The sequence below is a fragment of the Phyllobates terribilis genome, unplaced genomic scaffold, assembly GCF_046119375.1.
Source record: "Phyllobates terribilis strain yellow unplaced genomic scaffold, ASM4611937v1 Scaffold_11__3_contigs__length_659146591, whole genome shotgun sequence".
Classification (NCBI taxonomy): Eukaryota; Metazoa; Chordata; class Amphibia; order Anura; family Dendrobatidae; genus Phyllobates; species Phyllobates terribilis.
Genome location: NW_027362771.1, coordinates 87,922,301 through 87,994,389, shown reverse-complemented (window position 1 = coordinate 87,994,389; position 72,089 = coordinate 87,922,301). Strand labels below are relative to the sequence as shown.

The 72,089-nt window shown below is 48.0% G+C and overlaps 1 long non-coding RNA gene across 1 annotated transcript; it reads right to left on the bottom strand.

The window, feature by feature from the left end:
* Nucleotides 1-12,001: 12,001 nt before the first annotated feature.
* LOC141164998 (uncharacterized) lies at nucleotides 12,002-25,519 on the bottom strand. Its single transcript, XR_012251021.1, has 3 exons — nucleotides 25,391-25,519; nucleotides 25,210-25,312; nucleotides 12,002-12,115 (listed from the first exon to the last, which is right to left on the bottom strand). It is a non-coding gene; the product is annotated as an uncharacterized lncRNA (long non-coding RNA).
* Between the last annotated feature and the right edge of the window lie 46,570 nt (nucleotides 25,520-72,089).

The window sequence follows — 72,089 nt, the reverse complement described above, 5'->3', positions numbered from 1 at the left end:
AATGTCACACACGTGCCTTGTATGGCTCACGTGTTGAACCTGGTTGTCCAGCAATTTTTAGCCCACTATCCCAGACTAGATGGCCTTCTGCAGAGGGCACGGTCGCTGTGTGCTCACTTCCGCCATTCGCATCCCGCAGCTCAGCGACTTACATCTCTACAGAAGTCGTTGGGCCTGCCACTTCACCGGCTAAAATGCGATGTGCCTACCCGGTGGAATTCAACTCTGCACATGTTGCAGCGACTGTGGCAGCACCGACAAGCCCTGGTGCAATACGTTCTGACGTATAGCCTGGGCCAACGAGATTCAGAGGTGGGGCAAATCACGCTGGAGGAGTGGTCTCAGATCAGGGACCTATGCACCCTTCTGCACAGTTTTGAAATGGCGACGAAGATGTTTAGTGCTGACGATGCCATTATCAGCATGACTATTCCGGTGATTTACATGCTGGAGCACATGTTAAACAGAATTCGGAGTCAGGTGGTGGCACAAGAGGAGGTGGAGGAAGTAGAGGAGGAGGAGTTGTATGCGGAAGGGCTAACATCTGCAAGGTCCAGAAGGTCGGCAGCACCAAGGCGGCAGGCATGTGAGGGTGGGGGAGATGGTTTTACCAGGGCGCATGGTAGCAGCCAAACTAGTGAGGAAGGTGCAGGAGCCCAGGAAGAAGTGGAAGACGAACTGATGGAAGACTCATCAGATGAGGGAGACCTTGATCACATTTCTGTTGTGCGAGGTTGGGGGGAGAGGACAGAGGAAGGAAGCATGATTGTTACCTCGCCACCAACACAACAGGGACTTGGTGCTCCTGGATGCGCAACACACATGAGTGCCTTCTTGCTGCACTACCTGCAACATGACCCTCGAATTGTGAGAATTAGAAATAATCCTGACTACTGGGTTGCCACACTGTTAGATCCCCGGTACAAAAGTAAATTTGCAGAAATTATTCCTGCCATAGAAAGGGATGCACGCATGCAGGAGTATCAGCAGAGACTGTTGCAGAATCTTACATGTGCTTTTCCACAAAATACCAGTGGTGCACGTAGTGAATCTCACAGTTCCAACTTGCCAACCGTGGGACCGTCAAGTGTTCAGCACTCAAACCGTAACAGAACCACAGTATCTGCTGGTAACATCAATTTTGCGGAATCATTTCACCACTTTTTTAGCCCATCCTTTGCAAGGCCACAGGAGACAAGAAGTCTGACACATAGTCAACGCCTAGAGACGATGGTACAGGAGTATCTCCAAGTAAACATTGAAGCCACGACTGTGTCACTGGACCCTTGCTCTTTTTGGGCTTCCAATCTGGATAAATGGCCGGAGCTAGCCACTTACGCCTTGGAGATCTTGTCATGCCCCGCAGCCAGCGTTCTGTCTGAACGTGTGTTCAGCGCTGCTGGTGGTGTGCTGACAGATAAGCGCACGCGGCTCTCCACTGATAATGTAGACAGACTCACGTTCATAAAGATGAACAAATCATGGATCCGAAACGACTTTTCTACCCCTGTGTCATCCTGGGGAGAGTAAAAGCTTGATGATTGGTTAAAATCACCCTACCAAACGTTTTAAGCTTTCAAATTACTAATCATGTTTATCTGTATCTTGACTGGAAAATAATTTGGGCTTTGTAGCAGTGTGCAGCACTGATCCTATTAGGCCATCTATAATAAGCTCCACCAGATTTAAAATTAAAAATAATTTTTAGCTGCATCTAGCCCGGAAAATAATTTTGGGGCTCCGAGATGCGCAAGACACATAAGTGCCTTCTTGCTGCACTACCTGCAGCATGACCCTCATATTGTCAGAATTCAAAGTAATCATGACTACTGGGTTGCCACACTCTTAGATCCCCCAAACTTTTCGATCAACCTTTTCATTTTAATAAAGACCAAAAAAATGGTCATTTTTGAAATTATAAGCATTAGCAGGTTGTTAGAAACTGAAATCAAACAGTTTTCAACTTAAAACTTTATTCTAGGTGATGTTACATTTTCACATAGGACCCCTTGTTCGAAAGGAGCTTCTGAACTCTCTCGTCCATTGAATTTGTCAGGTTTTGGATGGTTTCTGCTTCAATTGTTTTGCATGAGGACAGAATACCCTCCCAGAGCTGTTGCTTAGATGTGAACTGCCTCCCGCCATCATAGACACTCCTTTTAATGATGCTCCAAAGGTTCTGAATGGGGTAGAGGTCAGGGGAGCATGGGGGTCACACCATAAGTTTGTCCCCTTTTATGCCCATATCAGCCAGAGATGCAGATGTTTTATGTGCAGCATGAGATGGTGCATTATCATGCAGAAAAATGATCTTGCTGTGAAATACACGGTTCTTCTTCTTGAACCATGGCAGGAAGTGCTGTTTGAGAAAATCCACATACATTATGGAGTTCATCTTTAGCGCCTTCAGGGATCCTAAAGGGGCCGACAATCTCTCTCCCCATGATTCCAGCCCAAAACATTACTCCACCTCCTCCTTGTTGGCGCTGTAGCCGTGTTTGCGTGGGGTGTCCATCAACCAGCCATCCTCCACTCCATCCATCTGGACCATCGAGCGCTGCACGGCACTCATCCGTGAACAAAACAGTTTTGAAATCAGTCTTCATGTAATGTTTGGCCCACTGGAGCCGTTTCTGCTTGTGTGAAGTGGATAGAGGAGGTCGACAGGATGGCGTATGCACAGCTGCAAACCTCTGAAGGACCCTGCATCTTGTTGTTCGGGGGACGTTGGAGGCACAAGCAGCTTCAAAAACTTGTCTGCTGCTATGACAAGGCTTTTTTGCCGCTGCTCTTTCAACCTGACGTAATTGCCTGTAGGAAAGAGTCCTCAATTTGCCCTTATCAGCACGCACACGTGTGTACTGTGAATCAGCTACATACTTCTTGATTGCCAAGACACTTCATCCTGATCATCGCACAATGTTGATTGTAGTCATGCCTTGACCTAAACACTCCACAATTTGTTGCTTCTCAGCAGCCGACACATCCTTTTTCTTTCCCATTTTGGCAGAAAATGTAGGCTGCTTAATAATGTGAGAGAGCCTTCTTAAGTAGTCTTGCCTTTCATTGGACACACCTGCCAAACTAATTAGCACAGGTGTCTGCAATTGCTTACAGTGATATAAAGAGCCCTGACACACATCACCATCAATGAGTTTAACTGACAAACAAACAAATTCTTCCCTTATCACTCCTAAACACTTTTTGCATAATAATTTGGAACGCGGTGTACATGTGCTTTTCCACAAAACACCAGCGGTTCACGTAGTCAATCTTACAGTTCTAACTTGCCAACCGTGGTCTGTATGGAATTGTTCAATAAAGGGCCCAAAATTAAGATAACATAGATGGGAGAGGTCTCTATGAATAGGAATTCCTAAGTATTTGATACCCTGTGAGGGCCAGGCAAAGGGAAAGTTGGACTGGATGGAATCCTATATGGATTTGGGGAGGGAGACATCGAGGGCCTCAGACTTCGCTGCATTGATTTTAAAATTTTACCATGTAACAAAGTGATCTATTTCAGCCATAACAGCATGGATGGATATATGTGATTGAGTGATATATACTAGGACATCATCAGCAAATAGAGAGCACTTGTACTCGGTGCCTCCCACCTCAATCCACCTAATATTGGGGTTATGGCGAATTGATGAGAGCAGGTGCTCCGTCACTAGGATGTATAAGAGAGGGGACAGAGGACATCCCTGCCTTGTCCCATTGGTGATTGTGAAAGGTGATGAAAATGTTCTGACGCACCCCCTGGGCCTTGGGACACCCGGAGCCGGACTCTTTTTGGTGGATGCTGGTGGTTGTAGTCTTCGTGGCGGCGACCCCGTTCCGTGGCTCAGGGCGGTCAAACCAGTGGCGGAACTATTTATGTGGTTTTGATGTTTAAATGTCCGACTACCCCACCCGTGGATTGCGGTCAGAGTGAACCGCCGCTACAGGGCAGACCGCTGAGGCTGGTGTTGTGGGTGCAGCAGAGCGTAGCATAACTCCCCACGGGAGGAATATAGCCTCAGGGCAGTGTATGCGGAGGATAGGGGTGATGGTGCAGGGCAGCAGCAGTAACGACACGGAGTCAGTGATGCAGTCCAGGGCCTTTACTCACAGTTCTTATTATCCAGACCACGTCTGCAGGTAACGGCTGCCCACGTCGTACTGTGCTCACCAGGTGAGGTGCTCAGACAACTCCCAGATAACTTTGGAGCACTTCACAGGACCCCCTTTGTGTGTCCTTTGTCTGGCCTTTCTTACCAACACTTCTGTCCGGCTGCCTCGGGCCTCCTCTTGGTAAACTTGGCGCCAGTTTCCCTGACCCTATGTGGTGCCTTCCTAGCGGGTGTAGCGAGGGGCTGCGCCACATAAAATGTCAGAGCCTCCGGTTTCTAGCTGAGGGTCGTTTCCTGCCTCCACTAGTTCGGGGACCGGTCTCCCCCTTTGGCCTGACCCCTCCACGCAGGTGGATTCGGGCGTGCGGTGGCGACTCGCCCGTCCGCACCCCTGGGATCCCTTCATTCCTCGTTCCTGGAGCCTTCTCCGCTCCTCTTCCTTCCTTCTCCCTCTTCCAGGCCTGGGCCTCTGTTACTAGGCCCGCCTCCGGAGCAGAGCTCATGCAGAGCCCCTGCTCCCTGCCACTTCTGCTCAGACTTCTCTGCACTGAACTAAGATGGTGCCCACCTTTTATACTCCCTTCTCAATGCACCCAGGAACTGCTTCCTCCCTGCTCCTGCACTACAGGGTTCCCCTTCCTCAGTGTTCCCTCCCCCCACTCCAGCCAGGGACAGGGACTGTCGTGCCCATCTCAGGGGCATATTGGTCGCCCTGCCCCACGGCAATGTGGTGTAATGCATGCAGGTGTCGGGTCCTTATCCACACTCCATCCTTACCTGAGAGTGAGATATCACACCTCTGGGTGAGGTGCAATACGTCTGTAGCAACCGAGCCCTCAGGGTGCTACAGTTCCATTTATCTTCAGCCTAGGTGACGTATTGCGATACAGGGCCGTGATTTTGGCTATAAAAGGGTCCCCTAGACCCCTACCCCAAGCTTTTTAAGAGAATCATATATGGCGTGCCAGGAGACTCTATGGAATGCTTTCTCAGCATCCAACGAGAGTATCTAATTACAAATTTTTAACTGCATCTAGCCCAGGAAATACTTTGTGCCTAGTAGCAGTGTCTGCTAGTCAGCGGATTATCCCGGCTGTTAAGCAAGCTACACCACCTGTAGTTTAGACACTTAATTTTTTCAAAGGAAATGCTTCGGGACCATGGGATACTCAGTGAAGAGCATCAGGAGGCACCCCAAGGCATAGGGGCTTGGACTGGCAGTAGGATGCCTTGCGGTAGACAGCCGAGCTCGATCCTTATAAAAGCTTTTTAACTGCAGCAGCTTTAGTGGACGCTACTGGAGCTGGAATTACGCGGCTGCTGGCATGAGACTTGCCCTCCAATAGATCCTTGTAAATGGATTTAAAGTGTATTCATTCAAATTAGAGAGACAATTTAAATTAAAAAGCTTAGAGCTGCCTCCACCACAGGGGGGCTCGCTCGACCCACCAGCGGACAGGCACCAGTATTGGGAGAGGGGGGCTGGCCATCAGGGTTCACCGCGGCTCTGGCACAAACCCGGCGACACGGAGGTGGCACGGGCAGGAGCGGACTGGCCGTGTCGGCTTCTCACTTTTTGGATTTTAGAAGGGCATGACATGCCTATATCTGTGTCTCCCCCTCCTTTTACTCCTCCACCTCTTTTATTTTCGCATGACTATATGTACTTGTCACTTTTCCATGTGTTAGTTGTGTCTTCTGAGCATTTTGTCAGCTTTTGGACACCTTTGAAGGTGTTTTCTATGTGTTCTATGTGTTTTTGTTTGCCTGCCATTGGTTTTAACGGTGTTCGAAGGTGTTCGACGAACAGTTCGACGAACAGTTCGGCGAACACACGGGTGTTCGACGAACTGAACCGAACTCGAACACTACGGGGGTGGCTCAACACTAATGACGACATCCAGGTCACCAGGCATCAGCAAGTTAGTTAGATCATACGCAGGGCGTGATCTATTTAATTTGTGTCAGTGCAGAGCTGACAGCCTGCATAGCATAGGGATCAGCCTGCAAAAAATGAAAGTCCCATAGTGGGACAAAGTTTAAAAGTGTCCGAAAGTAAAAAAAGAAGTAAAAATATTAAAAAAAGAAGGAAAAAATAATCCCAAAAAAATTAAAATATACTCTACCCATAAATAAATATTATGAAAAAACAAACAATAAAAAAACACATATTTGGTATCGCCGTATCCAGAATGACCTGACCTATAAAACTGACACACTATTTAACCCCTTTAGTGAACACGGTAAAAAAATAAATAAAAAACAAAGCAAAAAGCGGTGCTTTATCATCATTCCGCCAAACTAAAAATGGAATAAAATGCGATCAAAAAGACAAATGTAAATAAAAATGGTACCGCTGAAAACATTATCTTGTTTCGCAAAAAAAAGCCACCATACAGCTCCATCAGCCAAAAAATAAAAAAGTTATAACTCTCAGAATAAAGCGATACAAAAAAATTTATTTTTTCTATAAAATAGTTTTTATTGTGTAAAAGCACCAAAACATAAAAAAACGATTTAAATGTAGTATCGCTGTAAACGTACTGACCCGAAGAATAAAGCTGCTTTATCAATTTTACCACACGCGGAATGGCATATAAACAACCCCCCAAAAAAAATCTGAATTGTTGGTTTTTGTTTCTTTCGCCTCCCAAAAATCAGAAAAGAAAACGATCAAAAAATGTCACGTGCCCGAAAATGGTACCAATAAAACATCAACCTGTCCCACAAAAAACAAGCCCTTACATGACTCTGTCGGGTGAAATATGGCGATGCAAAAACTAGTCTTTTAAAAAAATATGCATCTTTTAGAGTGTTACATCTGCCAAACATAAAAACGCGATATGAATCTGGTATCACTGTAACCACACCGACCCGAAAAATAAAGTCATCTAATCACGGCATAAAAAAGAAACTCTAGGATTAGAATTAAGGTTGAGATTAGGGTTGTGTTAGGGTTAGGGTTATGTTAAGGTTAGGGTTGTGTTAGGGTTAGGGTTAGGGTTGTGTTAGGGTTAGGTTTGTGTTAGGTTTGTGGTAGGGTTAGGGTTGTGCTAGGGTTAGGGTTGTGGTAGAGTTAAGGTTGTGGTAGGGTTAGGGTTGTGTTAGGGATAGGGTTGTGTTAGGGTTAGGGTTGTGTTAGAGTTATGGTTGTATTAGGGTTAGGGTTGTGTTAGGGTTAGGTTTGTATTAGGGTTGGGGTTAGAGTTGTGTTAGGGTTAGGGTTGTGTTAGGATTGGCATTTTTTCAAAAGTAAAAAAAAAAATTATCCTCGCATGGTTTTTTGGGTGTCTAACAACCATGAAACATGCGGGGCGGGGACTCGAGTATGTAACTCCAGCACACACGATACTTGGCACATAACCGAGTACCCGATGCAAACTCAAGTATCGAGCACTTGCGCTCAAGACTAATGACAACTTATGATGACCTAATGTTATCAAATTCTGTGTCATATCTCGGGATTCAAAATGTTCACTATACCCCTTGTTAAAATCCTTGAGGGGTCTAGTTTCCAAAATGAGGTCACTTGTGGGGGTTTTCCACTGTTTAGGCACAGTAGGGTCTCTCCAAATGCGACATGGCGCCCGCTCTCGATTCCAGCCAATTTTTTGTTCAAAAAGTCACACAGTGCTCCTTCCCTTCTGAACCCTGCTGTGCGCCTAAACAGTGTTTTTTCCCCACATATGGGGTATCGGCATACTCTGGAGAAATTGCACAACAATTTTTGGAGTTTACTTCTCCTCTTACCCTTGTGAAAATAAAAATTTGGGGCTAAAAGATAATTTTTGTGGAAAAAGTTTTATTTTTTTATTTTCACCGCTCTATGTTATAAACTTCTGTGAAGCACCTGGGGGTTCAGGGTGCTCACCACATATTTAGATAAGTTCCTTGAGGGATCTAGTTTCCAAAAAGGTGTCAAGATATGGGAGGTTTTAACTGTTTAGGAACATCAGGGGCTCCCCAAACGCAACTTGGCGTCTGCTAATTATTCAAGCAAATTTTACATTCAAAAAGTCAGATGGCGCTTCTTCCCTTCCGAGCCCTGGCGCACTAAAACAGTGGTTTTCCCCCACATATAGGGTATTGGTGTGCTCAGGAGAAATTGCACAACAAATTTTGTGGTCCAATTTTTTCTGTTACTCTTGCAAAAATAAAAAAAATTGGGTCTAAATAACATTTTTGTGAAAAAAAGTTAAATGCTCATTGTTTTCTTCCACATTCCAAAAATTCCTGTGAAGCACTTGAAGGGTTAATAAACTTCTTGAATGTGGTTTTGAGCACCTTGAGTTGTGCAGTTTTTTGAATGGTGTTACTTTTGGATATTTTCTGTCATAAAGGCCCCTCGAATTCACTTCAAATGTGATGTGATCCCTAAAAAATGGTTTTGTAAACTTTGTTGGAAAAATGAGAAATCGCTGGTCAACTTTTAACCCTTTTAACTTCCTAACAAAAAAATGTTGGTTCCAAAATTGTGCTGATGTAAAGTGGGAAATGTTATGCAGGAGCAAATTGGTAAATTTTGTTTGTTTTTTATTTAAATATTTTTTGGGGGGGATGTCAAAAATGCAGTATATTAACAGTGGTTTTGTATTGCAGAAATGCACGTAAAAAAACAGATGGCGTCCTTCATCGATAGCTACGTGAGGGCACAGTCTGGGAAAAGTGGTGCCTCGGGCCAACCAAGAAAAGTGCGTTATGGCGATCTGCTTGGCTTCATTGCCACCAGTCATAGTTTACGGAGGTAATTTTTTGTTTTTTTAAATGTACATTTTTATTAACATGCATTTTTTTATCAATTTCGCACAGGGCGGAAGGAAATATTCCTGACGCAAGTCCAGCTGAGGGAGAGGAAGAAGAGGTCAGCATGGAATTATCAGCAGGCCAGGAATTCTTCAACATATGTCTTACATCCTCTCCTGATCCTCACGCTGCTGCTGTTCCGTCATAAGCCGGTGCTGGTCCGTCATCAGCCGGTGCTGGTCTGCCATCAGCCGCTGCTGGTCCGTCTTCTGCCCGTGCTGCTATGTCTTCAGCCGCTGCAGGTATGGCTGCTGTAGTCGGTTCAGGGGCCGCAGTGATGAGCGCTGGTACTGCCTGTCCCATGGCACTAAGAAGGGCCCAAACTAAAGCCAAACAAAAAAAAACAGAAGGGCCAAGAGGGTGTGACAGATGTTCACGCCCTTACAGCTCACACCCTGAATCTAATTTAAAGGGCAAACTGGGAGGATGAGTTTGACCATTTTGCAGCATCAGTTGCAGGTCGGTTGCGCTCAATTCCATGGGACAGGCAGTCCATTTTCATGGCAGCGACCACCTCTTTGCTTATGGCTCTGGAGAGCCCATTGCCTGTGGCCTCTGGGCCGACCATAATAAATGGTATATTCCATTTACAACAACCAACTACCCCACCACCTTCAGCTGCAGTACCTCAGCGACAGACACAAGCAGCAGCCTATTGGGCAGAAGGAGGCGAATCGTCTGCCTTCTTTGGTAACCCACCGCCCCCTGGATCAGCTGGCCATCGAGCTACACACAGGAGTTTTTCCCCAGTTATGGTTATGAACCCAATTACCATCAATTCCATTAACATGCTAATCCACCTGTCACCAGTTTTGGACCATAAAAAGTACGGCCACCACCGGTAGGTCCTTATATCCAGCGTTTTGGAATCATGTTAACACTGTAGGGAAAAACATCTTTTATTATAGTTACCTACACCAGGCTCCAGGCAGATGTGTGTCACAGCCCTTGATCTGGTGCCTCCTCTCTGCTTGTCATGTCCGTCCTCCTTCATGTGGATGATGCTTCTCTGTTCTGAGGGGGGTCGAAAAAGTGCGCCAGCTTTGAGCACTATACAAGAAGCATCATCCACATGAAGAAGAACAGCCACTGCGCGGCTGGAGGAGGTTTCAGACCAAGACCAGCGACACTCATCAAACTGGATTATGGCATAGATGATTATAATAAAAGATGTTTAGGTTTATATCCTATAAACAAAAAGTGCCTACATGTGCTGGCCATACTTTATATAGACCAAAACTGGTGACAGGTTGCTAACGTGTTTTTTTTCCTGTAAGGAAAAGTTTAATGTGTTTTTTATGACAATGTTTGTCATTTGCATTTAACACTTCATGTTTAATAATGACAATGTTTGTCATTTGTTTATTATGTTTTATTTCTTAATTTGAATTAAAAGTTCACAATGACAATGTTTGTCATATGTTACTGTTATTTGTAGTAAAATAAAATAATATTTAAAAATTGTTGTTGCTTTTTCATACAGAAATAAAAATGGTCTATACATGGCTTGTATTCTCCAGCCCAATAGATATTTAGGTCCAAACTACAGCTATTTATTCTTGTATGTGTTTGGTTGGTGGTTTTAAAAAAAAAAAGCAAAAAATGGAAAAAAAAAACTCAGCGCAGGTGAGGGCACTGCCCCCAGCAGCAAGGAATTAACTCTGCTAATAATCTGCTAACCATGTGATTTTTTTTTTTTTTTTGGTTATGTTTTTTTTTGGTGTCACACAAATTTGAATAAACGGCATGAATACTACTCTCAACATGGTCCTTTGCTAGTGCTGCTCACAGCGCAATGTCACACGCAAGGGACAATGATGAGTGATTCCTTCAGCACCAAGTACTTGGGAAGAGCGCTATTGAACCGCAGATTCCCAGGCATTGGTACGTGTGAGTGGTGGCGCACATATATGCAAAACAATTTCACACCAACACAGACATCTCAGGTACGTTTTTTTTTTCCGGACCTGATATGAGGACGTGTGAAGCATTGATTACTGTGCCCTATGCCGCACTGCAATGCCATCATTGTGACCACTACTTCTGACTGAGCATAATCAGAGGTAACGTTCACAATGTAAGTGTATGATAGCCACGTTGTACCCTTGTTGTGGGTGTCATAGACTTACATATAGTTGTGAGTTGTCGATTGACTATAAAACCAATGGAAAACGGCGATAATAAATGATGGAGACTTTATACAAAATCGAAGGAATGTACGTTTATTATTGAAAAAAATATTCTTTTTCAAAAAATATTAAAAAAAATGAAGAATTTTCTTGTTAATCTTCTTTATTTCATTGGGGATCAGATCTTCTCTGCTGTGCAGGCTGACAAATGTCTGCAAAGGAAAAAAAAAAAGATTACACGCCAAATAAAGGAATACAAGACAACATTATTACAATAGGCAACGGCACCACTTTCAGTATTCAGTCAGTATTTTTTCTCAGGAGTGGGAGCCAAAACCAGGAGTGGGTGATAAATGCAGAATTGGTGACTCGTTTTGATTATACCTTCTCTGATTGTTCCTCACCTGGTTTTGCCTCCCTTTTGCGAGAAATAATGACCATATACTGACCAAATACTGATAGTGGGGACGTGGAATAAAAGCATCTGTAGGTAACAGTTATTTTTTTTTATTTTTTATTAAAGCTAACACATGAACTGACTTATAAAGTCATCAGATGCAGGTAATGGCTGCAGTTAAATGCCACTGACAAACTGTGACAGCGGCATTTAATGTGGCGGCTGTAAGCGCATTCTTGTAGACAAGCATTGGTGCACCCATGACGTGGTTACATGGCACCAATGCTTTGCCATAACAGTATTGGCATCACATGATGACCCCTGTAGCTTTCATGTACACCCTCCTGTCAACAACGGCCCGTGGCCGGGATTCAAAGGAGACGTTCAATTTTGTTGTTCTGAATAAAGCTTTTGCCACATTTTTAATACAATTGGATATCACTGCATTGACAAATACCTGAACAGCCAAAGGAAAAAAAGTAGCGATAAAATATATCTATAGAAATATTTGTATCCTTACTTACCGCAAGGTGATGAGCAGCCTTTCCTCAGCAGAGATGGCTCTTCTCATTACAGTGTTGCTGTAGTCCAGCTGGGGTGATGGAAGATTGAGCGGCCGTTAAAACGCATGGATGGAAATGTGCCAAAATTGAAGAAATTTCACCGGCTCTCTGGAAAAAAAAAATTACATTAGGTACATGACTCGCCCCCTGGGCCGTGGGGCACTCGGATCCGGGCAGTAGGGGAACGATGGGAGTAGTAGTGGCAACCCGGTTCCGTGGCTCAGGGTTGTCAGGCCAGTGGTAGTCCGTTATGTGCTGTTGATTATGTCCGACTACGCCACCCGTGGATTTGCGATCATTAGGAACCGCCGCTGCAAGGCAGACCGCTGGGGCTGATGATGTATGCAGCTGGGATGGTGTGACTCCCCACGGGAAGAGTGCGGCCCCAGGGCAGTGTAGTGGATGGTGGGAGTGATGGTGGTGAGAGTCCCAGTGCTGATAGTGCTGGAGGAGCAAGGAGCACACAGACGACAGGTTGCAGTCCAGGGTCTTTACTAGAACAGGTAAACTGACCCACAAACAGTCCCGGCTAGGAGGGGACCTGGATGACTGAGAGCAATGGGGAAATAGGCCCTGGTCAGGGTAAGGGTGTAGGCCTACCGTGCTTTCTGCATTCCTTCTGGCTATCTCCTCCTTATAAGGTAACAGCCCACGTTTCCGAGCTCTCCGTGTATTTTCGCCTGTATGGCCTGCAGCGTGGGTTCCTTTCTGCTACCGGCCTGGTATGGCTTTGCTGGTCCCTTCTGTTGTGGCAGAGCCTCCAGGCTTCTTAGGCCAAGGAATATACAGTCCCATGCGGACTGGTTATCTGCTGGAGAATGTGGAATCCTCCCAGCCTCAGACACCAAAGTCTGGTAAATTAAGTCCTTTATCTGCCAAGACAGGCTCACTTCGCCTCTTGTCTCTGGCTTGTGGCTCTCCTCCTGCCACACTTCCTCTTAGGTGCAATACAACTTTCTGTCCCTGCTCTGCTCCGGGACACGTCTCAGTGCTGAGACAGGTCATCCAGTTCTCCCTAACCCTGCCCCCAGTACCAGCTTTTACAGGGGCAGCCAGCTCCCCCTACTGGCCTGAGACAGGAGGCATTGCATGCTAATGTTCCTCTGACTAGAGAACCTCCCCCTTGCTCTCAGATACAGCTTTATTGCACTTGTGGCATCCAGGCCAGGGTGACACATTCCCCCCTAGTAAAATTTAGTACTTCGGGACTAAACAATAAACAAAGACAATATGCATAACCATAAAACATTAACAGACAGACGACGCACAGCTTGAGTTCTTAAGGTCACAGTGTGGTCTGTGACCGGGTGTCCCTATCACCAATACAACGGGGAGCCTTAACCAGGTGGGGGTCTGTCCTACCCCAAGTCTTTTACAGTCTTAGTTCATTCCTTGGTTAGGCTCCGAGTGCAGTCCATACAAGGTCCCGGTTATAAAAAGTCCATAACCTTTGAGTCCTTACGGTAACTGCAAGAAACTGAAACATAGAATTACCAAACATGCGTGTAACTTGGCAAACATTTCAACATTTGGCAACAGGGTTATTTACAATTTTAGAACACTGTATATTTTCCAGCGAGCGGGTATCTGCCCTTTTGTGCTCCTGGTTGATCTCCTTAACCCACTGTCTGGTGGTGGACTGACTTGGCTTTCCCAACTAGCGTTAGGGGTGCAGCTACCAGCTGGGTGTACAGGTAGGGCAGGCAGCTGTCTGCGGGTCCTTTGGCTTACCGCAGGCATGGCAGGCTCACTGTCAGCAGAGGGTTGACTCTCCTGGGCTGCTGGTACAGGCTCTTCTGCCTCTGGAACCGCTTGCTCCTCTTCACCTTCCGGCTCTGGTGTTGGTTGTTGCTGTGCCGGTTGCAGGAAATGCAGGACGGGTACCACTATGGCATCATTTATGCGAGTCCAGGACTGAGGGAACTCTCCGAGAACGGTACTGATCATTTCTTCCTTGTCCTCTGCGGGTTCAAGGTCACTTTGATCCTCTTCTGCACTACCGAGTTGCTCGGGGCATCTTTTGAGGTGGTCTCTGGAGATGGTGCTAGTGGTTTCTCCTCCGTTCTTGGTGATCACGCACACCTTCGGGTTGTCATGATCAGACTGCAGTACGGTGTAGGGTTCCCTTTCCCACTGGTCGTCCAACTTATGTAGCCTTCTCTTCCGCTTCAGGACTTGCTCACCAGGTTCTAGGGGACCAGCAGGGGCGTGATGGTTGAAGAGTTTTTCTTGCCTCCCTCTCACCTGGGCCAGGCTCTTCTCCACACTCTCCTGTACCTTCTTGTACTGCAGTTGCCTTTCCGTATCCCAGTCTGCATCCAGGGAGGTGTCCTCAGGTGTTAGGACTCCCATCTCCAGGTCTACGGGCAGCTTATCTGGTCTAGCTCGCATCAGGTAAGCCGGGGTGCAGTTGGTAGCGTTCACCGGGATATGATTGTATAAGTCTATCTGGTCCAGCAGTTTTTCTGGCCACAGGCTGCGTTCCTCCAGGGGCAACGTCTTTAGGAGATCGATAACTATATTGTTCATCTTCTCATGTATCCTGTTGGTTTGTGGATGGTAAGGAGTTGTCCGAATCTTCTTACAGCCATAGAGGTTGCAGAACTCCAGGAAGATTTCAGCCTTGAACGCTGGACCCTGGTCTGTCAGAACCTGTTCCGGATACCCGTGTGGACGGCAGAAGTATTGCTGGAAGGCTCTGGCCGCTGTTTGGGCTGTCAAGTCCTTTACCGGGACCACCACTAGAAAAAGGGAATAGTGGTCCACGATTGTCAGGGCATAGATGTATCCTGACCGGCTGGGAGCCAATTTGACATGGTCCAGAGCTACCAGCTCAAGAGTAGTGTTGAGCCACCCCCAGAGTGTTCGGGTTCGGTTCGGTTCGTCGAACACCGGGATGTTCGAGGAACTGTTCGTCGAACTGTTCGTCGAACACCTTAGAACACCGTCGAACACCGTTAAAACCAATGGCAGGCAAACAAAAACACATAGAAACACATAGAAAACACCTTCAAAGGTGTCCAAAAGCTGACAAACTGCTCAGAAGACGTTCTCTTTAAAAAAGCCGGCCGGCAATTCAGCAGCGGCATACACCGGTACCCGACAATTTAGACAAGAAGGAATAGAGCATCACACATAGATTAGATAGATAGAAACATGTCAGTCACATATATAAGAAGTACAGTGACAGTGTTGGTTACTGTACTTGTCATTTAGTGTAAAGGATTTATTAAAAAAAATATTAGTGTTTTCATGCACCGTCTCTTTAAAAAAGCCGGCCGGCAATTCAGCATCGGTACCCGACAATTTATAACAGGAAGATAGAGCATCACACATAGATTAGATAGATAGAAACATGTCAGTCACATATATAAGAAGTACAGTGATAGTGTTGGTTACTGTACTTGTCATTTAGTGTTAAAATAAAGGATTTATTAAAAAAAAAAATTGGCGTGGGGTTCCCCGTAATTTTAGTCTCTAGCGGAGGTTAAGCAGACGGTTGGGGCAGATGTTTGAAGCCTGGGAAGGGGGTAATACCCATGGAGCTTCCCAGGCTACTAATATCAGCCCCCAGCTGAATACCTAGCCTTTACTAGCTATTAAAATGGGGGACCCCCCCCAAAAAATGACGTGGGGTCCCCGCTATTTTAATAGCTAGCAAAGGCTAGACAGACAGCTGGGGGCTGATATTAATAGCCCAGGAAGGGTGCCATGAATATTGGCCCCCTCCCAGGCTAGAAACACCAGCCGTCAGCCGCCCCAGAAATTGCGCATCCATAGGATTCTGGCACTTAGCCTCGCTCTTCCCACTGCCCTGTAGCGGTGGCAGTGGGGTAATAGGGCTGGGGTTGATGTCAGCTTATAATGCCAGCTGACATCAAGCCCAGGTTAGTAATGGAGAGGCATCTATAAGACACCCCCATTACTAACCCCATAGTCAAAGTTAAAAAAAAACATAAACACCCAGAATAAAGTCCTTTAATTGAAATAAACACACAATTATTGTTCTAAATTAAACCATACTTACCATCACGCCCATTCCAGCTGAAGCCAACGATCTCCTGCAATAAAAGAAAAATAATAAAGCAACATCATCCTTACCTTTCGATGGTTCCCAGGACAGCTCCAGCTCTGCTACATCGAGATGACAGGCTGGACTGCAGCAGAACGCTGCCATCCAGCCTGTCATCCCGCAGACACTGAGAAGCGCAGGCATGCTTGCGCTCCTCAGTGTCTGGCTGTGACGGCATAAAAATGAGCCGAGTTCATGTCCAATGAACTCGGCTCACCTCATGCACGTCACTGACAGCGTGGGAAAATTCTCCTGCACTCAGCGCTTTAGCGTGAGAATTTTCCCACGCTGTCAGTGACGTGCATGAGGTGAGCTCATGTCCAATGAACTCAGCTCACCTCATGTACGTCACTGACAGCGTGGGAAAATTCTCCTGCACTCAGCGCTTCAGCGTGAGAATTTTCCCACGCTGTCAGTGACGTGCATGAGGTGAGTTCATGTCCAATGAACTCAGCTCACCTCATGCACGTCACTGACAGCGTGGGAAAATTCTCCTGCACTCAGCGCTTCAGCGTGAGAATTTTCCCACGCTGTCAGTGACGTGCATGAATTGAGCTCATGTCCAATGAACTCAGCTCACCTCATGTACGTCACTGACAGCGTGGGAGAATTCTCACGCTGAAGCGCTGAGTGCAGGAGAATTTTCCCACGCTGTCAGTGACGTACATGAGGTGAGCCGAGTTAATAGGACAAGAACTCGGCTCATCTTTATGCCGTCACAGCGAGACACTGAGGAGCGCAAGCAAGCCTGCGCTTCTCAGTGTCTGCGGCATGGCAATCTGGATGGCAGCGTTCTGCTGCGATCCAGCCTGTTATGTGAATGTAGCAGAGCTGAAGCCGACGTGGAAACCATGGAAAGGTAAGGATGATGTTGCTTTATTATTTTTCTTTTTTTGCAGGAGATCGTTGGCTTCAGCTGGAATGGGCGTGACGGTAAGTATGGTTTAATTTAGAACAATAAAGAATTGTGTGTTTATTACAATTAAAGGACTTTATTCTTTGTGTTGTGTTTTTTTTTAAATACTTTAGTACAAATTCATGGCGGTCATGTCTAATATTGGCGTGACCCCATGAATTTCGGGCTTAGGGCCAGCTGATAATACTAAGCTGGCCCTAACCCCTTTATTACCCAGTGAGCCACCGCACCAGGGCCCTGGATGAGTTGGGTACAGCGACAGAAGATGGCGCTTCTATGAATGCGCCATTTTCCGGGGTGGCTGCAGACTGCAATTTGCCGTGGGGGGGGGGGGCAGAAAGCTTGGGCCTCCCTGCGCTGCAGATTCCAGCCCTCAGCTGCCTAGTTGTACCTGGCTGGACACAAAAATAAGGCGAAGCCCCATGTATTTTTTTTTTTAATTGTTTCATGAAATTCATGAAATAATTAAGAAAAAAAGGCCTTCCCTATATTGTTGTGTCCGGCCAGGTACAAATAGGCAGCTGGTGGTTGGGGGCTGCCCGTTCCTGCCTGCTGTACCTGGCTGGACACAAATATAGTGCGAAGCCCCACGTCAATTTTTTTAAATTATTTCAGGAAATTCATGAAATAATTAAAAAAAAATTGACGTGGGGCTTCGCACTATATTTGTGTCCAGCCAGGTACAGCAGGCAGGAACGGGCTGCCCCCAACCACCAGCTGCCTATTTGTACCTGGCCGGACACAATAATATAGGGAAGCCCTTTTTTTCTTAATTATTTCATGAATGTCACGAAATAATTAAAAAAAAAAAAAAAACGTGGGGCTTCGCCCTATTTTTGTGTCCAGCCAGGTACAACTAGGCAGCTGGGGGGCTGGAATCCGCAGCGCAGGGAGGCCCAAGCTTTCTGCCCCCCCCCCCCCCGCTGCAAATTGCAGTCCGCAGCCACCCCGGAAAATGGCGCGTTCATAGAAGTGCCATCTTCTGGCGCTGTACCCAACTCATCCAGGGCCTTGGTGCGGTGGCTCACTGGGTAATAAAGGGGTTAGGGCCAGCTTGGCATTATCAGCTGGCCCTAAGCCCGAAATTCATGGGGTCACACCAATATTAGACATGACCACTATGAATTTCTAGTAAAGTATTTAAAAAAAACACAACACCCAGAAAAAAGTTCTTTAATTGAAATAAACACACAATTCTTTATTGTTCTAAATTAAACCATACTTACCATCACGCCCATTCCAGCTGAAGCCAACGATCTCCTGCAGTAAAAGAAAAATAATAAAGCAACATCATCCTTACCTTTCGATGGTTCCCACGACAGCTTTAGCTCTGCTACATCAAGATGACAGGCTGGACCGAAGCAGAAAGCTGCCATCCAGCCTGTCATCCCACAGACACTGAGAAGCGCAGGCTTGCTTGCGCTCCCCAGTGTCTCGCTGTGACGGCATCCAGATGAGCCGAGTTCATGTCCAATGAACTCAGCTCACCTCATGCATGTCACTGACAGCGTGGGAAAATTCTCCTGCCCTCAGCGCTTCAGCGTGAGAATTTTCCCACGCTGTCAGTGACGTGCATGAGGTGAGTTCATGTCCAATGAATGTCCAATGTCCCACGTCATTTTTTTGGGGGGGTCCCCCATTTTAATAGCTAGTAAAGGCTAGGTATTCAGCTGGGGGCTGATATTAGAAGCCTGGGAAGCTCCGTGGGTATTACCCCCTTCCCAGGCTTCAAACATCTGCCCCAGCCGTCTGCTTAACCTCCGCTAGAGCCTAAAATTATGGGGAACCCCACGCCAATTTTTTTTTAAATAAATCCTTTATTTTAACACTAAATGACAAGTACAGTAATCAACACTGTCACTGTACTTCATATATATGTGACTGACATGTTTCTATCTATCTAATCTATGTGTGATTCTCTATTCCTTCTATTCTAAATTGTCGAGTACCGCTGCTGAAATGCCGGCCGGCTTTTTTAAAGAGACGGTGCATGAAAACACTATTATTTTTTTTAATAAATCCTTTACACTAAATGACAAGTACAGTAAGCAACACTGTCACTGTACTTCATATATATGTGACTGACATGTTTCTATCTAATCTATGTGTGATTCTCTATTCCTTCTATTCTAAATTGTCGGGTACCGCTGCTGAAATGCCGGCCGGCTTTTTTATAGAGACGGTGCATGAAAACACTATTATTTTTTTTAATAAATCCTTTACACTAAATGACAAGTACAGTAAGCAACACTGTCACTGTACTTCATATATATGTGACTGACATGTTTCTATCTAATCTATGTGTGATTCTCTATTCCTTCTATTCTAAATTGTCGGGTACCGCTGCTGAATTGCCGGCCGGCTTTTTTAAAGAGACGGTGCATGAAAACACTCTTATGTTTTTTAATAAATCCTTTACACTAAATGACAAGTACAGTAACCAACACTGTCACTGTACTTCTTATATTTGTGACTGACATGTTTCTATCTATCTAATCTATGTGTGATACTCTATTCTTTCTGTTCTAAATTGTCGGGTACCGGAGCATGCCGCTGCTGAATTGCCGGCTTTTCATGTTTCACTGTGAGCACTGTTCCCATCGATTTGGGCTACCACTTTTTTTAAGCCACATCCACCATGGCTGTGGCATTACAGTGAGTGGCAGACAATCCCTGCATGATTGGTGCTCTAAATAGCGCCAGACATGCAGGACACGCTTTTGGTGCACGAACAGTTATCGAACATAACCTCGAACAGCCGAATTTTTTGCAAATCGTTCGGGTTCGTCGAACAACTCGAACACCGCCCAAAACAGCTCGAATTTGAGATTGGCGAACAGTTCTAGCCGAACACCGCTCATCTCTACTCAAGAGGCTGCGTGGTGACGATGGGCCTCAAGGGTGTCTTCTGGCTGGCACGGTCCTTCCTCCTTAGGTGACAAGGGCCACAGTCTCTGCACCATTTTTCTACAGCTCCTCTCATGCCGACCGAAAAGAACCTTCCTCTTAGTAGGAACTCCAGTTTCTTCCAACCGAAGTGTCCCGCTCTGTCATGGTAAGCCCCCAGGACCATAGCTGCATCTCGCCTTGGGACCACGACTTGCCAGGTCAGCTCGTGCGTCTGGTGGTTGACAATCCTTCTGCACAACTTGCCCTCATAGAGGAACAGCTTGCTCTTCTCTTTCCATAGCTGCTTGGCTTCCTCTGGGGCATCGGGATCTAAGCGGGCGTCTTCCCGGGTCAGCAGATCTTTCCCCAGGCGGATTGCAGGGTCACTATCTTGGGTCTCGGCCCAGCTGTGGTGAGGTAAGGGATTGATCATCACGGTTGTTAGATCCTCCTCCTTCACGCGGTGGGAGTATTGAGCGGCTCCATACCGGTGAAACGTGGGGAGTTCTACCTCCTCCAGCTCTTCTGGGTCTTCGTCACCTTCAGGTAAGTGAGGCATTCTTGATAGGGCGTCCGCGTTGGCATTGGTTTTGCCTGCCCGGTACTTGATCACGAAGTCATACTTGGAGAGACGGGCCATCCACCGCTGTTCCAGGGCACCCAGTCTTGCATTGTCCAGGTGTGTCAACGGGTTGTTGTCCGTGTACACGGTGAACTTTGCGGAGGCCAGGTAATGCTTGAAGCGTTCCATCACGGCCCACACCACCGCCAAGAATTCTAGCTTGAAGGAGCTGTAATTCTCCGGGTTCCTCTCGGTGGGCCTCTGCTTCCGGCTGGCGTATGCGATCACCCGTTTTCTGCCCTATTTGTTTTGGGACAGTACGGCTCCCAGTCCCACATTCCTGGCGTCTGTGTGGAGAATGAAAGGCTGGCCATAATCAGGGTAGGCCAGGATCTCATCCCCCGTGAGGGCCATCTTCAACTGGCGGAAGGACTCCTCTTCCGGTTTATCCCACTTGAAGGGTGGCTTTTGACTCCTGGACTTAGATTGTCCGATCAGGAGGTCCTGCATAGGAGCTGCCATCTTAGTGAACCCGGGGATGAACGTTCGGTAGTAGCCTACCAACCCGAGAAACTGTCTCACCGCTTTGATGTTCGAGGGGCTTGGCCACCTCTTGATTGCCGTGACCTTGTCAGGGTCGGGGGCTACTCCTTCCGCGCTTACCACGTGCCCTAGGTACTGGACCCTTGGTTTCAGCAGGTGACACTTCGATGGTTTCACCTTCAGGCCATAGCCAGCCAGGGCTTCGAACACCTCAGCCAGGTGTTTGAGATGGTCCTCGTAGGTCTTCGAATAGACGATCACGTCGTCCAGGTAAAGGAGGACCGTCTCGATGTTTCGGTGCCCTAGACAGCATTCTATCAGCCGCTGGAAGGTCCCTGGTACGTTGCAGAGCCCGAAAGGCATACAGTTGAATTCGCTCCGTCCCATCGGGGTGGTGAAGGCGGTCTTCTCCTTGTCAGCCTCTGCCACAGGAACCTGCCAGTACCCGCTAGTAAGGTCCAAAGTAGAAAAGAAGTTAGCTGATTTTAGTGCGGCTAAAGACTCTTCTATTCTAGGCAGTGGATATGCGTCTTTGTGGGTGATACGGTTGATTTGTCTATAGTCCACGCACATTCTCATGGTGCCATCCTTCTTTTTCACCAGAACCAAGGGGGCTGCCCAGGGGCTACAGCTATCTCTAATGACCCCAGCTTCTTTCATTTCTCTTAGCATGCCTTTTGCGTTCTGATAATGTGCAGGGAGTACAGGTCTGTGTCTCTCTTTTATTGGTGGGTGGCTCCCTGTGGGGATGTGGTGTTCTATCCCTTTTACTCTGCCGAAGTCTAGCGGGTGCTTACTAAAGACTCTCTCGTACTCCTGTACCACCCGGTAGACTCCTTGTTTTTGGTGCAGGGGAGTGGAGTCAGCACCCACGTGGAGTTTCTGGCACCAGTCCTCCTTTTGTTTCTGGGAGCCACTACCCTCCGCCTGTGGAGATGGAGGCAAGGGTTCCACGGCCCTGATAGCTTTGTGTTCGACAACAAACAGTTTGGCGAGTGTAGCGTACCTGGGTAAGTGTACCTCCCTCTCCCCAATGTTGAGGATGCGGACGGGCAACCTCCCATGACGGACATCAAACAACTCCCGGTCTGTCAAAATGGTGGGCCTGCTGTCTGAGTACACGGGTTCTACCATGGCTTGGTAGTCTCTACCTCTCAACCCGATTGCAGTCCGACACCAGATCATCATTTCACTTTTGGGAGGCATGGAAATGGGGAATGGGTCACTCAGTCTTACGCTACCGATCTCACCACCAGACAGTTCTACCTGCTGCCGTCTCATCAGGGCTTTTATCTCCTTGTTGAGGACTCTCTGTTGGCTGGAACTAGCATTCACCGCCACCTGTTGTAGAATTACAATTACCTCTGAAAGACAATTTTCAATCACGTTAGTACCCACAGTTATTTTAGGGTGACTTTCACGACGGTCAGTGTCCCCAGTAATCACTCCCGGTGCCGGCAGTTCAACTTTACCAATTTTAATGGTCATCTCCTTGAACCCCATCTGGGCACGGGTAAGCCATTACTGGCGATGATGCTCAAGTTACTGTCTGGATACCGTGTGATATCAGCATCAGTCCAATACTGCTTAAAAAGTACATAAGGGATAGTGGTTACTTGCGACCCAGTATCCAGCAAGGCGCTCATGGGGATATCGTCCAGCACCACGGGTAAATCCGGGCGCCCCCCAACGTACTTATCACGCCAATTATAAGGGCCTGGTGATCTTATGCCTGGGGGTTGGCCCTCTGCCCCAGGTTGGACCCGTTTAAATTACAGCACCTGGAAATGTGTCCGGGCTGGTTGCATCGACGGCAAATGGGCGGTCCATCCTCTGTCTGTGGGCCTCCCTCGGAACGACGGGCTCCTCCTCTGTCGACACCACGGGACATCCTCCGGACTTGAAGCCAGCTCGATGGGTCTTGACGGGTCCACTTGCAACGCCTGGACGGTCCTGGTCAATGCCGCGACACTCCTGGTCAGCTCCTGGACTTGGTGGTGCAGGTCTTTCGATGGGGCTTGGTTCTGGGCCTGTGCATCAGCCCCCACGGGGTCCATAGAGGAGGGCGCCGCCTCCTGGTGGTAGGTGAGAGCAGGGCGCCGGGAATTTATAGCGCCACTGGTTGCAAATTCACGGAGCACCCTTATGGCCCTGTCCTTAAATTGGGCAAAGGTCAGGTCGGGGTTCTGAAAGAACATGAGGCGCAGTTGGGCCCTGTGGGCACTAGACAGCAGACCTTCTATGAATTGTTCTGTTAGCAGCTTATCCGTTTCCTGCACACTGCCAGGGTCAGTTTGTTGAATAGCCCTCAAAGCTTCCTGCAGATTTAGGGCATAGTCTCTGATGCTATCCTGTGCCCGCTGCTTACAACCATAGAACCTCATCTTAATCTCAGCGGAGGTACGTGTGTCAAAGGTACCCTGCAGCCGGGCCAGAATACCCTTCACAGTCCTTTTCTCCTCAGTGGGCCATGATTTTACCTCCCTTTGGGCTGCGCCAGTTAATTGCCCTGTTAGTATGCTGACCTTCTGTTCCTCTGTCAGTGGGTAGACTTGGAACAAACTGTACAGCCTTTCCTTAAAGTCAGTTAGGGCATGGGGCTCCCCTGAGTACTTGGGCAGCCAGGCCGCTCCAGGGATGTAGGGCAGGGAAAAGGGCATCACCACTGCTGCAGCTGCGTTGGTGGTAGTGGGCGCCTCGGTGTCCGACATCTTCCTCCCCCCTAGTTAAGCGTGGCCTACCTTCCGACGATCCTTTTCTGTAGGCCGCGGCTCCGCTGCTGCTGCTCTGGACGAGGACCTTGCGTCGCGTCCTGATGACGTCAGCGTCGCTCTCTCTCCCTTCCAGGACCTTGCGCAGCGTCGGTGCGTGGGGTGGAGCTTCGGATCTCGCGCGGTTTGGACGTCCACGCCCCTCTTCTTCCCCCGTGGCGTCCTGAAGATGGCGTCCGATGGCGGGAAAGTTGCTGAAGATGGCGGGAACCGATGGAAGATGGCGGGAGACGTCTGGAAATGGCGGGAAACGGCTCCGGATGGCAGGAAACCTCTTTTCAGGTAAGTGCAAAGTCTTTTCTAGGCACGCAATACCCGTTTGTGGCGGGTTGGTTGCAATCCTGCCGACTACGCCAAAGCTGACTCTCCCCCTGGGCCGTGGGGCACTCGGATCCGGGCAGTAGGGGAACGATGGGAGTAGTTGTGGCAACCCGGTTCCGTGGCTCACGGTGGTCAGGCCAGTGGTAGTCCGTTATGTGCTGTTGATTATGTCCGACTACGCCACCCGTGGATTTGCGGTCATTAGGAACCGCCGCTGCAAGGCAGACCGCTGGGGCTGATGATGTATGCAGCTGGGATGGTGAGACTCCCCACGGGAAGAGTGCGGCCCCACGGCAGTGTAGTGGATGGTGGGAGTGATGGTGGTGAGAGTCCCAGTGCTGATAGTGCTGGAGGAGCAAGGAGCACACAGACGACAGGTTGCAGTCCAGGGTCTTTACTAGAACAGGTAAAGTGACCCACAAACAGTCCCGGCTAGGAGGGGACCTGGATGTCTGAGAGCACTGGGGAAATTGGCCCTGGTCAGGGTGAGGGTGTAGGCCTACCGTGCTTTCTGCGCTCCTTCTGGCTATCTCCTCCTTATAAGGTAACAGCCCACGTTTCCGAGCTCTCCGTGTATTCTCGCCTGTATGGCCTGCAACGTGGGTTCCTTTCTGCTACCGGCCTGGTATGGCTTTGCTGGTCCCTTCTGTTGTGGCAGAGCCTCCAGGCTTCTTAGGCCAAGGAATATACAGTCCCCTGCGGACTGGTTATCTGCTGGAGAATGTGGAATTCTCCCAGCCTCAGACACCAAAGTCTGGTAAATTAAGTCCTTTATCTGCCAAGACAGGCTCACTTCGCTTCTTGTCTCTGGCTTGTGGCTCTCCTCCTGCCACACTTCCTCTTAGGTGCAATACAACTTTCTGTCCCTGCTCTGCTCCGGGACACGTCTCAGTGCTGAGACAGGTCATCCAGTTCTCCCTAACCCTGCCCCCAGTACCAGCTTTTATAGGGGCAGCCAGCTCTCCCTACTGGCCTGAGACAGGAGGCATTGCTTGCTAATGTTCCCCTGACTAGAGAACCTCCCCCTTGCTCTCAGATACAGCTTTATTACACTTGTGGCATCCAGGCCAGGGTGACACATACACATGGATGACAATATACTTTTTTCCCCACATGATAATAACTTACCTCCTTTATCTTGATGTAGTACATAGAAGTGCTCCTTGTCAGATCTCTCCTACACCACAGGGTGCACCCTCAGTTCGTTTGGTTTTCATCTTCTAGACCGCTCCTATGGAACAATAAATGGTTACTGCACACCACAACAAAAAATAAAATGAAATGTACATTGTAGCTACATTTATCTTACCTGCTTGCTGTGGGGATGCAGGATATTTAGCACACTAAAATTCATTGCAGGTTCATATACGGTCTGCGGAGATGCAGGGGTTGATCTTCATGTGGCATTGTTTAACTTGCAAAAAGCAGAATGGAAAAGAAGGGTTGGACAAGGAAATGACATCAGAAAATGTTTGTTTTTTTTCAGCTATCTTTATTAGGTCCCAACCCTGTAACATTTCTGTGCAAAAACGCGTCAAAAAAAGCTTATAAAAAACGTGTCAAAACAGCTTATAAAAAACGCACAGAAAATTTCTGCTTCAAATACGCATCGTGGGCACATAGCCTTATATTAGTTTTATTACAGTTATCAAGGAAGCAAGATTGCATGTGACTTTGCTGTCTCACCAAAAAGTAAGAAGTTATAATTAAATTTTTGGTTTAGGCCTCAAAATCCCATACCATCTTGTTTCACAGATCACACTCGCAGTAATCCTGCAATTTCACCACAACCTATTCATTCTAAGGCCAATATTAGGCAACAGTTTACGAACCTTAGGCCACGGCCCCACTATCAGTATTCGGTCAGTAATTTTTCTCAGGAGTAGGAGCCAAAACCAGGTGAGGAACAATCAGAGAAAAGGTATAATAGAAACAAGTCACCAATTCTGCATTTATCACCCACTCCTGGTTTTGGCTCCCACTCTGAGAAAAATTACTCATTGAATACTGAGACCAAATACTGATAGTGGGGCCATAGCCTTAAGCTGGACACTCTTTCATTTTACCTCACAATTATTATTCTTATTCTATTTCACAAGCAAGGCTACGCAATAAACAGTCAAATAAATGCTGGGATCAATAGAAGTTGTCAAGTGACGTTGCATCCATGGTAAACATGGTGCTCATATGAGATGTGGGTGATGGAATATCAGGAAGGCATAAATGGTAAATATCATTTCAGCCTTTTCTTGTGAGGGCCTGGTAGACTTCAGCAAATCTTTTGAAATTGGACCTTGCTAAATTTGACCAATTTTCCTATGCAGTTCAATTTGCAACAAATCAATTACCTCACCTCTATTGACTGGTGATATCTGACACTAGAATAACATGCCATTCTTGCCTAAAGGGAATCTCTCACCAGTTTTTTGACACCCTATCTGAGAGCAGCATGATGTAGAGACAAAAACCTGATTCCAGTGATGTGTCAGATAATGGGCTGCCTGCTGTAGTTTTGATAAAATCACTGATTAGCCAGTAGGAGATTATCACTAAGTCTTTCATGGGCTCTGTACACACCAAACCCCTACTACTGATTTGCACATTTCAATCAATGATGTCTGCGTGGTTATATGGAGTTCAGCATTCAGAGAACTGCAGCAGATAAAACAGTGATTTTATCAAAATGACAGTGTGCAGATCATGGGCGTACAAAGGATCAAAACAAGGGGGGGGGGGGCATGCCATGGTCGTTCAGGTTGTAAATTTTAAAACGAAAAAGGTGAATGAAATGAAAATTTTAAGAAAATTATATGTAATTATAGAAGTGCTTTATTAGTTATTACAATTATTTGCTTGCAAAAATTTTTGATTTTTATTCTAATTACATGTCTTATACTAATATAATTTTTCTTGGGTTTGAAGAAAACTTGTTCAAAACTTTAGTTTCAATCCAGTCCTGATTTTCCTTGAAGAATTTCCGATGGACGCTCATCAAACACAATCCAGTCAGTTTGTCCTCTCCCATTGTACTTCTGAGCCAGGTCTTTACTAGTGTTGAGCCACCCCCGTAGTGTTCGAGTTCGGTTCGGTTCGTCGAACACCCGTGTGTTCGCCGAACTGTTCGTCGAACTGTTCGTCGAACACCTTCGAACACCGTTAAAACCAATGGCAGGCAAACAAAAACACATAGAAACACATAGAAAACACCTTCAAAGGTGTCCAAAAGCTGACAAACCGCTCAGAAGACACAACTAACACATGGAAAAGTGACAAGTACATATAGTCATGCGAAAAGAAAAGAGGTGGAGGAGTAAAAGGAGGGGGAGACACAGATATAGGCATGTCATGCCCTTCTAAAATCCAAAAAGTGAGAAGCCGACACGCTCAGTCCGCTCCTGCCCGTGCCACCTCCGTGTCGCCGGGTTTGTGCTAGAGCCGCGGTGATCCCTGACGGCCAGCCCCCCTCTCCCAATACTGGTGCCTGTCCGCTGGTGGGTTGAGCGAGCCCCCCTGTGGTGGAGGCAGCTCTAAGCTTTTTAATTTAAATTGTCTCTCTAATTTGAATAAATACACTTTAAATCCATTTACAAGGATCTATTGGAGGGCAAGTCTCATGCCAGCAGCCGCATAATTCCAGCTCCAGTAGCGTCCACTAAAGCTGCTGCAGTTAAAAAGCTTTTATAAGGATCGAGCTCGGCTGTCCACCGCAAGGCATCCTACTGCCAGTCCGAGCCCCTATGCCTTGGGGTGCCTCCTGATGCTCTTCACTGAGTATCCCGTGGTCCCAAAGCATTTCCTTTGAAAAAATGAAGTGTCCAAACTACAGGTGGTGTAGCTTGCTTAACAGCCGGGATAATCCGCTGACTAGCAGACCCTGCTACTAGGCACAAAGTATTTCCTGGGCTAGATGCAGTTAAAAATTTGTAATTAGATACTCTCGTTGGATGCTGAGAAAGCATTCCATAGAGTCTCCTGGCACGCCATATATGATTCTCTTAAAAAGCTTGGGGTAGGGGTCTAGGGGACCCTTTTATAGCCAAAATCACGGCCCTGTATCGCAATACGTCACCTAGGCTGAAGATAAATGGAACTGTAGCACCCTGAGGGCTCGGTTGCTACAGAGGTATTGCACCTCACCCAGAGGTGTGATATCTCACTCTCAGGTAAGGATGTAGTGTGGATCAGGACCCGACACCTGCATGCATTACACCACATTGCCGTGGGGCAGGGCGACCAATATGCCCCTGAGATGGGCACGACAGTCCCTGTCCCTGGCTGGAGTGGTGGGAGGGAACACTGAGGAAGGGGAACCCTGTAGTGCAGGAGCAGGGAGGAAGCAGTTCCTGGGTGCATTGAGAAGGGAGTATAAAAGGTGGGCACCATCTTAGTTCAGTGCAGAGAAGTCTGAGCAGAAGTGGCAGGGAGCAGGGGCTCTGCATGAGCTCTGCTCCGGAGGCGGGCCTAGTAACAGAGGCCCAGGCCTGGAAGAGGGAGAAGGAAGGAAGAGGAGCGGAGAAGGCTCCAGGAACGAGGAACGAAGGGATCTCATGGGTGCGGACGGGCGAGTCGCCACCGCACGCCCGAATCCACCTGCGTGGAGGGGTCAGGCCAAAGGGGGAGACCGGTCCCCGAAACTAGTGGAGGCAGGAAACGACCCTCAGCTAGAAACAGGAGGCTGTGACATTTTATGTGGCGCAGCCCCTCGCTACACCCGCTAGGAAGGCACCACATAGGGTCAGGGAAACTGGCGCCAAGTTTACCAAGAGGAGGCCCGAGGCAGCCGGACAGAAGGGTTGGTAAGAAAGGCCAGACAAAGGACACACAAAGGGGGTCCTGTGAAGCACTCCAAAGTTATCTGGGAGTTGTCTGAGCCCCTCACCTGGTGAGCACAGTACGACGTGGGCAGCCGTTACCTGCAGACGTGGTCTGGATAATAAGAACTGTGAGTAAAGGCCCTGGACTGCATCACTGACTCCGTGTCATTACTGCTGCTGCCCTGCACCATCACCCCCATCCTCCGCATACACTGCCCTGAGGCTATACTCCTCCCGTGGGGAGTTATGCTACGCTCTGCTGCACCCACAACACCAGCCTCAGCGGTCTGCCCTGGAGCGGAGGTTCACTCTGACCGCAATCCACGGGTGGCGTAGTCGGACATTTAAACATCAAAACCACATAAATAGTTCCGCCACTGGTTTGACCGCCCTGAGCCACGGAACCGGGTTGCCGCCACGGAGACTACAACCACCAGCATCCACCAAAAAGGGTCCGGCTCCGGGTGTCCCAAGGCCCAGGGGGCGCGTCAGAACATTTTCATCACCTTTCACAATCACCAATGGGACAAGGCAGGGATGTTCTCTGTCCCCTCTCTTATACATCCTAGTGACGGAGCACCTGCTCTCATCAATTCGCCATAACCCCAATATTAGGTGGATTGAGGTGGGAGGCACCGAGTACAAGTGCTCTCTATTTGCTGATGATGTCCTAGTATATATCACTCAATCACATATATCCATCCATGCTGTTATGGCTGAAATAGATCACTTTGTTACATGGTCAAATTTTAAAATCAATGCAGCGAAGTCTGAGGCCCTCGATGTCTCCCTCCCCAAATCCATATAGGATTCCATCCAGTCCAACTTTCCCTTAGCCTGGCCCTCACAGGGTATCAAATAATTAGGAATTCCTATTCATAGAGACCTCTCCCATCTGTGTTATCTTAATTTTGGGCCCTTTATTGAACAACTCCATACAGACCACGGTTGGCAAGTTAGAACTGTAAGATTCACTACGTGAACCACTGGTGTTTTGTGGAAAAGCACATGTACACTGTGTTCCAAATTATTATGCAAAAAGTGTTTAGGAGTGATAAGGGAAGAATTTGTTTGTTTGTCAGTTAAACTCATTGATGGTGATGTGTGTCAGGGCTCTTTATATCACTGTAAGCAATTGCAGACACCTGTGCTAATTAGTTTGGCAGGTGTGTCCAATGAAAGGCAAGACTACTTAAGAAGGCTGTCTCACATTATTAAGCAGCCTACATTTTCTGCCAAAATGGGAAAGAAAAAGGATGTGTCGGCTGCTGAGAAGCAACAAATTGTGAAGTGTTTAGGTCAAGGCATGACTACAATCAACATTGTGCGATGATCAGGATGAAGTGTCTTGGCAATCAAGAAGTATGTAGCTAATTCACAGTACACACGTGTGCGTGCTGATAAGGGCAAATTGAGGACTCTTTCCTACAGGCAATTACGTCAGGTTGAAAGAGCAGCGGCAAAAAAGCCTTGTCATAGCAGCAGACAAGTTTTTGAAGCTGCTTGTGCCTCCAACGTCCCCCGAACAACAAGATGCAGGGTCCTTCAGAGGTTTGCAGCTGTGCATACGCCATCCTGTCGACCTCCTCTATCCACTTCACACAAGCAGAAACGGCTCCAGTGGGCCAAACATTACATGAAGACTGATTTCAAAACTGTTTTGTTCACGGATGAGTGCCGTGCAGCGCTCGATAGTCCAGATGGATGGAGTGGAGGATGGCTGGTTGATGGACACCCCACGCAAACACGGCTACAGCGCCAACAAGGAGGAGGTGGAGTAATGTTTTGGGCTGGAATCATGGGGAGAGAGATTGTCGGCCCCTTTAGGATCCCTGAAGGCGATAAAGATGAACTCCATAATGTATGTGGATTTTCTCAAACAGCACTTCCTGCCATGGTTCAAGAAGAAGAACCGTGTATTTCACAGCAAGATCATTTTTCTGCATGATAATGCACCATCTCATGCTGCACATAAAACATCTGCATCTCTGGCTGATATGGGCATAAAAGGGGACAAACTTATGGTGTGACCCCCATGCTCCCCTGACCTCTGCCCCATTCAGAACCTTTGGAGCATCATTAAAAGGAGTGTCTATGATGGCGGGAGGCAGTTCACATCTAAGCAACAGCTCTGGGAGGGTATTCTGTCCTCATGCAAAACAATTGAAGCAGAAACCATCCAAAACCTGATAAATTCAATGGACGAGAGAGTTCAGAAGCTCCTTTCGAACAAGGGGTCCTATGTGAAAATGTAACATCACCTAGAATAAAGTTTTGAGTTGAAAACTGTTTGATTTCAGTTTCTAACGACCTGCTAATGCTTATAATTTCAAAAATGACCATTTTTTTGGTCTTTATTAAAATGAAAAGGTTGATCGAAAAGTTTGGGGGATCTAAGAGTGTGGCAACCCAGTAGTCATGATTACTTCGAATTCTGACAATATGAGGGTCATGCTGCAGGTAGTGCAGCAAGAAGGCACTTATGTGTCTTGCGCATCTCGGAGACTCAAAATTATTTTCCGGGCTAGATGCAGCTAAAAATTATTATTAATTTTAAATTAGGTGAAGCTTTAGTATAGATGGCCTAATAGGATCAGTGCTGCACACTGCTACAAAGCCCAAATTATTTTCCAGTCAAGATACAGATAAACATGATTAGTAATTTTAAATCTGGTGGAGCTTATTATAGATGGCCTAATAGAATCAGTGCTGCACACTGCTACAAAGCCCAAATTATTTTCCAGCCAAGATACAGATAAACATGATTAGTAATTTGAAAGCTTAAAACGGTTGGTAGGGTGATTTTAACCAATCATCAAGCTTTTACTCTCCCCAGGATGACACAGGGGTAGAAAAGTCGTTTCGGATCCATGATTTGTTCATCTTTATGAACGTGAGTCTGTCTACATTATCAGTGGAGAGCCGCGTGCGCTTATCTGTCAGCACACCACCAGCAGCGCTGAACACACGTTCAGACAGAACGCTGGCTGCGGGGCATGACAAGATCTTCAAGGCGTAAGTGGCTAGCTCCGGCCATTTATCCAGATTGGAAGCCCAAAAAGAGCAAGGGTCCAGTGACACAGTCGTGGCTTCAATGTTTACTTGGAGATACTCCTGTACCATCGTCTCTAGGCGTTGACTATGTGTCAGACTTCTTGTCTCCTGTGGCCTTGCAAAGGATGGGCTAAAAAAGTGGTGAAATGATTCCGCAAAATTGATGTTACCAGCAGATACTGTGGTTCTGTTACGGTTTGAGTGCTGAACACTTGACGGTTCCACGGTTGGCAAGTTGGAACTGTGAGATTCACTACGTGCACCACTGGTATTTTGTGGAAAAGCACATGTAAGATTCTGCAACAGTCTCTGCTGATACTCCTGCATGCGTGCATCCCTTTCTATTGCAGGAATAATTTCTGCAAATTTACTTTTGTACCAGGGATCTAACAGTGTGGCAACCCAGTAGTCTGGATTATTTCTAATTCTCACAATTCGAGGGTCATGTTGCAGGTAGTGCAGCAAGAAGGCACTCATGTGTGTTGCGCATCCAGGAGCACCAAGTCCCTGTTGTGTTGGTGGCGAGGTAACAATCATGCTTCCTTCCTCTGTCCTCTCCCCCCAACCTCGCACAACAGAAATGTGATCAAGGTCTCCCTCATCTGATGAGTCTTCCATCAGTTCGTCCTCCACTTCTTCCTGGGCTTCTGCACCTTCCTCACTAGTTTGGCTGCTACCATGCGCCCTGGTAAAACCATCTCCCCCACCCTCACATGCCTGCCGCCTTGGTGCTGCCGACCGTCTGGACCTTGCAGATGTTAGCCCTTCCGCATACAACTCCTCCTCCTCTACTTCCTCCACCTCCTCTTGTGCCACCACCTGACTCCGAATTCTGTTTAACATGTGCTCCAGCATGTAAATCACCGGAATAGTCATGCTGATAATGGCATCGTCAGCACTAAACATCTTCGTCGCCATTTCAAAACTGTGCAGAAGGGTGCATAGGTCCCTAATCTGAGACCACTCCTCCAGCGTGATTTGCCCCACCTCTGGATCTCGTTGGCCCAGGCTATACGTCAGAACGTATTGCACCAGGGCTTGTCGGTGCTGCCACAGTCGCTGCAACATGTGCAGAGTTGAATTCCACTGGGTAGGCACATCGCATTTTAGCCGGTGAAGTGGCAGGCCCAACGACTTCTGTAGAGATGTAAGTCGCTGAGCTGCGGGATGCGAACGGCGAAAGTGAGCACACAGCGACCGTGCCCTCTGCAGAAGGCCATCTAGTCTGGGATAGTGGGCTAAAAATTGCTGGACAACCAGGTTCAACACGTGAGCCATACAAGGCACGTGTGTGACATTGCCCCGGCGAAGGGCCGCACCCAGGTTTGCAGCATTGTCGCACACGGCCTTCCCTGGTTTCAGGTCCAGTGGAGACAACCATTCATGAAATTGGTTCTCCAGAGCTGACCACAACTCCTCAGCTGTGTGACTCACATTTCCCAGACATTTCAATGTAAAAACCGCCTGATGACGTTGAGCCCTACTGCCAGCATAGTAAGGAGGTGTGCAGGATCCCTTCTGCGCAGTTAGAAAGCTTGTGGCATGACCAGACAGGCTTTGGGTGCAGGTGGAAGACCGAGAGGAGGTTGAGGAGGCAGAAGCAGTGGAGGAACTTTGACATAAAGAGGATTGACGCACAACTCGTGGGGACGGCAAGACTTGGACAGCAGCCCCTTGTCCTGCTGTCACCATAGTTACCCAGTGCCCAGTCAGCGACATGTAACGCCCCTGTCCATGCCTACTCGTCCAAGTGTCTGTGGTGAAATGCACCCTGTCACACACAGAGTTTCTCAAAGAAGCGGTGATGTTGTGTGCGACATGCTGGTGGAGCGCAGGCACACCTTTCTTTGAGAAGTAGTGCCGACTGGGCATCTGGTACTGGGGCACTGCGACGGACATAAGGTCTCGAAAATCCTCTGTGTCCACCAGGCGGAAAGGCAGCATTTCTGTAGCCAAGAACTTGCAGATGGTGAAATTCAACCTCTTAGCTTTCTCATGGCTAGGAGGAAATGGTCTTTTACTTGTTCACATCTGAGGGACCGAGGGCTGGCTATTGTGCTTAGACGGGGTTGATAAGGGTGTCCCCGGCAAACTGCCGGTCTGTGAGGAAGATGCAGGCGGACATGTTAGGTTGCCTTGATCCAAAGGTGGTGCTATCGATGTCGGACAGCGCTCAACACCAGCTGGTGTTACCACCTCCAAAGAAAATGATGACCTGCCAATCACGTTGGCTGTTGCGGGTAAAGAGGTGGCAGGTCTGCGCCCCAAAACAGGTGTGACTGCTGTCCCCCCAGTCACAGAGGATGAAGAGGCCGCGGATGCAGAAGATATGGCAGACGGTGGTTGGCCCGGCCGGCTAGGCCGCATTGTAGCACACTGAGCTTCCCACTGCAACTTATGCTTCATGTCCATGTGCCGGTTCATGCATGAAGTACTCAAACTATGTATTTTTTGGCCTATACTTAGCTTTTGCTGACAAATGTTACAGATAACACGAGTTGGGTCATCTTTATCGATCTGAAAAAATGCCCAGGCTATGCAAGGCTTAGCACCCATGCGACCTGAAGAGCCACCACGACTTGTGGTGAGAGGCAGAGTTGTGTTTGAGGATGCAGTTGTTGACGTGCTTCCAGTACTACGTCTCTGTCCAGGAAGGCGCAACCTGACCTCGTCGTCACTAGCATCTTCCTCCACCTCCTCTGCTGACCTCATCTCTTGGCTGACTGTGGGTTGACAGTAAGTGGGATCTCCAACCTCATCATCATCACCCTGTGCGTTATCACACCCGTCGTCCTCAGAGCCAACCTGTTCCTGCCCTGACAAAAAACTAAAGTTGTCGCTCCAATCAGGTATTTGAGTCTTATCACCGTCTTCCTCATTGTCTCCACCAACAGGAGTTACAGTTTGGGAATGAGGGTCTACATTATGGTCAGAACCTTCTGCGTCTGGTCCTGGATCCGACTCATAAAAATTCTGGGCATCAGTTAAGATCATTTCCTCGTCTGGATTCACAGAAGCGCTGGAGTCGACCTCTGATTCCCAGGCTATAGTATGAGTAAACAGCTCTGCAGACTCAACCATCTGTTCTACCTCATACTCAGACGGGCAGCTGGAGATTTGGGAGCTGTGAGGAAGCAAGTGCGATTGGGGTGACACCTTTGAGGACTGGAGTATTTGTGATGTTGAAGTTGATGTGGAGGAGAGCCCACTTAAAGGAGCCCTTGATATCCGTTGAAGCACCTGCTGTTTTTGTGCCTCATCTGGAATTTGTAGCGATTGGCGTGGCCGTAAGAAAGGGATCTTATCACATTGTGCGCTAAAAGAAGTAGACATTTTAGTTTGGCTGGAAGATGGTCTTTCTTCTGCAGATGTTACTGTTGCTTTAACACCTACCCCACGGACACAAACTTTTTTCTCCTTCCCAACACGCCTATTCCCCTTTCCACCAGCAGCAGGCCTTTTTCCACTCATTTTGGTGGTTAACTAATTAACAACTCTGGAGTTGTTTGCACAAAAAAACAATGGATGGGAACCGAGCAGAGCTGAGTGGCCAAACTGTGGTATTAGGCCAAAACTATTGGCTGGGTTAGATGCAGAAAAAAATTATATTCAATTTGCAACCTGATGGAGGTCAGTATAGATGGACTAATAGAGAAAGTCCCACACACTGCTAGAAGGCCAAATATTTTTTCAGAGCTAGATGCAGATAAAAATTATTTTTAATTTGCAACCTGATGGAGGTCAGTATAGATGGACTAATAGAGAAAGTCCCACACACTGCTAGAAGGCCAAATATTTTTTCAGAGGTAGATGCAGAAAAAAATATATTCAGTTTGCAACCTGATGGAGGTCTGTATAGATGGATTAATAGAACAAGTCCCACAACCAGCTAGAAGCCCAATATTTTTTCAGAGGTAGATGCAGAAAAAAATATATTCAGTTTGCATCCTGATGGAGGTCAGTATAGATGGACTAATACAACAAGTACCACACACAGCTAGAAGCCCAATATTTTTTCAGACGTAGATGCAGAAAAAAATATATTCAGTTTGCAACCTGATGGAGGTCTGTATAGATGGATTAATAGAACAAGTCCCACACACAGCTAGAAGCCCAATATTTTTTCAGAGGTAGATGCAGAAAAAAATATATTCAGTTTGCAACCTGATGGAGGTCAGTATAGATGGACTAATACAACAAGTCCCACACACAGCTAGAAGCCCAATATTTTTTCAGAGGTAGATGCAGAAAAAAATATATTCAGTTTGCAACCTGATGGAGGTCTGTATAGATGGATTAATAGAACAAGTCCCACACACAGCTAGAAGCCCAATATTTTTTCAGAGGTAGATGCAGAAAAAAATATATTCAGTTTGCAACCTGATGGAGGTCAGTATAGATGGACTAATACAACAAGTCCCACATACAGCTAGAAGCCCAATATTTTTTCAGAGGTAGATGCAGAAAAAAATATATTCAGTTTGCAACCTGATGGAGGTCTGTATAGATGGATTAATAGAACAAGTCCCACACACAGCTAGAAGCCCAATATTTTTTCAGAGGTAGATGCAGAAAAAAATATATTCAGTTTGCAACCTGATGGAGGTCAGTATAGATGGACTAATACAACAAGTCCCACACACAGCTAGAATCCCAATATTTTTTCAGAGGTAGATGCAGAAAAAAATATATTCAGTTTGCAACCTGATGGAGGTCTGTATAGATGGATTAATAGAACAAGTCCCACACACAGCTAGAAGCCCAATATTTTTTCAGAGGTAGATGCAGAAAAAAATATATTCAGATTGCAACCTGATGGAGGTCAGTATAGATTGACTAATACAACAAGTCCCACACACAGCTAGAAGCCCAATATTTTTTCAGAGGTAGATGCAGAAAAAAATATATTCAGTTTGCAACCTGATGGAGGTCTGTATAGATGGATTAATAGAACAAGTCCCACACACAGCTAGAAGCCCAATATTTTTTCAGAGGTAGATGCAGAAAAAAATATATTCAGTTTGCAACCTGATGGAGGTCAGTATAGATGGACTAATACAACAAGTCCCACACACAGCTAGAAGCCCAATATTTTTTCAGAGGTAGATGCAGAAAAAAATATATTCAGTTTGCAACCTGATGGAGGTCTGTATAGATGGACTAATACAACAAGTCCCACACACAGCTAGAAGCCCAATATTTTTTCAGAGGTAGATGCAGAAAAAAATATATTCAGTTTGCAACCTGATGGAGGTCTGTATAGATGGATTAATAGAACAAGTCCCACACACAGCTAGAAGCCCAATATTTTTTCAGAGGTAGATGAAGAAAAAAATATATGCAGTTTGCAACCTGATGGAGGTCAGTATAGATGGACTAATACAACAAGTCCCACACACAGCTAGAAGCCCAATATTTTTTCAGAGCTAGATGCAGTAAAAAATTATATTCAATTTGCAACCTGATGGAGGTCAGTATAGATGGACTAATAGAATGATGCTATGCCCAAAAGATTTTACTTCACTAGGTGCAGTAAAAAAATTGGTATTCTATACACAGGTGGTATATCTTGCAACACAGATAGGCTACTCCACTGACTAACACACTCTGCAATAGGCCAAAAAGGATTAGCTTTGCTAGATTCAGCTAAATGCTGTGAAAAAAACTTGCACAGCACTGGCACAGACCTGCCTGGCAAAAACTGATAGGAACTGATGTAACCTAGTCCTGAAAAGGACTCCAATTACAATTAGTCTTTACTCCCACAATCTATCTATTTAAGCACAGACCTGCCTGATAAAAGTCGCAGGAAATGCTGTAACCTAGTCCTTAAAAGGACTGCAATCACAACTATTCCCTACTCCCAAGCTATCTGTAGATTTGTGCGAAAATTGGCTTGAAATTAACAAGGTATAGCGCACACAGCAACAGCGGTGCCGTCTAACACGCAGCTGCAGCAGTGAGAAAATGGTGGCGACGGGGAAAATGGCTTGGTCTTATAGGGCAAGGACATGTGACATACACTGCCAATGACACATGCCCTTGCTTGTGTGAAAAAAAGCACTTCGCTCCGTGTGTGCGCTGCTGATAGGCTGACAGATTGCACCTCCCCACTGTAAATGCGGGAAAGAGAAAAAAAAAATGGAGATCTTCATTGTTCCTGCAGAGATCCATCCCCTGCCCCTCCCCCCACCCCGCTGTACACTCAAACTGCGTATTAACATTAATTTTCATCATTACTGAGAAAAAATCCAGTTATGATTTTGGTGCACGAATAGTTATCGAACATAACCTCGAACAGCCGAATTTTTCTCAAATTGTTCGTGTTCGCCGAACGGCTCGAACACCGCCCAAAACAGCTCGAATTTGAGATTGGCGAACAGTTCGAGTAGAACAACGCTCATCTCTAGTCTTTACCCTTCGAAGGGTACTGAAAGATCGTTCAACAGTAGCTGTGGTGGACGGGAAAGCACTTAAAATGAAGAGTGCGTGCCTTGTTGCAGGGAAAAAAATATTAGCCTCCTCAAAAAGTGCAGCTACTTCAGTGTCTTTAACCACCTGTCCTTTCTCCAGGTCAAGACCGGTTCCTACTCCCAAGGCCCAGGCCCTTCCAAATTTCAATAATTACACAGTGAGTGAGTGTATTGTGTAATTTACACTGCCTGGCTGCCACAGTCACTGGCAGCCGGCCCACAGTAACAGGACAAGAGCTCCGCTCCGGCGGGATTCTCAGAGACAGGAAACAGGGGAGGCAGGCAGCGTGCTATGTCAGCACGCCTCAGGAGTCAGGACCCTGATCAGGTAACATGCGACGTGCTGTATCACTCAGCATGCGTTAAAGGTAATCCCGGCTGGACCCTATGCAGTGACACTGTGCAGTTACGGCTGCCGGGTGCAGAGCAGAGCAGTCACCTAAGTGTGTGTGCGGCAGGGCCGGCTCCAGGTGCACAGATACCGATGAGAAATATATATATAGTACAATGCAAAGATTTCACTTCTTACATTACATGAGTGATATCTATTGTAAATTCCTGTAGAGTCGGCGTCCCTGCCCTCTGCTAGGCAGGGACGCTGTTCCCCTCACCTCTCTGCTCCAAGCCCGGCGTCCTCCTCCCGCTCTGCTGGCAGCGCGCGCTCCTTCCCGGCCACTGTGCTTAGGGCGCGCGCGCTCCCTCCCTCTTAAAGGGGCCGCGCGCGCCGTCCTAAGGAGTCCCCGGCCAATGGCCGGAGGACTTCACCATATATAAGGCACCTCCTCCAAAATGGAGGTGCCCGAGCAATGTTGTTGCACTGTTCACTACTCTGCTTCAGCCCTCAGGTCCCGTTGCCAGATACCTGCCAGATACCTGCCAGATTCCTGCCAGCCTGATATTCAACTACCTGCCTGCTAACCTGAGGTCCGACGGTCTGCCTTACTACTCCTGTCAGTCTGTCTAAGGACCAGCTTGCCCGCTCACCTGGGAGCGCACATCAACTACCTGCCTGCTTGCCTGAGGTCCGACGGTCTGCCTTCCAACTCTTGTCAGTCTGTCTATGGACCAGCTTGCCCGCTCACCTGGGAGCGCACATCTGCTACCTGCCTGCTAGCCTACCTGGAGGCTCTGCCGTCACGTGCTGTGACCACCTGCCTGTCCAGTGACTCCTGCCCGCTCACCTGGGAGCGCTCATCTGCTGCCTGTCTGCTAGCCTACCTGGAGGCTCTGCCGTCACGTGCTGTGACCACCCGCCTGTCCAGAGACTTCTGCCCGCTCACCTGGGAGCGCTCATCTGCCGCCTGTCTGTTGGTCTTCCTGGAGGCTCCGCGGTCACTTGCCGTGACCACCTGCCCGTTATCCAGAGACTGTCCCGGTCACTTGCCGTGACCTCCTGCCCGTTTACCCAGAGACTGTCCCGGTCACTTGCCGTGACCACCTGCCCGTTACCCAGAGACTGTCCCGGTCACTTGCCGTGACCTCCTGCCCGTTTACCCAGAGACTGCCCCGGTCACTTGCTGTGACTACCTGCCCATCTTCCCAGGGCGCCACCCGCTTCCTTACAAGGACCGCCCCCTTGTATAGTTGCTCAGAGGTTCCGCCTCCCAGACCCGTTACAATTCCACAATAGCTAGCTCAGAAACCAGCGAATCGCTCCACGCAGTATACTGGCCCCCATATAACGCTCCATACAGAATACTGGCTCCCATATAACGCTCCATGCAGGATACAGGCCCCCATATAACGCTCCATGCAGGATACTGGCCCCCATATAGCGCTCCATACAGATTACCGGCTCCCATATAATGCTCCATACAGGATACTGGCCCCATATAATGCTCCATACAGAATACTGGCCCCCATATAATGCTCCATGCAGGATACTGGCCCCCATATAACGCTCCATGCAGGATACTGGCCCCCATATAACGCTCCATACAGAATACTGGCCCCCATATAACGCTCCATGCAGGCTGTTCCCCACACATAATGCCTCATGCAGGCTGTTTCCCCCACATAATGCCCCACGCAGGCTGTTCCCCCCACATAATGCCCCACACAGGCTGTTCCCCCCACATAATGCCCCACACAGGCTATTCCCCCACATAATGCCCCACGCAGGCTGTTCCCCCCACATAATGCCCCACGCAGGCTGTTCCCCCCAAATAATGCCCCATGCAGGCTGTTCCCCCCCATATAATGCCCCATGTAGGATGTCACCCCCCCCTTATAATCCCCATGCAGGATTTCACACACACCTCCTCCCTTATAATGCCCCATGCAGGATGTCACACCCCCCCCTCCCTTATAATGCCCCATGCAGGATGTCACACACCCCCCCTCCCTTATAATGCCCCTTGCAGGATGTCACACACACATCCTCCCTTATAATGCCCCATGCAGGATGTCACACACACCCCCTCCCTTATAATGCCCCATGCAGGATCTCACCCCCCACATCCCTTCTAATGCCCCATGCAGGATGTTACATACCCCCCTCCCTTATAATGCCCCATGCAGGGTGTCACACTCCCCCCCCTCCTTTATAATGGCCCATGCAGGATGTCACACATCCCTCCTCCCTTATAATGCCCCATGCAGGATGTCACACACCCCTCCTCCCTTATAATGCCCCATGCAGGATGTCACACTCCCCCCCTCCCTTATAATGCCCCATGGACGATGTCAAACACCCCTCCTCCCTTATAATGTCCCATGCAGGATGTCACACACCCCTCCTCCCTTATAATGCCCCTTGCACAATGTCACACACCCCTCCTCCCTTATAATGCCCCTTGCAGGATGTCACACACACATCCTCCCTTATAATGCCCCATGCAGGATGTCACACACACACCCTCCCTTATAATGCCCCATGCAGGATCTCACACCCCCCCTCCCTTCTAATGCCCCATGCAGGATGTTACATACCCCCCTCCCTTATAATGCCCCTTGCAGGGTGTCTCACTCTCCCCCTCCCTTATAATGCCCCATGCAGGATGTCACACTCCCCCCCTCCCTTATAATGCCCCATGGACGATGTCACACACCCCTCCTCCCTTATAATGTCCCATGCAGGATGTCACACACCCCTCCTCCCTTATAATGCCCAATGCACGATGTCACACACCCTTCCTCCCTTATAATGCCCCATGCAGGATTTCACACTCCCCCCCCTCCCTTATAATGCCCCATGGAGGATGTCACACACCCTTCCTCCCTTATAATGCTCCATGCATGATGTCACACACCCCGTCTCACTTATAATGTCCCATGGAGGATGTCACACTCCCCCCCTCCCTTATAATACCCCATGCAGGATGTTACACACCCCTCCTCCCATATAATGCCCCATGCAGGATCTCACACACCCCTCCTCCCTTATAATGCCTCATGCAGGATGTCACACATCCACCCTCCCTTATAATGCCCCATGCAGGATGTCACCCCCCCTTATAATGCCCCATGCAGGAAGTCACATCCCCCCCTTATAATGCTTCATACAGGATGTCACCCCCCCTCACTTATACTGCCCCATGCAGGATGTCACACAACCACCCCATATAATGCCCCACCTCACCCCCCCATCCCTTATTCTGACACAGGCCTCCATACAAATAAAAAAAAAAATCAAATACTCACCTCACGTCTCACCTGCTGCCGCTGATCCGGACTCCAGCATCGCCGGCCACATCCCGCTCTGCGCTGTGACTGCTCAGGATAGAGCGCGGTGTAAAGACGTCACCGCACCCTCTGACCTGAGACATCACAGTGCAGCAGACGCGGAGGATGCAGGAGCTGCTGCGGAGGCACGGGGAGGGGTAAGTATTGTGCCGGGTGCCGGGGCCCTCAGCAAGCGGGGGTTGAGCGGGCGCTGACACCACTCTCCTCCGCTCAGGGGTCCCATAGCGCGCGGGGTGCCCGACGGTGAGGGGCCCCCCCCCCGCCTGCTCAGGGCCCCGGCATTTGCCCGGGTGTGCCGGGTGCTGACGCTGGCCCTGGCTGTGCGGCGTGCGTCCCTGCCCCACGGTGGGTACGCCCATGGTGCAGACCAGTAAGGGATACATCAGTGGAACCAATGTCTCTGCTCCTACTTTATGCTGCTCTCAGATGGGGTAGTAAAAACCTGGTGACAGATTCCCTTCAAATTAAGGTTATTTAATATTGTCACTATAAATCATATCAGCAAGATTGGACTGTCCTATTTATTTCACCTTTAGGTACAAGCGAACTTAATTTTTTATTTTATTTTTATTTACCATATAAATGGCAAATCATTGCATATCATTGCAAGAAGTGATGTAGAAGACCTTCAGAAGTGGAATGGAGATAAATTAGCTGAAAAAGTGTATTATTATTTATTATTATAGCGCCATTTATTCCATGGCACTTTACATGTGAAAGGGGTATACAAAGCACAAGCAATTACAATAATTTTGAACAATACAAGTCAGCGAATGGTACAGGAGGAGAGAGGACCCTGCCCGTGAGGGCTCACAGTCTACGAGGGATGGGTGAGGATACAGCAGGTCGGGGTCTAGCTGGTCATAGAGCGGAATAATGGAGCGGTGGTTACTGCAGGTTGTAGGCTTGTCGGAAGAGGCGGGTCTTTAGGTTCCTTTTGAAGATATCCATGGTAGGCGAGAGTCTGATGGGTTGGCGTAAAGAGATCCAGAGTAGGGGGGATGCACGGGAGAAATCTTGTATGCGATTGTGGGAAGAGGAGATAAGAGGGGAGTAAAGAAGGAGATCTTGTGAGGATCGGAGGTTGCTTGCAGGTAAGTACCGGGAGACTAGGTCAAAGATGTATGGAAGAGACAGGTTGTGGATGGCTTTGTATGCCATGGTCATGGTTAGGATTTTGAACTGGAGTTGCTGGGTAATGGGGAGCCAGTGAAGGGATTGACAGAGAGGAGAGACCAGGGAATAGCAGTGGGACAGGTGGATTAGTCAGGCAGCAGAGTTTAGGACAGATTGGAGGGGTGCGAGAGTGTTAGAGGGGCGGCCACAGAGCAGGAGGTTGCAGTAGTCGAGGTGAGATGATGAGGGCGTGCAATAGTCTTTTTTGAGATTAGTGGTTGAGGAATGTGCGGATCTGGGAGATATTTTTGAGTTGGAGTTGGCAGGAAGTGAAAAGGGCTTGGATATGTAGTTTGAAGGAGATATTAGAGTCAAGGGCTACCCTGAGGCAGCGAGACTGAGCAGCCATTGACTATGATGGATAGGTCAGATGGGGGTTGAGTGAGACGGTGGAAAGATGATGAATTCTGTTAAGTTTTAGAAATCTGTCAGAGAAGAAGGATGAAATAGCAGACAGACATTGGGGAATTCTGGTTAGTATGGAGGAGATATTGGGTCCAGAGAGGTAGATCTGTGTGTCATCAGCATAGAGGTGATACTAAAAGCCATTGGACTCTATGAGCTGTCTGAGGCCAAAGGTACAGATTGAGAAGAGCAGGGGTCCTAGGACTGAACCTTGGGGGACACTGACAGATAGGGGGCAAGATGAGGAGATGGTGTGTGAGTGGGAGACACTGAAAGTCCGGTCTGTTAGGTATGAGGAGATCCAAGATAGGGCCAAGTCTGTGATGCCGAGAGATGAGAGAGTCTGTAGTAAGAGGGAATAGTCCACGGTGTCAAAGGAAGATGATAGGTCCAGGAGGAGGAGGACAGGGTAATGTCGCATGGATTTGGCGGTTAGTAGGTCATTGGTGACTTTAGTCAGGGCAGTTTTAGTGGAGTGATGTGGTCGGAATCCAGATTATAAGCGGTCAAAAATGGAGCATGAGGAGAAGTGGGAGGACAGTTCAAGGTGGACATGTTTTTCCAGTAGTTTTGAGGCATAGGGGAGAAGTGATATGGAGCGATAGCTAGTCAGAGAGGATGGGTCAAGGGAGGGCTTTTTGAGGATGGGTTTGATCGAGGCATGTTTGAAGCATGAGGGGAAGACACCAGTTGTTAGTGACAGGTTGAAAAGGTGGGTTAGGGTTGGGATGAAGACTGTGGTGAGGTTTGGGATGAGGTGGGACCGGATTGGGTTAAGTTTGCAGGTGGTGAGGTGTGATTTGGAAAGTAAAGAGGAAACTTGATCTTCCGTAATGGTGGAGAAGCTGGATTTGGAGGAGGAGGGTTGAGTAGATATGAGGAAGGAGTGTGGGGACTATAGGCGAAAGCTTTGTCTGATGATGTCAATCTTCTGCTTGAAGAATGAGGCAAAGTCTTTGACTGAGACGAGAGGTGAGGGAGGAGGCGCTGGGGGGGCGGAGGAGAGTATTGAAAGTGCTGAATATCTGTTTATGGTTGTGAAACAGGGAGGGGATGAGAGATGAGAAATATGTTTGTTTTGCTGCAGTGAGTGTGGACTTGGGAATAGTGAGGGACTGTTTGAATGCGATGAAATGCTCATTGGAGTGGGACCTTTTCCATCTCCGCTCAGCAACCCTGGAGGCCCTTTGCAGTTATTAAGTCAGGTTGGTTTGCCAGGGTTGTTCCTGTGAGTGTGCGAGCTGTGGTATGTGTGAGGGGGGCGACCAAATTGAGAGCTGCAGCTGTTGTGGTGTTATATAAAGTGTCAGCAGCATCTTCATTGTGTAAGGAACTTATGTCTGTAAAAGGGAGAAGGGATTCAGAGAGTGAGAGTAGGTCAAGGTGTTTGAGATTTCTGCGAGGGTGTGCAAGTTTGTGGAGTGGGGATTGTGTACCTGGAGAGGAAAGGGAAGCGAATGTGTGTAGGTTGTGGTCAGACAGGGGGAGAGGGGAGTTAGAGAAGTTAGATAGGAAACAGAGGCAGGTGAAGATGAGGTCCAGTGTGTGGCCATCTTTGTGAGTGGGGTTTGAAGAAAAGTATAGAAAGTTTGTTACTTTTCTATTTTTATTCTACATGTTTACTTCTGGACTCCCCTCTACTGGTTAACCATAAAGAGTGAGTTTTATTTTGATTATCTTGGAGATACAACACATTACCTGTTCACATAATAAATTAAAAGGGCACCATCTGAAGCTACTTTATAATAGAAATGAAACTACATATAATCCATAGTTTAATTCTATTCTATTCTAACATACATGTCTCAGTGGAGTTACCTTGACTTGTCAGAACAATATAGGATGTAGGATGGTGTGTATTCTCCCTGAAGTGCAGGTACTGGTATTATCTGTTTTCCATCAGAAGCTTTATATAAAGCCGCTTCCAGCAGTGCTATTCAGTACCCTTTCAAAAGTACAGTGTCCATTTTAGGACAAGATCAGATATCAAAGTCATACATCAGAATGATGTCAGTTTGAGGCTAAATACCCTGTCTGAGAACTGGGGTATGCCAGTGTGGCACCCCAGGTCTGGTCGCCACAGTATCAGCAATGTCATGTCTGAGAGCAGGTGGGAGGTTCCCTGGTTGGGGACAATTAGCATGCAGCACCTCCTGCCTCAGTCCAGGGAGGGGAGAAATCTGCCCTTTATAAACTGGATCTGGGGCGAGGTTAGACAGACGAGTTAGAGAGAAGTTCCAGACTAGTGGCAGATAGGGACAGGTCAGCAGCAGGCTGAGGAGTCCCTGTAGGCAGAGGAGGAACATGAGGCCAGGAGGGGAGCTAGCAGAGCTCATCCTGGCTAGAGACTTACAAAGCCGGACACTGGAGTCCGAGGCTGTGAGGGTTATAAGCCCAGCAGCAGAAAACCACCACGCAGGGGACTTCAAGTCCTCAGGCCCAAGGAAGCCCGGAGCCTCAGCCACACGAGAGGGACCACTACTACCCTGAAGGGGGGAGAAGTACAGAAGGCCCGAGTCGCCAGCCATATGGGCGAGAACAACACGGTACACTCAGCAACATGGGCTACCACCACACTACAGCGGGATAGCCAAGAAAGAGTGAAGTCAGCACGGTAGGCCTACAAACTCCCCCTGACCAGCGGGACTTCTCAGTTGCTCTCAGACTGACCAGGCCTCCACTGTTAACCTGTATTCCGGACGGGTCCCTTAATACCACCAACAGTAAAGACCCTGAATCGCATGACAGACTCCGTGTGGTTACTGCTGCTCCCGCGCACCATCACCACCAACATCCCTATTTTCTGCCCTGAGGCTATACTCCTCCCGTGGGGAGTTATACTACCCTCAGCTGCACCCACAACACCAGCCTCAGCGGTCTGCCCTGCAGCGGTGGTTCACTCTGACCGCAATCCACGGGTGGCGTAGTCGAACATTCAGCATATAGACTGCCATTTGGTTTGACCGCCCTGGGCACGGACCGGGTCCCCGCCACGCAAGGACTACAGCCCCCAGCATCCACAACGGGTCCGGTTCCGGGTATCCCCACACACACACGGCCCAGGGGGCGCGTGACCAGATGACCTGGCCTCCACAGTCACCAGACCTGAAGCCAATCGAGATGGTTTGGGGTGAGCTGGACTGCAGAGTGAAGGCAAAAGGGCCAACAAGTGCTAAGCATCTCTGGGAACTCCTTCAAGATTGTTGGAAGACCATTTCCGGTGACTACCTCTTGAAGCTCATCAAGAGAATGCCAAGAGTGTGCAAAGCAGTCATCAAAGCAAAAGGTGGCTACTTTGAAGAACCAAGAATATAAGACATATTTTCAGTTGTTTCACATTTTTTTGATAAGTATATAATTCCACATGTGTTAATTCATCGTTTTGATGCCTTCAGTGTGAATGTACAATTTTCAAAGTCATGAAAATACAGAAAAATCTTTAAATGAGAAGGTGTGTCCAAACTTTTGGTCTGTACTGTATATATATATATATATATATATATATATATGTATATATATATATATATATATTACTTTTTTAATGGCCCATTATGGCTTAGAAAAATGGAAGCCAACGATGGCTATATCACCAAATCCGAGAGGAAGGGAATTACAAAAGTCCACATTTTAACGAGTGCAGATCTTTGTAAAATTCAAGTAGAATTCAATTCCACTTGAATTTATTTGCTCATTTCTATTTAATATCTATTCTATTTAATTATTTTATATTCATGGTCTATCCTTAAGATTGGTCATCAATTTATAATCGTTGGGACTGCGATTCCCAGAACCCTTGCAGTCAGCTGTTCCCAGCTCTTCAAACCGCAAAGTGGCCACAGTCAGGTACTGCACCACCCAGTTCCCAGCCACAGCCACTATAGGGTCGGCGGAGACGTGCAGCTCCACAACTGATCACATTCAGGAACTGCCTGCACCAGGAGCAGCAGATGGGCTGGGGTGTCGGGTCTCACATCCACACATTCAGATATTGATGACCTATCCTACAAATAAGCCATCAATATAAACTACCCCTTTAATACACATGGTTGGGCATCAAGAGAAGATACTACATAGAGCATAATTTAACTTACAGTTGGCACAGTTTGTATTTAATGCTGGGTTTAGACACTGGCCATTAACCAACTACAGGTCCAACTTCTTACAAGCAAACTAACTGGCAGTATTTTAATGACCTGTTTAGGCATTCTGACCAGAATTCTATGAGCACAGAATGATGTGCAATTGTTCTGTGAGCATAGAATCTCATCATCCTCAGCAGCAAATCCCCTGTTTACATAAGCCAATATACTGCCTTGAACAATGATTTTTAAGTCAGCAAAAAATCATCTCACCTGACGAACAAGCATTTTACATGTTCATTGGAATGATTTGCAGTCTGTTTAGATGGTCTGATAGTTATGAATGAGCATTACTAGGAAGCTATCTGTCCATCTAAAAATAGCATCAGCTATCCAAATGACAATGGCACTCTGATTTATTCCCATACGCAATATGGAAAATAACTGTTCGTACTTGTGCTAGTGTTTCACTTAGTGACCTATATGTCAGTGTTAGTAATCTCAATATATTATATGTGTGTGTATTGTAACTTGAGGTCAATTTAAAGTTTGCTATGTTTTATTAGTTATTTACCTTTCACTATATAGTATTGATTTACCCACTCATTGTTATAAAACACTATGCAAATAGTTTGAGGAAAGGATTACTGCACAGGCTATTGACATTGTCTATAAAAATATTCATTTCCAACCCCTTTAAACTTTTTCATGTTCATTGTGTAACAACATTGGATCACAATGGTTTTAAAAATCTCCAAACATAATTATTAACCGCTATTAAGGTAGAATAAACACAATTGACTGAAGGTGACTAATCTTTGTGTGTTAGCGGTACAATATAGCGATTGATTTGTGCCTAAGTGATGATGGTGCAATACAATATCTGTTTATATGAAGGTGATGGCAGCAAAATCTATATCTATGATTTGCACACTGTATGGTATGTGCACACACTGTATAATGCACTATTTGTGCACTGTTATTTGAGTGTTTGCCTACTGTATGTCACTAAAGATACCTTATAGCTTGTTCTGATCTTTGTACTAAAAAGCTAAAACCACACCAGAACCATAGCTAATAAATGAAACAGCAATGAAACACAAAAGCCCCAATTCATCATTTGAAGTTTTTTAAAGGACTTTTTTTGGTTTCTTTTTGTGCCAAATTCTCCAAAATGGTGGATGCCAATTTTTTTATGTCTTTTTATGATAAAAAGTTGCATGATAATTTAAAAGGAACAGGCTAGTCTTTACGAGCACAAAATAATAATAATAATAATGTTTATATAGCACCAACATATTCCGCAGCAATTATTGGTACTGTCCCCATCGGGTTTCACAATCTACATTCTCTATCAGTATGTCTGTGGAGTGTAGGAGGAAAGCCACACAAACTCCTTTTGCAGATGTTGTCCTTGGTGGGATTTGAACCTAGAGCCCCAGGGCAGCAAGGCTACAGTGCTAACCACTGAGCCACCGTACTGCCCAAAAATAAAGTTAGACACATTTTGTACTCCACTAAAGTACTGGAGTACAATTGTGTAAAAATGTAGTAAGGTTTTGAAAAGACAAAGTGATGAATTAGGCTAAAACATCTGGAGATGGAAAACAACTCTTGGATTAATAAGCAAATAAATAAAAATGTAGCCAAGTAAAGTTAATTTAAAAAAGCCACAAATTAATTAATGAATAAGGCACAAATAAAAAAAAGGGCTATTGTTATAAGGCACTGCAAAAAGGCACACATAATACAATGAATAGGGATCAAAATCTTCAACAGAGCTCCATGTGTTTTACTCCATGCGTATATACAATGGTAGGAGCATTTTCTACCATTTTATATCGAAAGCGGACCAACAGAAAAACACAAACAGTAACAGATTGCAAAATCTGGTAAGATTCGTTACTTGTTTGGGAGGTACTGACTGTGAGGGGAAGCTGATTCTAATATTCTACACTATTCTATACTGCTTTTCTCAAAAAGTCCACAAAAGAGTATTGCAATTCTAGTGAAGGAATTAATCAGTGCATCCCAATGGACAGCAAATTAACAAAATGCAAATCAAATGAAAGTTTTCCACACATCAAAACAGGAGCTTGAATTGTACTAAATATGGAATATAATTATTCCATTTATTAAGATGTCCACATGTATTATATAGCTAATGTAGGAGGACATAGCAGCTTGCAATGATGAGGGTAGTAGTAGTCTGCTCTCACACTGTCCCTGTGTAAAAATAAGAATAAAATAATAAAATCCTTATACTCACCTGTCCTGAATTGTCTCCTGCTGTAATCCTCTGACCGCTGATGCCGAGGAGCCAGGGAAAATGAGCCGCTCCAGCAAGTGGCTCCAGAGCTGAGCTCAGAAGTGTTGTCCTGTCACTCACTGAGCCACTCATTCTCCCCGCCTCCTCAGCGTCAGCGGTCAGAGGATTACAGTGGAGGACATCTCCGGACAGGTGAGTATAAGGACTTTTTATTTTATTCTTATTTTTACACGTGAACATCCCGAAAAGCTACCGGCACTGAGGTCACCGGAGTTCAATCAGTTGAGCACTCCGGGACCTCACATACGGCATTGGTGCTGTGTGAGAATTACCCCAAGTAACACTAATGCCATAAGTGAGATCCCTGGAGCTCTCAGGTGATCTTCAGCTGTTTGAACTCAAGTGACCTCACTGCTGCAGCGCAGCACTATACACTGACAGGAGTGATTGCTGATGTGGCTGATGTAGGATTGACCCGGATCGCCGTGGGACACTGGGATTACTCTGTTATCAGTGATATCAATGTGGGACACTCGATATTATATGGGCTACAGCCGACAGGTGAGGAATATAATGGTTTATTATGTTATCTTTATTGCTGGGGACATGGGCTTCGGAGATTAGCTGTAAGGTGAGTATATGTTGTTGTTTTTTTTTTACAGGGGACAAGAACATCGGGATCAAGGTGTAGGTAAGTGGTAGGTGAGCATAATGTGTTTATTATTTTTATTTAAATAATTATTTATTTATTTTAACTTTCTTTTTTTTACTTTCACTGCGCAAGCACAGCAGATGACAGATTACTTCTCCCATCAACGGCGTTTGTGTACTGTGACAGCAGATGCCGGATGATGGGGCTAGTAGTCCCATCAGTCGGCATCTGTAACCTGCTGTAAGCTTTTTACCGCGGGTCACTGTCACAACTGCGGGATCATGCTGACATCTGACAACATGATCTCACTGCGCTGTGACCGGCGGTAGCAATCTTATTGCCGGTCACAGCCCCTGATTTCCGCGCTGTCACGCAGATGACAGCGTGGGAAACCAGGGATGTTTGGGGCCCGGTTCGGGTTTGTGATTGGGTGCCCGAACGCGGTCATTTTTTTGATGTTCAACCCGATGTTCAATATCAAAACGTTCGCTCATCTCTACTTCTGGGCACTCCAGAGAGATTGCAGTTCTGGAATATGACAGCACTGGAGGATAATGGGTTCATGATTCTTCTCAAATCTTTATAGTGCATCTTTTTTCTCTCAACACATTTTTTGCAACTCTATTGACTATTTGCAATAAAGCTTATGATGATTCTGTGATAACACACCAATATCTTAGTATTTTCAAGAATACTACATCTCTCTGTAAGAGTGGTAAATTAGACTTTTCAGAGTCAATTAAATCTCTTTTTTGGCCCATTTTGCCTGAGGAAAACAAGCTGCCTAATAATTCTGCACACCTTGATAAAGGTTGTTGTATCCTTAGGCCTCATCCTCCCTCATTACACAAATACACATCACGTGATCTGCTTCATCCAATTTATTTTATATGCATTCCATCATTTTGCATGGGTTTGTCAACTGATTTACATATTTCTGATACATTTTATGTATTTAACTATTAGCCATTTTTTGGGTTGGTATAATATTGCATATAATATTTACAGGCCTGCTATATTTGAGTAGCAGTGCTGGATGGTTGGCAAAAGGCGATATGTCTGTGGCCACTCATCCATAGTAGTTGTTATGTTTTTTTAAATGTTTTTAACATAGTCACATAAAGCAAGCAGAGATCACATTGAAAAGACAACTGACAGGTTTTATATCTATCTCTGCTGCTTTAAAACTCCTCCTGATATCCCATAATACACAGAAATCCATCATATATATTTGCTCTGTGCATAGATCTCCTGTTACTTTATGAATAGAGATGGGCAAACCCAAAAAGAAATGTTCGGTGTTCGTACCGGGCAGTCAGTGTTTGGGTCTGATCGCCGAACACGTACTGTCTTCTGAAATCCAGAGCAGTGTTCGGGTCTCCATTATTTTCAATGGGGTTCTGGTCGATTTTCGAGTGCTAGTCTCGTAACCGAACATAAGGTTCTGGTCGATTTTCAAGTGCTAGTCTGGTAACCGAACTGAACTTTCTCAAAAGTTCAGGTCAGGTACCAGAACCCAAACTTTCAGCAGTCTGCCCAACTCTACTTGTAAGCTTTTCCAGAAGGTAATACTCTATTTCCTCATAAAAAAAAAAGAAAAAAAAGAGGAGCAATAATGACCACAAAAAATGCAAAGTTGTTGTGATGTCTTTGGTTTGATGCGTAAGATTTGTTATCAAAAGTATGAATTTTAGTATTTCTGAAATATATTATATTTTTTCAATATCTTTTTTTCAACCATAGCAAGAACTACATTTGCCTGTTAAACAAAATACTGGTATTTTGTTCTCAGTCTTTCTTATTGGTGTGATTTAGGTGTGGCTCTCAACCACATTACCACTTCACAGGATGTCTTCTTTGTGTGAAACTGGCTTGGTTAATGTCTCCTCTAATGTACTCGTGGTGGGTGTTCTGTAGTCACAGTATGTTTCCTCCTCACACGCTGAGGCTGTTTGCAGTTCGCTGACCTGTTCAGAGGTCATGTTTTCCAGGGACTGATCTAGTTATGAAATATAAGGAGAGATGTTAGCAGGAAATATTGTCAGTTTAGCTGTATCTGAGATATCACTGATACTTTATTTTTTCTGTTTTTCTGAATTGAGCAAAACATTCCCAGAACTATTGACACTACTCTATAGAACAGAGTTGGATATTCATTTTCTTGCAAATAACAGCAGCTGTAAAAATGGTTACATTGTGAAATTCTTCCCTGGCATGCTTTCTGACTAGTGGCACTTACTGTCCTTTTCCAGTTTTACATACACTGTGCTATAAGGCTATGTTCACATGTTGCATTTTTGCAGTATCTTTTTGCTGTAGTTTTTATGCAAATTAAAAGCTGTTTGTTACAGTGCCAGCAAAGGCTATGAGATCTTCAAAAATATCTGAATTTGAGAAATGCAGCGGTTTTGAAATCTGCAGCATGTCAATTCTTTCAGCAGTTGTGTAGCATTTTTTCACTGGAAGAAAGCAATGAGGAAGGGAAAAAAAAACACTGGAAAAAAACAGCACAACCGCTTTTGTGGCATTTTGCAGCATTGTTTGTGGCATTTTTCTAAGCGTTTTTGGTAAATTAAACTTAAAAATGCTGCAAAAAAAAGTGCTGCAAAAAATGCAGAAAAAACACTGCATCGTTTTTACTGCAAAGAGAGTAGGTTTTGGCTTCATGCAGAACTGCAGTAAAAACGCTGCCTGACTGTCATCATTTGGTCAGTATTCGGTCAGTATTTTTTCTCAGGAGTGGGAGCCAAAACCAGGCGAGGAACAATCAGAGAAAAGGTATAATAGAAACAAGTCACCAATTCTGCATTTATCACCCACTCCTGGTTTTGACTCACACTCCTGAGAAAAAATATTGACCGAATACTGACCAAATACTGATAGTGGGGCTGTGGCCTTATGAGGTGAATAAGGTCACAGGGAGCATCATGGGATGCACATACACTGATGAGAACTATTATTCCACCATTTACAAAATCACTTGTCCAACACCACATTGAATTTTCACAACAAAGACAAATTAGAACTTGACCAGGTGTAAAATTGGGTAATTTAAGTAATAACTTGAATGAATGGATTACAGCACCCAGAAAAATGTTGAAAGTTAGGTCTCATTCACACATCTATGTTTAAATACGAGCATGAATAAAGGGTAGTGTTGTCATCAATGTATTGGATCAGTGTGTCATCTGGGTGTCCCTTTTTACCATCAGTGTGTTATTAGGGATGAGCGAGCATGCTCACCCGAGCATCTCACTGCTTGAGATGCTCAGCGCTCGCCTAGTATTTCCGGGGCTGCTCGACGGAAGCTCGCGTCCCCTCCCTGCATGTTTGGCGCTCTTTAGAGCGCCAATCAACATGCAGGGATTGTCTGACACACACTATAATGCTGCAGCCATGTTGGTTGTGGCATTACAGTGATTGGCTGGCCCCACAGCATCATCAGTTCTAAATCAGACCTGGCGCCGCCATGCTCGTCACAGTCACTCCGGAATCAGACAGTGTAGGGAGAGCTGCTGCTGAGCTAGGGAGAGATTTGCTTGTTTCTAGTTAGTGTAGGTATACCAGAGTATATTAGATACATATATCCATCTCAACTAACAGTCCTTCTGAGGACTAATCCAGCTGCAGAGATATCAGTGCAAAGCAGGCAGGCAATGTATATAGGCTGGCAGGCTGGGTATATAGCAGACTTCAGTGCACATAGCAAGTTCCATTCCAGTTCTGTCTGCTGGTGCTTTTACAAATATTTGTAGAAATAGCCACAGGTATCAGGGGCTAGGAATAATTTTTTTTTATCTTAATCCTGATTATTTGCTTAAAAAGCAATCCAGACAACACTGTTTTTCTGCACCATTTGCTTCTTGGCACTGAAGAATACAGCCAGCTCCTTTCCATATTACAGCGCTAAAAATCCAGCTATTTAAAACGGTGGTTTGTCTGTCACATGGACCACATATAATTGCGCTGAAAATATTGCCATTTCTGGCCTCCATTGAAATTTTTTTACAGTGTGTCAGTGAACTTATTGACAAGAGGTCGGTGCTGTTAAAAATAGTTACCTATAGGCCAGCTATTTAAAACTGTGGTTTGTCCGTCACACAGATCACATATAAGTTCGCTCCAAATTCAGCTATTTGTAGAGAGCGTGGAAGGGCGTGATGGTGATGATGCATGCAGAGGCCGAGGCCGTGGGCAAGCTGAAATTGTTGCACAACAAACACCCACAACTTCTCGCTTGACCTTCCTGTCCCAATTAATAGGGGACAGCAGAACACCACTATTGAACACAGAGCAGTGTGAAAAGGTTATTGGTTGGATAGCAGATAATGCTTCCAGTCACTTAGCCACCACCACCACCACCCGGTCTTCCACATGGTCAAATCTCAGTAGCCGTGAGTCTGGACCGCATATTCCTCACCCTGATCCTCCTTCCTCCCACCATGCCGAGTGCACAGAGACAACTGATTCCACACTTGGACACTCCAAAGAACTGTTCACTTTTCCTTTTATAGATTCGGGCCTCTCGCCTGGTCCACTTGAAGCGGGGCAAGAGGAGATCGCATGTAGCGATGCCCAAATATTTGAGCAACCACGGTCATACGAAGGCGATGGTGGGAAAGTGTAACAAGAGGTGGACGATGATGAGAAACAATTGCCAGAAAGTCAGAAGGAGGACCAGGGTGCGGAACTGTAAGAAGAGGTAGTGGATGATATAATAACTGACCCAACCTGTCAGGATTACATGCAGAGTGAGGATAGCAGCACACAGGAGGAGGGAGACAGAGCGCCCAAACAGGCAGGAAGAAGCAGTGTGGTGGCCACAGACAGAAGGCAGGCAACTGTTCCCCGTAACACCAATACGACGGAAGTTGCCAGTACAACTGTTAGGGCTTCCCGAGTCTGGTTGTTTTTTAAAGACTCTGACGATAACCCCAAAAAGGCCATTTGCACCACCTGCCAGGGCAGCATCAGCAGGGGTGGAAAATTGACCAGCCTGACCACCATCAGCATGATCAGCCACATGGCAGCAAAGCACTCTACTTTGTGGACAGAACCCCAGGGTCCAGGACAGTGTCTGCAGGTGGCACCAATGCAACTTCCACTGTTGTGCATGCAAGACAATCCCCTGTCCATGGTGCATGCGAAGATGCCTCCTGCCCTGCACCTGTCGCTGCGCACTCTCAAGTAGCAGCATCAGGAAGCAGGTCCATGTCCTTGTCCAAGCGTAGCGTTCAGTTGTCCATACCCCAGTCCTTGGAACGCAAACGCAAATATGCAGCCAACGCCCCACAGGCCACACTATTAAAGTCCCACATTTCGCAACAGCTTGCACTCAAAATGTTGCCTTTTAGGCTTGTGGAGATGGAAGCATTTCACAACCTGATGGCGGCGGCCGTCCCTCGGTACTCGGTCCCCAGCCGCCCCTATTTCTCCCGGTGTGCCGTCCCCGCATTACACAAGCACGTGTCCCAAAATATTAGCAATGCCCTCAACAACGCAGTTACCGGGAAATTCTACCTATAGGTCTTAGAGGACAGAGCTACCAGGCGGTAGTAGAACCCCTTTGCTCCGAGCACAGACCCACGCTCTTAACCGCCAGAGGAGTGGTAGATGTACGCAATGTGAGGGTGCCCGTCCATATTCTCAACTGTGGGGAAGATGAGGACAGATTGCCATGTTATGCCACTGTTGCCAAATTACATGCTGTAAATAACAACTGCATTCACAAGGCGGAGTCCTTAACTTCACCGGATGAAGTGGAGGATAATGACCCTGCAACCCAGGTGGAGGATTGGTGTCAACAGCTCCATGTTGGGACAGACACCACTCCTGCCCATCAGAAACATGGAGTACACCGGGTGGTTCAAGAATACGCACAGGTGTTCAGTAAACATCCACTTGACTTCGGGAGGATTAACGGGGTACAACACCATATCCCCACAGGTGACCATCCACCCATCAAAGAACGTTACAGGCCTATACCACCAGCACACTACCAGAAGGCTAAGGAAATGTTGCACGACATGAGAAAGGGGGGGTAGTAAGGGATAGTTGTAGTCCCTGGGCGGCTCCCCTAGTGCTAGTTAGGAAAAAGGACGGGAGCATGAGAATGTGTGTAGATTACCGACAAGTAAATCGCATTACACTTAAAGATGCATACCCTTTACCACGCATAGAGGAGTCCCTAGCTGCCTTAAAGTCTGCAAATTACTTTTCCACCCTTGACCTCACTAGTGGGTTCTGGCAAGTAGCTGTGGCTGAGGAGGATCGGGAGAAGACGGCCTTCACTACCCCGATGGGACTCTGCGAGTTCAACAGTATGCCGTTTGGACTCTGCAATGCCCCTGGAACATTCCAGAGATTGATGGAGTGCTGCCTGGGACACCACAACTTCGAGACTGTGTTACTATACCTGGATGATGTGATATTGTACTCCAAAAAGTACGAGGACCACTTGAAGCACCTGGCGGAGGTATTGGAGTCACTGTCCCGGTGCGGGATGAAGTTGAAGCCCTCAAAGTGCCACCTGCTCAAGAGAAAGGTACAGTACCTGGGGCACATTGTCAGTCCAGAAGGGGTAGCACCAGACCCGGAGAAGGTCACTGCCATCCAGAAGTGGCCGGAGCCGAAGAACCTCAATGAGGTGCGTCAGTCCTTGGGACTAGTAGGATACTACCGGAGATTTGTAAAAGACTACACCAAGAAAGCAGCTCCTCTGCAAGACCTCCTGGTAGGGCAGTCCCCCAAAGGCAGAAATCCCCCATTCCACTGGGGTAAGGAGCAAGCCGAGTCGTTTAAGGAGATGAAGGAGATCCTGACAGGCGATGAGATCCTAGCCTATCCTGACTACAGCCAACCATTCCTGCTGTATACTGATGCCAGCAACGAAGGACTGGGAGCTGTCTTAAGTCAGAAGCAGAATGGCCAAGAGAAGGTAATCGCATACGCAAGCAGGAAGCTCCGCCCGACAGAGAGGAACCCAGAGAACTATAGCAGCTTTAAGTTGGAGTTCCTGGCCTTGGTCTGGGCCATCACTGAAAGGTTCAAGCACTACCTAGCCTCCAGTAAGTTCACTGCCTTCACTGATAACAACCCCTTGACCCATCTTGAAACGGCTAAGCTAGGGGCACTGGAACACCGATGGATGGCTCGGCTGTCAAATTATCAATTCACAATTAAATACCGGGCGGGCCACAAGAACGCCAACACCGATGCCCTGTCCAGGATTCCTCACCAGTCAGACACAGAAGAAGAAGTGGATGACCTGGAAGAGATTGAGCTACCTGCCTTTCACTGGAATGGGATGATCCATGAGCAACGAGCCTCGACGAGGCAGCGTGGAACGACGTTAAACCCCCTGCCTCACCACAGCTGGAAGGAGACCCAGGACAGTGACCCGGTTGTCAGCCGCATCAAGGAGCTGATAACCCAAGAAGGTTCCTCCCTGGAAAATTCGGGTTTCTTCAAGCAAAGCAGCTGTGGAACGAGAGAAGCCGGCTTTTTATCTACCGTGAGAAGCTGTGCTAGAGGTACGTCAATCCAAAAACCCATGAGATGGTATGGCAGATATTGGTCCCCAAGACAGACATCCAAATGGTGTTGGAGGCCTACCACGATCAGGCGGGACACTTTGGCTGGAAAAAGCTAGAGACCCTGCTGAAGTGTCGATTCTACTGGGTAGGAATGCGCAGCTCCATTGAGCGGTGGTGCCGAGACTGTGGACCCTGTGGCCTCAAAAGAAAAGACTACAGCAGCCAGAAGGCACCCCTGCAACCCATCAAGATGACTTGACCCCTGGAGATCGTGGCCCTGGACCATGTCAAGCTGTCACCCAGCAGGTCAGGGTACTCCTATGCCCTGACCATGGTGGATCACTACTCACGTTTCCTGGTGGTCGCCCCCATCAAAGACCTGACGGCAGAGACAGCAGCAAAGACGTTCCAAGCGTATTTCTGTAGACCCCATGGATACCCTGAGCAGGTGCTGATGGACCAAGGCCCGGCCTTTGAGGCTGAGTTGTTCAAGGAGTTCTGCCATCTATACGGGTGTAAGAAGATAAGAACTACACCGTACCACCCACAAACCAATGGTCTCTGTGAGAAGATGAATAACATCATCATTGACCTGCTAAAGACCATACCACTTGAGGAGAGAAATCAGTGGCCAGACCTACTACCTGACCTAGTAGATCTGTACAATCACATACCAGAAAGTTCCACCAACTGTACTCCGGCATATCTCATGCGAGCAAGGCCAGGAAAGCTGCCCATGGACCTGGAGCTTGGTGTTGTAGAACCAGAAGCGGATGTGACCACTGAGGACTGGGACACGGCCAGACAGGAGCAGTACAGAAGAGTACAAGCCTGTGTTGAAGATAGTCTCACTCGGGTGAGAGATAAGCAGGAGGTGCACTACAACAAAAACGCGCCTGCAGAACCCTTCACACCTGGTGAAGTAGTATTGAAAAGGAAAAGACGAAATCATAAACTTGATGACCAGTGGGAAAAAGAACCCTACACTGTGTTGAATTCAAGATTCGATAATAAGAAGACCTGCTTAATCAGTCGAGATGGAGGAAGAACGTCTGCAACAGTGTCCCGGGATCACCTAAAGTTGTGTCCAGATCTGCTAAAACCTCAAGAAGAAGTGCCTATCACCGTACTGGAAGAGCCTAAAGAAGCAGTGATACATACTGATTTAGGAGATTTCCCGGCAGATTGGCCTCAAATAGGAGGAGCATTAATTATCCCAGTACTCCAATTCTTCGAACAGCCAGAAAACCCTCCACAGCAAGTTGAACCTGGTAGTGCTGCAAAAGAGCCTAGTGCTGCAGAAGAGCCAGCTCAAGAAGTATCCCCGGACGAAGGATCCCCGGTAGGAGCATAGCAAGAGGGCCCAGCCAGTGGTGAACTTGCCAGTCCAAGAGAGAGGTTAAAGCAGTTTTACAACGTAGTCACACGTAGAACTGGTAGGGTAACTGACAATACAGACTCTGTTACCACACAGACCACCGCACTATGCAGATCAACACGTAGCACGTGAGGTAAATCCCCTGTCAGATATAATCAGTAAGATAGCTAAACTTCTGACAATGTAGATAGTTTCCCCTGGGGTATTGAACTGTATTTCTGTGTGTTTTCGTGCATATGTATATTATTTTGTGCTTTGCTTTATTATTGAACAGTTTAAGTGATATGGACACTTTGACTAATGACTTCCTTTATTGTTTACCTATGAATTTCGTGGCTGAGGACTGTGTGTAGCCCAAAACTGCTTTTTGTATATAATTGCACACCCTGGAGTGCCCCTTTAGGTGACCTCAGAAGAAAAATCTGTCTGGAGTGCCTCTACTAGAGGTCCAACTCGGGATCTTCATGCCCTGCAGCCACCCCAGGGCCTACGTTGAGGGTTTGGGACAGGTCCCTCAAACCGCCAAGTACTCTACCCTGTGAGATGGACTTCCTGTTTGGGAACCTAACTGCAAGAGACTTGAATTCTGAGGACGCTTTGTATTTGGTTATGTTATTATGTAACTGTAAAGGGAAGTGTCCTAGGTTGCACATGTATATATGTATCTGCATGCTAGCCATGTTTGCAGATAAGTATACATGTATATATTGGCCCCCATCTCCTTATGTGTTTCAGTCTGTTTGCTGCTATTGGGGGCAGGATAAATAAAATGTCCAGCCATGTACTAAAACAGGTTTTGCGAGTATGGTTGGACATGAACAAAGTCCTTGGCCAGTGGGCGGGGAATAATACATCATTTCCTGTGCTGGACATAAAACCCCAGAGCACTCTTGTGCTGGTCTCTTTAGTCTTGGGACACTTGGAGAGGATGAACACAGCACATGGCTGAGTATCTCTCTTCCCCTGTAACTCTTCTTCTTTTGCTGACACCTGCCCTCTGTGCTTGCTCCCCTCTGTGTCCCCTCTCCTGCCCCACGTGTCCTGTCTGCCCCTCTGTGTCCTACTGCTCTTAGCCCAGCCACTGTCCCTCTGCCCTCTCCTCTGAAGACGTACCAGCAGCATCTGTGTCTGTGTGCAGCAGCCAGCAACTGACCTCTCACATCATCACACTCTGCTGCTCTGCTTCTACTCCCCTTCATCTCCCTACCTCTCAGCCCCCAGCCTTATCTGTCCCATCCTCCTCTGCTCCCTTGTGAACCCTTTGAGTCCCCTTTTCTGCCTCTCCTAATTCAGCAGCACATCTGCAGCCAAGGCATCTTCAAGTGGCTAAGTATCACTGCTTTTAACCTCTTATCCTCCATAGGGATAGTATAGTGATAGGTGGGTGGGCTGTAATTAATGTATGTATGTTTTTAGGTAAGTGGGCAGGAAGTGTAACTAGGTTATTGTGGGGTTAATCGTATATCCGTATTATTATTGTTATATTCAGTGTCAGTGTGGTATTAAATAGTAGAATTAACTGTAGACTTGTGTAATAAATATATTTTATTGATAACACGGTTTTTGTCTCAGTTAGTCGCCATTTAGTATAGTGTATAGTAAAGGAATCGGAGTAGTAACAGGCAAGGTATTAGCCGGATATTGATTACTGATAGTCAAGCCTGACATTAATAATTAACACACGGAGTACCGCCCTGTAACAGTAACGTTTAAGCTTTTTGCCTCCCATAAAGGGAAGATTGTTCATGTATCCTATTGTTTTATAAAATGTACTTCAGCCCGGGAGAGCTGAGCTTTGCTAGGGGGGAATGTGACGCCCAGCTGCGCTTGGTATCACATATCCTAGAAGAGTGCATTGATGGATTCCTCCACAAGAGGCCCCCATAAACATTCACACATCTCCACCTTCCACCTCAGACCAGCAGGTTAAGCCCGTTAGGGATATAAATAGGGAAGGTGGAGCTAGGCAGTTCAGTTCCTCTGGAGAGTTCAGCAAGTACACATCTGAATACAGACTCGAGCTCAGTTAGTCTGTTGAGAGAGTTCCTGCAGTAGAGAAGCCTGAGCGAGGTCAGTCTGCAGTGGTTCTTAGCTCAGTTCAGTTGTAGCTCAAGATAGGGAGCATAAGGTATGCCGGCGCCATAAGATCGGTGAAGCGCGGCAAGCTGCCGATAGTGTGAGTAGCTTAGTGAGGGCCCGAGTAGGCCGAAGGCGAGTGGAGAGTTAGTACATAGGGGGCAGAGGAGCTTAGCCAGCTCACCCAGTAAGGCATAACCGGAATCCCTGGAGAACTACAAGTCCTAGGATCGCTAAAGCGCTGATACGTAATAGAGCCGGAAGACACATAGGCCCCGTAAGCTGGGAGCGTGCACTCCAAGAGAAGGCCCTACCACAACGTCAGCCGGTGCAGGACAGAGACAAAGTTAGGCCTAGCTCCAGGCAGGTCAGAAACTTACTACGCAGAGGCAAGAAACAGGAGGCCCTACACCCGCTCATTGGGGAGGATCCTGATATGCACCCTTCACTCTACAGTGCTCCGGGATGTGCCTGATTTTCCACCAGTAAAAGGTGCTGAAGTGACTACCATGTCCGTCCCCGTTCTTGCTCTCACCAGAAACCACAGGTTGCGTCACGAACTTTCATAAAAATAACCAACAATCCCCCTTTTAAAGCTGACCCCAGGGTACGGGCCCGGGAGCCGACCACCTCGACATCCCCAAAGGCCAGGCGAAGGCCCGGGTACCGAGTCATCCCCATACCCTGGGCTAGTCATAGACACCAGGGAAGTGCCATCAATTGACCCAGAGTACAAGTACTATAATTATTATTACTGTGACAGAGACATTTATTCAGTTCCGCTTTACATGTTAAAAGGGGTCACCGACTGGTACACCAGGAGTGAAGACCCTGCCTGCAAGGGTGCACTGTCACAGACGTGGTTTGTGGAACCACTGTGTCATGGACCCCGGAGAGCCTGGAGGGGCATGACAAAGCGAGCACCGGACTGTTCACTAGAGACTATGATGGTGAGGTTAGACTTGGCTCCCGATGAATGCCAGGTGCCACTCCAGGACAGACCAACGGACGCACAGCAGCTGGACCCAGTAGGAGAGACTAGATGATGCAGCAGGCAGAGTCTGTATCAGAGTCCAGCAGGCAGAGTCTGTATCAGGAGTGCAGCAGGCAGAGTCTGTATCAAGTGCAGCAGGCAGAGTCTGTGTCAGGAGTGCAGCAGGCAGAGTCTGCATCAGTAGTGCAGCAGGCAGAGTCTGTATCAGGAGTGCAGCAGGCAGAGTCTGTATCAGGAGTGCAGCAGGCAGAGTCTGTATCAGGAGTGCAGCAAGGACTGGTACGCAACCTTACACAACTTAGACTGCAGAACAGGAAGGTTCCACTACAGCCAACCCAATAGTTGGAGACCCAATCAGGACTCCCCATATTTTAAAAAATTTGTGGCAGACGCCAGTAAAGTGGCATCAATTTCACTACTGTAGAAATAGTGTAAATAAGACCCACACCTCTTCCAGTACAGCCAATCGAGGAGATGGAGACCTAACCAGGAGTGTTCACATTGCCCTAAATAAGGGCCTAACACCACCGAAGTGGCATCAATGTCATCAGACTACAAGCAGACCCATACCTGTCCCACTACAGCCAACCCAGGAGATGCAGATTTAATCGGAAGTGTTTACATTTAAAAAAATAGGGCCTAAGACCACCATTTCCGTGGCCAACAGATTGGAGATGGTGGAGTTCAACCTCTTAGCTTCGTCATGCGTAGGATCAAACAATCTTTTACGTGACCACAACTGCGGGACCGAGGGCTGGCTAAGGTGCTGAGAGAGGGCTGAGTATGGTGAACCGGAAAAACTGGTGGAGAGTGAGTGAGGTGCGGATGTTATGGTGGATTGAGAAACATGTGGTGTGCTTGGTGAAACAAAGACAGCAGGCATGTCCGGTTCCGCTACAGCTGACGGGCTGTGTAAGAAATATACATTCCTCACATGTATTAGAGCTGTCAAACAGTTGGAAATCATGCACACGGGAGTGATTCAAACATAACACCGAGCAACTGTAACTAGTCGGTGCTTGTCCGAGCATACTCGGCGAAAGGGTTAACAAAACATATTCGCTCATCACTAGTTGTCAGTTGTCTTTGGATAGAACTAGTGATGAGCGAGCATGTTCGCTACTGCTCGATGCTCGCCCGAGCATCTCACTGCTCGACATGCTCGGTGCTCGCCGAGTATTTCCGGGGTTGCTTGGCAGGAGTTCGGATCTCCTCCCTGCATGTTTGGCGCTCTTTAGAGAGCCAATGAACATGCAGGGATTGCCTGCCACTCACTGTAATGCCGTAGTCATGTTGGTTGTGGCATTACAGTGATTGACTGGCCGCACAGCGTCATCAGGTCTATATCAGACCTGGCAAAGCCAAGCTCGTCACTCCGGAATCAGACAGTGTAGGGACAGCTGCTGCTGAGCTAGGGAGAGATTTGCTTGTTTTTTGTTAGTGTAGGTGTACCAAATTATATTAGAGACACATATCCATCAAAACAAACAGTCCTTCTGAGGACTAATTCATCTGCAGAGATATCAGGCAGGCAGTGTATATAGGCAGGCAGGCAGTGTATATAGCAAACTGCAGTGCATATGTAGCACCCTGAGGATTCGGCTGCTGCAGGGGTATTGCACCTCAACCCAGAGGTGTGATATTCCACTCCCGGGTAAGGATGGAGTGTGGAACTGAGCTCGGTAGGCTGCATGCACTACACACATCCCATTTCCGAGGAACAGACCAACGGTACTCCCGCTTAGAAATGTGCAGGTACGACCGAGTCTGTTCCTGGCTGGAGTGGGAGGGGGGTGGTACATCCCAAGTAGTGTAGGGGCAGATAGGGGGAGCAGCCTGGGTAAAGTTAGGAGCTCATTGGGTGCTGGTCACCTGAGCTCACACATAGAGGGTGTATATAAGGTGGGCACCAACTAGAATCAGGGTCAGACGCAGAGAGTCAGATGCAGAGGATCAGCTGCAGAGAGGATCAGCTGCAGAGAACAAGTCAGGAGAGGGGAGAAGAAAGATCAAGACCCAGAGTGAGAGAGGAGAAAAGAGAAAGACCCAGAGCACAGAAGAGAAGGGACCCAAGAACCCAAATCAGAGCACCGGGTGAGGAGTCAGCATCAGGGTACCGGAACCCAAGCTGGTGGGGGTAAAAACAATCCCCAGCCAGAGACCGGAGACCGTGGGCAGTGTCTGTCACGGTCACCCACCACATTCACCCCGAAGGCACACCACATGAAGGGTCAGGGAACCCAGGGCCAAGGGTGTCCCAACAGAAGGCCCGAGGGAGCTGGACCTAGGTGGATCACTGGTGGGGACGGCTGAAGAAAGGACAGAGGGAGAGCTCAGGGCCACGCTCCGGACTTGTTTGGGGGTTGGCTGGATCCAGGACCTGGTGGACGCAGCACGGCTCGGGTGGTCACTAGCAGCTGGAGTGACCAGTACAACATCTGCAGTAAGTAAACACCCTTAACTGCACAACCCGACTCTGTCTTCACTGCCGTCTGCACTACACCACCACAACCCCCATCCTCTGCGCCTGTCCCCTCTGAGGCTATACCCCTCCCGTTGGGGGTTATCCCACCAAGCTGCGCACCCACCATCAGCCTCAGCGGACCCTGCTGCAGCGGCGGCCACAGTGACCGCATCACAACGGGTGGCGTAGTCGACACAAAAGAACTTTGGTAACATCTGTAGAACTGCCACATCACACTGAGCTTGACGCCCTGGGCACGGGACCGGGTCACAGCCGCTCGGAGACTACAACCCCCCCCCATCTGATCCGGTGCCGGGTATTCCCCTCAAAAAGGAATATGTCCCAGGGGGCGCGTCAACTTTGGCGTAGTCGGCAGGATTACGTGCCCACAACACCCGGGTACTGCGTGCCTGAAGAAAAGTGCAAGTTTACCTCAGAAAGAAGTCTCCCGCCGGTTCCGGAGGGTCCACGCCATCGGACCCCATCACAGGTCGTTTCCTGCCGATTGTCCGCCATTTCCAGCTTGTTCCCGCCATCTGCAGAGTTTCCCGCCACTGGGCGACGCTTCCCGCCAAATCCAAAGGTTTCCCGCCTTGGAAGAGCAGCGGACGCCATTATGGGCGTGCCAAAGGAGGGCAAGAGGCCACCTCCCATCGTGGGCCAGGACCGAAAATGGCGCCAAAAGTGGAAACCGCCCCCACCAACAGAGACTGTGATGCTGGAGGTGTCTGTCAGCGTGAAAGAACTACCCCTGGAGCTGACAGTCACCGAGTTGCCCCGGGACCGCCCTCGAAGTGGGAGGAGACGAAAGAAAAGAGCGAAGATGGGTGCCGCCTGGAGCAGTCTGGAGCGAGCGCACCCGGAGGCAAGAAGTCTAACGAAGAGTATCGGAGGAGCTTACCCGGATATGGAGAGAAAGCAGAACAGCACCGGCCCGCTGGCCAGGAGCCTGCTGGAAGAAGAGCAGAGCAGCACCGACCCGTTGGTCAGGAGCCTGCTAGACACCACGACCCCACTAGGCCTAGTGGAGGTCCTTGCACAGCTCCCCCGAGACCGGGAGTGTGCACAGACTGCCCTGGAGGGCCTCGCACGGAGGATGGCCCGGGTACAGCGCGAGATACTGGCGGAGTGGAGCCGGGAGATGACCCAGCAAGCTGAGACCAGTCAACGGAGCACGCTACCCTGGAAGAGGAAGCAGACCGCCTCTGAGGATGGCGCGGGAGGACCCAAGGCCGGAGACGGCGCCGAGAAGGGAGCCGAACGCATGGAGGCAGGTAAAGGGGACGCCTATACCCCAAACCGGGAAACCGCGTACCTGCCCCAGCTCCCCGTCGCAGAGCCCGAAGTCTATCCTGCCGTGCCCGTAATCGCCACGCCACTGCTGCAGACTAGGCCTCAACCGGAAGCCGCCGCCGCGACCCCTGTGACGCCATGCGCAATGACCCCGAGCGTGGCCAAGCAGGAAGTAACACAAGCCTGGTCGCAAGGCCTAGTACCCCCGGGCGCCGCAATACCAACAGCGCCCCCTACCTCCGCGGAGCCACCGGCCTGGTCGCAGGGCCAAGTAGCCCAGGGTGCCGCCGTCCTTACGGTGCCCTTCACTTTCCAGGTGCCCCAGGCCTGGCCGCAAGGCCTGGGCAACCCGGGCGCTAACACCACCGCGCCCATAAGACCAAGAGTGCCGCATCTGGGAGAGGACCTGTACGCCAAAGGTAACCATAAAGCAAGAGCAGGAGGACGCCGTCGCTAAGGACAGCGAAGCAGAAACTGTATATAGTTGCCCGTCGGGGCACAGTGAACCGTTGCTGCTAAAATAGTCCCCGTTGGGACCAGTGAACTGTTTACCCGTTAACCCCTTAATCCCGCAGGCTGAGGACTGTGAGCAGCCATTCCCTTCCCTCTACCTGGCCGAGGACTGAGAGCGGCCAACTTCCCCTGTAAATAGTTGCGCGTCCTAAAGCGCCCCCTACCGGTTTTATAGAAAACCAGATTTTCTAAGAGACTGTCGCACTTTTCCCGGACACACGTTGCACAGTGTCCGGAGGAGGAACCAGAAACAAGAGACGACGAGAATGTTTATATGAAAAGTTATATATAATGTTTTATATGTTTTCTATGTTTATAAAAAAATTTGTATGTTTTGGTGTTTTTGTCTTACAGCCCGAGGACGTGCTGTGATTTACCAGGGGGGAATGTAGCACCCTGAGGATTCGGCTGCTGCAGGGGTATTGCACCTCAACCCAGAGGTGTGATATTCCACTCCCGGGTAAGGATGGAGTGTGGAACTGAGCTCGGTAGGCTGCATGCACTACACACATCCCATTTCCGAGGAACAGACCAACGGTACTCCCGCTTAGAAATGTGCAGGTACGACCGAGTCTGTTCCTGGCTGGAGTGGGAGGGGGGTGGTACATCCCAAGTAGTGTAGGGGCAGATAGGGGGAGCAGCCTGGGAAAAAGTTAGGAGCTCATTGGGTGCTGGTCACCTGAGCTCACACATAGAGGGTGTATATAAGGTGGGCACCAACTAGAATCAGGGTCAGACGCAGAGAGTCAGATGCAGAGGATCAGCTGCAGAGAGGATCAGCTGCAGAGAACAAGTCAGGAGAGGGGAGAAGAAAGATCAAGACCCAGAGTGAGAGAGGAGAAAAGAGAAAGACCCAGAGCACAGAAGAGAAGGGACCCAAGAACCCAAATCAGAGCACCGGGTGAGGAGTCAGCATCAGGGTACCGGAACCCAAGCTGGTGGGGGTAAAAACAATCCCCAGCCAGAGACCGGAGACCGTGGGCAGTGTCTGTCACGGTCACCCACCACATTCACCCCGAAGGCACACCACATGAAGGGTCAGGGAACCCAGGGCCAAGGGTGTCCCAACAGAAGGCCCGAGGGAGCTGGACCTAGGTGGATCACTGGTGGGGACGGCTGAAGAAAGGACAGAGGGAGAGCTCAGGGCCACGCTCCGGACTTGTTTGGGGGTTGGCTGGATCCAGGACCTGGTGGACGCAGCACGGCTCGGGTGGTCACTAGCAGCTGGAGTGACCAGTACAACATCTGCAGTAAGTAAACACCCTTAACTGCACAACCCGACTCTGTCTTCACTGCCGTCTGCACTACACCACCACAACCCCCATCCTCTGCGCCTGTCCCCTCTGAGGCTATACCCCTCCCGTTGGGGGTTATCCCACCAAGCTGCGCACCCACCATCAGCCTCAGCGGACCCTGCTGCAGCGGCGGCCACAGTGACCGCATCACAACGGGTGGCGTAGTCGACACAAAAGAACTTTGGTAACATCTGTAGAACTGCCACATCACACTGAGCTTGACGCCCTGGGCACGGGACCGGGTCACAGTCGCTCGGAGACTACAACCCCCCCCCATCTGATCCGGTGCCGGGTATTCCCCTTAAAAAGGAATATGTCCCAGGGGGCGCGTCACATATAGCACAAGAGGCTCCATTCCAGTTCTGCCTTCTGCTGCTGTTAGATATTTCTAGACAAAGGCCCAGGTCTCAAGGGCCAGGAATAATTTTTTTTGGATCTTAATCCTCATTATTTGCTTAAAAAGCAATCCAGAGAACACAGTTTTTCTGCAACATTTGCTTCTTGCCACTGCAGAATACAGCAAGGTCCTTTCCATATTACAGCGGTAAAAATCCAGCTATTTAAAACCGTGTTTTCTCCGTTACACTGATCACATATACGTTTTCAGAAAATACTGCCATTTCTGGCCTCCATTAAAATTTTTTTCCAATCTGTCAGCAAAGTTTTTGACATCGGTTTGCTGTTCAAAATAGTTACCTACAGGTCAGGTATTTAAAACTGTGATTTGTCTGTCACACAGATCTCATTTCACTCCAAATTCAGTCATTTGTTGTGAGCGTGGAAAATGGGCAAGGCACATGGCAAGGGACGGGGAACTGGACGTGCTGGTAATGATGGTGCATGCAGAGGCCGAGGCCGTGGGCAAGCTAAAATTGTGCCACAACAAACACCCACATCTTCTCACTCGACCTTCCTGTCCCAATTAATCGGGGACCGCATAACACCACTATTGAACACAGAGCAGTGTCAAAAGGTTATAAGTTGGATAGCAGATAATGCTTCCAGTCACTTAGCCACCACCACCACCTTGTCTTCCACTTGGTCAAGTCTCAGTAGCTTTGAGTCTGGACCGCATATTCCTCACCCTGAACCTTCTTCCTCCCACCATGCCGAGGGCCCGGAGACAATTGATCCCACAGTTGGACATTCCGAAGAGCTGTTCACTTTCCCATTTAGAGATTCGGGTCTTTCGCCCGGTCCACTTGAAGCGGGGCAAGAGGAGATCGCATGTAGCAATGCTCAAATATTTGAGCAGCCACGGTCACATGAAGGCGATGGTGGGAAAGTGTCACAAGAGGTGGACGATGATGAGACACAATTGCCAGAAAGTCAAGAGGAGGACCAGGGTGCGGAAGTGGAAGATGAGGTGGTGGATGATATAGTAACTGACCCAACCTAGCAGGAGGACAGCAGGACACAGGTGGAGGGAGGCAGAGCAACCCAACAGGCAGGGAGAAGCAGTGTGGTGGCCGCAGAAAGAAGTCAGGCAACCGTTCTCCGTAGCACCAACACAAATGAAGTTGCCAGTGCAACTGTTAGGTCTTCCTGAGTCTGGTTATTTTTTAAAGACTCTGCCGATAACCCCAAAAAGGCCATTTGCACCACCTCCAAGGCCAGCATTAGCAGGGGTGGCAAACCGACCAGCCTGACCACCACCAGCAAGTTGAGGCACATGGCAGCAAAGCACCTAACTTTGTGGGCCGAACCCCCAGGTCAAGGAACAGTGTCTGCGGGTGGTACCATTGCTTCTTCCTCTGTTGTGCATGCAAGCCAATCCCCTGTCCATGGTGCATGCGAAGATGGCTCCTGCCCTGCACCTGTCGTTGCACACTCTCAAGTAGCAGCATCAGGAAGTATGTCCACCTCCTTGTCCCAGCGCAGCATTCAATTGTCCATACCCCAGTCCTTGAAACCCAAGCGCAAATACGCAGCCAGCGCCCCGCAGGCCACAGTACTAAATTCCCACATTTCACGACTGCTTGCTCTCGAAATGTTGCCTTTTAGGCTTGTGGAGACGGAAGCATTCCGCAACCTGATGGCGTCAGCCGTCCCTCGGTACTCGGTCTCCTGCCGCCACTATTTCTCCCGGTGTGCCATCCCCGCATTGCACAAGCTTGTGGGCAGGGGCGGTACATCTCGCTGACGGCACACTTGGTTAAGATAGAAGAAGCCGGGACTCAGTCGGACCTTGGGACAGAACAAGTCTTCCCGACGCCAAGAACTGCAGGCCCTAGGTCAATCAGGGTTGCCCCCACAGTCTACAGCTCCTGCACCTCATCCTCCTCAGCCTCTTCCTCCTCTTCAGCCTCCATCTCCAAAATGACCACATCTGTCACAAGCTGGAAGCACTGCAGCACTGCCTCGGCCAAGCGGTAACAGGCTGTTCTGAAGCTAATATTCTTAGGTGACAAACCGCACAATGCTGAATATTTGTGGACAGCCCTGAAAGAGCAGGCAGATCTGTGGCTCACGCCGCTGAACCTACAGCCAGGCATGGTCGTGTGTGACAATGGACAGAACCTGGTGGCGGCTCTCAGGCGAGCTCACACCATGCCTGGCCCATGTGCTTAACCTCGTGGTTCAGTGGTTTCTCAAATCCTTCCCGGAGCTGCCGGATCTGCTTGTTAAAGTACGTCGCCTGTGTGTCCATTTTAGAAAGCCCTGCTCTATATGTCTTTAAATTCTTAGTGGGGTTTTTCCTAAAATTGGTCAGCCGTTGGACTCACTGCATACCCTATAACTGTAGAGCAGACTCTCTCCTTTCTGATGGGAATTTGTCATACTGTGGCCCTGCTCTATGTGTCTTTATATTTCTAGTGGAGTTTTTCATAAATGTGTTCAGCTGTTGGACTCACTGCATACCCTATAACTGTATAGCAGACTCTCTCCTTTCTAATCGGAATTTGTCGTTACTGTGGCCCTGCTTTATGTGTCTTTAAATTCTTAGTTGAGTTTTTCATAAAATTGGTCAGCCGTTGGACTCACTGCATACCCTATAACTGTATAGCAGACTCTCTACTTTCTAATAGGAATTTGTCGTTTCTGTGGCCCTGCGCAAATACCACCCAACAGGTGTGGGGAGACACAAGCTTTCCACAACCTGATAGCGGCGGCCATCCCTCGATACTCAGTCCCCAGCCAGTCTCCTCGTATGCCGTCCCCGCATTACACAAGCACGTGCCTCACAACATTAGCCATGCCCGCAACAATGCAGTTACAGGGAAAGTCCAACTAACCACGGACAAATGGACAAGTGCTTGTGGGTAGGGCCGGTACATCTCGATGACGGCACACTGGGTTAACATAGGGGAAGCCGGAACCCAGTCAGACCTTGCGAGGGAACACATCCTCCCGACGCTGAGGATTGAGGGCCCTAGATCAATCATGGTTGCCCCCACAGTCTACAGCTCCTGCACCTCATCCTCCTCAGCCTCCTCCTCCTCCTCTTCAGCCTCCATCTCCAAAATGACCACATCAGTCACAAGCTGGAAGCACTGCAGCACTTCCTCATCCAAGCGGCAACAGGCTGTGCTGTAGCTAATATGCTTAGGTGACAATCCGCACAATGCTGAAGAGTTGTAGACAGCTCTGAAAGAGCAGGCAGATCTGTGGCTGACACTGCTGAACCTACAGCCAGACTCGGTCGTGTGTGACAATGGCCAGAACCTGGTGGCGGCTCTGAGGCGAGGTGAGCTCACACATGTACCATGCCTGGCCCATGTGCCTAATCTCATGGTTCAGCGGTTTCTCAAAACCTACCTGGAGCTACAGGATCTGCTTGTCAAAGTACGCCGCCTGTGTGCCAATTTTAGAAAGTCAGCTACAGTTTTGTCGTGCTTCAGCAGCGTTTGCAG